General features: G+C 37.8%; 3 protein-coding genes across 3 annotated transcripts; 2 read left to right on the top strand and 1 right to left on the bottom strand.

The window, feature by feature from the left end:
- Nucleotides 1-29,349: 29,349 nt before the first annotated feature.
- LOC104112668 (uncharacterized) lies at nucleotides 29,350-30,587 on the top strand. The gene is made up of 2 exons (XM_009622659.4): nucleotides 29,350-29,837; nucleotides 30,046-30,587. Exons 1-2 carry the CDS (start codon nucleotides 29,449-29,451, stop codon nucleotides 30,380-30,382), a joined length of 726 nt encoding a protein of 241 aa, XP_009620954.1. The 5' UTR covers nucleotides 29,350-29,448; the 3' UTR covers nucleotides 30,383-30,587.
- Nucleotides 30,588-44,004: 13,417 nt separating this feature from the next.
- Nucleotides 44,005-48,094, top strand: LOC104112669 (ultraviolet-B receptor UVR8). The gene is made up of 5 exons (XM_009622660.4): nucleotides 44,005-44,226; nucleotides 44,312-44,491; nucleotides 46,245-46,280; nucleotides 46,426-46,541; nucleotides 46,617-48,094. Exons 1-5 carry the CDS (start codon nucleotides 44,133-44,135, stop codon nucleotides 47,922-47,924), a joined length of 1,734 nt encoding a protein of 577 aa, XP_009620955.1. The 5' UTR covers nucleotides 44,005-44,132; the 3' UTR covers nucleotides 47,925-48,094.
- Nucleotides 48,095-48,748: 654 nt separating this feature from the next.
- Nucleotides 48,749-59,045, bottom strand: LOC104112671 (nuclear pore complex protein NUP85). Its single transcript, XM_009622661.4, has 18 exons — nucleotides 58,471-59,045; nucleotides 56,825-56,927; nucleotides 56,614-56,724; nucleotides 56,426-56,509; nucleotides 55,965-56,036; nucleotides 55,784-55,840; nucleotides 54,595-54,714; nucleotides 54,326-54,526; nucleotides 54,067-54,177; nucleotides 53,945-53,982; nucleotides 53,679-53,835; nucleotides 52,874-52,975; nucleotides 52,681-52,737; nucleotides 52,390-52,536; nucleotides 51,469-51,539; nucleotides 51,277-51,364; nucleotides 50,913-50,969; nucleotides 48,749-49,580 (listed from the first exon to the last, which is right to left on the bottom strand). The coding sequence occupies exons 1-18, from the start codon at nucleotides 58,857-58,859 to the stop codon at nucleotides 49,386-49,388; spliced, it is 2,160 nt and encodes a 719-aa protein (XP_009620956.1). The 5' UTR covers nucleotides 58,860-59,045; the 3' UTR covers nucleotides 48,749-49,385.
- Between the last annotated feature and the right edge of the window lie 13,044 nt (nucleotides 59,046-72,089).

Raw genomic sequence — 72,089 nt, 5'->3', positions numbered from 1 at the left:
AAGCAAAAGGCAAGCACTTGCAAGGGATAGGTATTAGTGATTATTTTTGATAGTCCATTAATGAAAAGGTTGCATATTTGATAAGGAATCGGACTCTTTACTTGAAGAGAACTCTATCCAAGATAAGGGAAGAGTTAGAAGTTGAAGCTGACTAGAACTCTTCCACCAAAGAAGAGTAAAGCATTAGAACTCTAGTTAATCCTTATTCTACTAACTTTATAAATATCAGTTGTGTTCTCTTTTACAGGTGACATACATATAGTGAAGTTAAGCAGATGAGAGCAAAATAACAAGGCATTTTGTGAGCGATTCCTGTGAGATTTAAGAGTGTGATACTGAGGCTACACGAACCAGATTGAAGAACCAATTCCATAAAGAGTTTATGTGTCTTTCTTTATTTCTAGTTCAAAATGTAGTAGGCGTTTTGAGTTGTACCCTTCAGCTTTCTTAGAAGAAAATTGTACTAGGTACCTGAATTGTATTATTCAAGTTAGAGTTAACTTGAAGTAGTCGCAACAGCCTGCGGTGTGTTGCTAGAAGGGTTAGAGCTAATCCTAGGTTTGCAAGAGTTTGTAAATTTTGTTGTTGGCTCAGAGTTGCAGTGAAGTGTTTGGGAAAAAGTCTATTGGGTAGTAGGTTGTGGTTTTGTCACCTTTTGAGCTGGGTATTTTTAACATAAAAATCTTTTTATTCTTTACTTTCTACATTATTTATTCTGCAACTATAGAGTAAGGAACACATAGAAGAACCAGGTCCTTTGATAATCTAGTGCATGCAAAAATTGGACACCACACAAATCACCCCCTCTTGTGTGGTATTGAAGTATAAAACATCAACAAGAAGTACCCCGAGACACCACACCTCATAATCACATATCATAAGACACAATCCCGAATCTTACACACATGGCACCTCATTCCCACATTTTCAACCACCTTCGCACGGCAAAGTCCATGTGCCAACATGTACATTGTATCTGTGTCAATTGACAAATAAAATGTCCAAGAGATTTATTTAAATAAAATAAGGCAAAATAACAATCCTGAATAAAGTAAAGCATCAAATGAGATAATGAGTTTATTTTAGAAGTCAAATAAAGTAAAATTTATACAAAGTAGAGTATCAAATAAAAAATGAGTTTAGTTTAGAAATCAATTAAGGTAAAGTAAAAAAATATTTTTAAATAAAGTAAAACACCGTACAAGTTAACGAATTAAATGTAGAATCATTTAAAATAGAGCGTGATAAAAATTTAAATATAGTAAAGCACCGAGTGAGATGACGAATTTTATCTTAAGAGTCACATAAAGTAAAGCATGCTAACAATTTCTTTATTTAAAACTGTTATGTTACCAACAACTCAACAGAATATAAGATGATGACTCCATGTAAGTAAAGTCATCTTGACAATCAATTCACCAAGTAATAACGGAGACACAGATTGGCACATTAAAGTAACACAGAAAATCACGTAGAATGCATGACTCACACAAAAAAATCACAATCGTTCCAACACAAAAGTAACAACAAATAACCAAGTACAATCAAAATTACAAATGGAAAGAGGTAAGGTGTCACGGCTCGGAATTCCACCCTCGGAAATGTGATAGCGTCTAACATTTTATTTGCTAGCCAAGCCAATGTTAAAATAATTTTTAGCCATTTTTAACAAATCAAATTAACTAATACCAATTAAATTGTAATAACTGAAATAGAACTGAAATAGAGTATGAAAAAACAAAATAACCGCAATATCTAGATACAATCGCAGAATTGGTATCACAAGTGCACGAAGGACTAGAATAATATAGATATGGTCTGAATGAAAGTAAATCTGTATGAAATGAAAAAAAACAGCTAGGATAGGATAGAAGGGGACTTCAGAGCTGCGAACGCCAAGCAGTTGTACCTCAAGTCTCCAATCCTGCAATCAATCTGAGCAATCTACTGACCGCCGCTAGGACCGACTCCAAAATCTGCACAAGAAGTAAAGAGTGTAGTATGAGTAAAAATGACCCCACGTACTCTGTAAGTGCCGAGCCTAACCTCGACGAAGTAGTGACGAGGCTAAGGCGGGTTACTTACAATAACTTGTACGAATATGAATAATAATAATAATAATAATAATAATAATAATAATAATAATAATAATAATAATAATAATAATAATAATAATAATAATAATAATAATAATAATAATAATAATAATAATAATAATAATAATAATAATAATAATAATAATAATAATAATAATAATAATAATAATAATAATAATAATAATAATAATAATAATAATAATAATAATAATAATAATAATAATAATAATAATAATAATAATAATAATAATAATAATAATAATAATAATAATAATAATAATAATAATAATAATAATAATAATAATAATAATAATAATAATAATAATAATAATAATAATAATAATAATAATAATAATAATAATAATAATAATAATAATAATAATAATAATAATAATAATAATAATAATAATAATAATAATAATAATAATAATAATAATAATAATAATAATAATAATAATAATAATAATAATAATAATAATAATAATAATAATAATAATAATAATAATAATAATAATAATAATAATAATAATAATAATAATAATAATAATAATAATAATAATAATAATAATAATAATAATAATAATAATAATAATAATAATAATAATAATAATAATAATAATAATAATAATAATAATAATAATAATAATAATAATAATAATAATAATAATAATAATAATAATAATAATAATAATAATAATAATAATAATAATAATAATAATAATAATAATAATAATAAACAACAACAACAACATGAAAGGAATACAGGAAAGCAAGGCAGTTAACTTATGAAAATACACTAAATCCTCCGAATCAGTAAAACCAGAGACACCAGTTCTCAGAATCTCGTATGAAAGCATCGAAAGCTAACGCAATAAAACAATGAATACAAAACACACATTTCGTTGCGGCGCGTAACCCGATCCCACCGTACAAGCACAATCCTCCCTTATTTCACCCGTTGCGGCATGAAACTTGATCCCATCGTACAAGCACAATTCTCCCTTATTTCACCATATCAATATCAATAATAACAAGTAAAATCTATTGCGGCGCGCAACCCAATCCCACCATATAATCAGAATCAATATCATATTCCTCCCTTATTTCACCATATCAAAATCATATATAAAATCCGTTGCGGCATGCAACCTGATCTTACCATATCAATATCAATCCTCCTTTGTTTCACCTGTGGCGACGTGAAACCCGATCCAGAAACAAAATCAATAAGTGCAATCAATTTAACAACTCAAATCACAAAAATCTCTACGATTAAAGAAATATGAAAGCAAAGCCATAAAGGAACCTCGTACCAAATCAAGGAATGCTACAATTAATACAAAGCGCTAAGGCAAGTCAAATATATGATAATTAAAATGTACAAGTAGGACAATTAAGGCAAGCAACAATTAATCATGGAAGCATGGAAGAAACAAATATTTTAATACGAGAAAAATAAGTGACAAGTAGCAAGTTAAGGCATAGGAAGCAATTAAAGAAAGCAACAATTAAGACATGGAATAACATAATTAATGAAACATGGGAAAGCATGAAAACAAGTAATTTGACAGCGTATATACACGCGTCATCTCGCATATACGCCGCTAGCCCAAGGGTTCCTATTTCCCTCAAATCAAGGTCAGACCCAACACTTACCTCGCTCCGCAAGCAAATCAAAGCTCTATCGGGCCCTTTCCTCTAAAATCCACCTCCAAACCAGTTGAATCTAACCAAATTCAACTCAATAACATCAAATAATGCTAGGGAAATCAATTACAATATATAAATTTAAGATCTTTACACTTTTCCCAAAGGTCAACAAAAGTCAACCCCGATCTCGCTTGGTCAAAACTCGAGATTCGGACCAAAACTCATTTATCCGTTCACCCCCGAGCCCGATTATATAATTAGTTTCGAAATCTGACCTCAATTTGAGGTCTAAATCCAAAATTTACAAAAAAAAAACCCAATTCTTCCCAAATCTCTAATTTTCTACCATGAAAGAATATAGATTAAGGATAGAAACTAATGGGTGATGATGTAAATGGAAGAAAATAAGTTAAAGTACACTAACCTATGAAAGGGTGATGAAATTTCTCTCCCAAATCGCCTCTAGGCTGAGCTCTAATGAAAAGATGGTGAAAAATGGGTGAAATCCCGTATTTGGGATATTTTAAATCACTGGAGTCGGGCCGTCATCGTGTTCGCAAAGGGCCTGACGCGATCGCGAAGCACTGTGACCCAAATGGACTTCGCATACGTGAGATGTGCTTCGCGTTCGCGATGGTTCTCCCCCCTTGACCATCGCGTTTGCGACCCAGTGATCGCGTTCGCATAGCACACCAGCCCAGCCTTCATAGAGTCCCACAAACATTCGTGTTCGCGTGTGGGTGGTCAGGTTCGCAAAGGGTAAGCCCCCCAAAGCTTTGCGTTCGTGACCTATTCTTCGCGTTCGCATAGGGTAAATCCCTCCCCAGCCCAGGTTGCTCTTTGCGATCGCGAAGAAGAAAGCACCAGATGACAGCAGAAGCCCCAAAACCAGAAATTTCCATGTTCAAACTCATCCGTAGCCTATCTGAAACTCACCCGAGCCCTTGAGGCTCCAAACCAAACATGCACACAAGTCCAAAAACATCATACGAACTCGCTTGCGCGATAAAAACACCAAAATGACACCTAGAACTACGAATCGGACACCAAAACGAATGAAATTTTCAATGAAACTTAAGAACATGCAATTTTTCAACCGGACATCTGAATCATGTCAAATCAACTCTATTCTGCACCAAATTTTGCACTATAACTGTCACGGCCCAATTTCACCTATAGGTCGTGATGGCGCCCAACATTACAGTTAGGCAAGCCAACTAATGAATTAAACGTATATCAATCATTCTTTTAAAACTTTTCCAAGTAATTCTGTTCTTTTTCCTAGCAATATTAATGAAAATAGAAAAGATACTGATTAATTTAAATCCAAGATAAATAATACAATTCCAAATTCTACCAATGTGTATGCCAAGACCTGGTGTCACAAATGTATGTGCATCTATTAGATTATACAAAACTCCAAGTACTGTCTGAAATAAAATAGACAGAATGTAAATATAAAAAGAGGTACTGGTTGCTGCAGAACGGCTCAGAAAAAATAGCTCACCACTACGCCTCTGGATAATGTGGGTGTAAGACGATAGGTCCTCCACTAGTACTTGCCTCAGGTCCTGCACAAAAAGTGCACCAAGTATAGTATGAGTACGTAAACAACGTATACCCAGTAAGTATCAAGCCTAATCTAGAAGTGGTAGAGATGAGATGGCCGACTTTGACACTCACTATGGGTCAATAATAATATTTGAAATAAAACTAGAATATCTAAATCAGCATGATTCACAGAATTTACAATAATTTATTTAACCATCATAAATAATTAAATCCTTCAATTCCAATAAATTTCTAATTTATGAATTAGCCTCATTTACAGGAATAACAATAATTCCTTAACAATCAGAGATAATAATAATTCTTCAAATTCCAAAGATTTTCAATTTATCAATTAGCTTCACAAGCTGAAATAAACTATCAAAGTATCATGTAATTATTATTATTAGGCACGATTTCTGCAAAGGTCGTACGGCCCGATCCAGAGTGTCGTGTACACTGCCGAGGGACGTGCGGCACGATCCATAGATGCATCTATCCTGTCGAGGCATTCGGCCCACTCCACAAGAAAGGAGGATATTTTCTTGTGTACCTCCGGAAGGAGAGTATACTTACAATAAGATAAATTCGGGAGAATGAACAATTTCTTTTAACAATTAATTAATTTAAACAGAAAATTAAGCATATGAGATTTCCATCTTTTAATATCTTCCCTAACAATTCACAATATATATATATATCAAATAATATTAATTAAACAAAGAATATAATTTATATAATTAAGTCAAGAATACAATTTACACAAGTAATTTATGTTTTTGAGTCCTAAACTACCCGGACTTTAGCGTTATTAGTAGCTACGCATGGACTCTCGTCACCCCGTGCGTACGTAGCCCCCACAATTAACAATAATAATTAATTTAATCACCTATGAGGTAATTTTCCCCTCACAACATTAGACAAGAGACTTACCTCAATTTGCTCTAATTTAATCCTTCAGAAGTCCTTTTCCACTATTATCCAACTCTGTCGGGCTCTAATCTAACCAAAATAATTAGATACAATCACTAAAATTTATAGGAATCAATTCTATAAGAAAATAGTACATTTTTCAATGAAAATCCGAAATTAAATTCATAAATCGTCTGTGGGACCCACGTCTCGGAATCCGGCGAAAGTTATGAAATATGAACGATCACTCAACCACGAGTCTACCCATACCAAAATCACTAAATTCCGATAACAATTCGGCTCTCAAATCCTCAAATCTATCCAAGAGGGTTTCCAAACTTTTCCAATTCAATTAACCAATTAAATGATAAAAACAGTGATGGATTCGGATAATTTAACCAATATTGAGTTAAGAACACTTAGCCTGTTGTTTTTTCTAAAAATCTCCCAAAATTCATCCAAATTCGAGCTCCAAATCGTTAAAAATGGAAAATGGGACGAAGTCCCATTTTCAGAACTTAAACTCTCTGCCTAGTGATTCCTTCTATGCGATCGCGGACCAACTCACGCGATCGCGTAGCACAAATTATTCTACCCAAAAAATAATCCTACGTGATCGTGGAAAATCCCACGCGATCGCGAAGCAAAGTCTCCAAAAGCCTACGCGATCGCGAGCCTCTCGTGAAGCATTAAGCGCGTGGTCCAGCTTCGGCTTCGTTTCCTCTTCGCGAACGCGGTCTTAGCCACGCATTCGCATAGCACGGCTTGCCAAACCTACGCGATCGCGGACTTGCCCATGCGATCGCATAGAACAAATTTCCAGCTGCCCAAATTACCCTACGCGATTGCTGACAGACTTATGCGATCGCGTATAAGGAAATTAGAGGAAAATTCCAGCAGCTATCAGCAATCTCCCAAAAGCCAAAAATGATCCGTTAGCCGTCCAAAACTCACCCGAGCCCTTCGGGTCCTCAACCAAATATACCAACAAGTCCCAAAACATCATACGAACTTAGTCGAACCCTCAAATCACACCAAACAACACTAAAACCACGAATCATCCTCCAATTCAAGCATAATGAAACTTAAGATTTCCAACTTCTACATTCGGTACCGAAACCTATCAAATCAAGTCCGATTGACCTCAAATTTTGCACACAAGTCATAAATGACATAATGGAACTATAAAAATTCTCAGAACTGGATTCTGACCCCGATATCAAAAAGTCAACTCCCCGGTCAAACTTCCAAACTTAAATTCCTGTTTTAGCCATTTCAAGCCTATTTTAACTACGGACTTCCAAATAAAATTCCGAACACGCTCCGAAATCCAAAATCACCATACGGAGCTACTGGAACTATTAAATCCTGATTTCGGGGTCGTTTTCTCAAAATATTGATCGAAGTCAAACCTAGCATTCTAAGCCAGCTTAAGGAACCAAGTATTCCTATTTCAACCCAAACACTTCCAAATCCCGAACCAACCATCCCCGCAAGTCATAAATCATTAAATGCACATACAGGAAGTTTTATTTTAGGGAACATGGTTCTAAAAGTCAAAATGACCGGTTGGATCATTATATTCTCCACCTCTTAAACAAACATTCGTCCTCGAACGGGTTTAGAATTGTACCCGGAGTGCTGAATAAGTGTGGATATCTTCTCTGCATGATTTCCTCGGCCTCCCAAGTCGCTTCCTTGACTGGTTGGCCCCTCCACTTGACTTTTACTGCAGAAATCCTCTTGGACCTCAACTGGCGAACCTGTTTATCAACAATGGCAACTAGTTCTTATTCATAGCCCAAACTATTATCTAGTTGAACTGTGCTGAAGTCTAGCACATGTGATAGGTCGGCATGATACTTTCGGAGCATAGATACATGGAAAACCAGAGGAACTCCTGATAGACTGGGAGGCAATGCAAGCTCATAAGCAACCTCCCCAACTCGTCTCAACACTTCAAATGGGCCTATAAACCTTGGGCTCAATTTCCCCTTTTTCCAAAATCTCATGATTCCCTTCATCGGCAAAACTTTCAAGAGAACTTTTTCACCCATCATAAATAATAAATCACGCGCTTTCTGATCTGCGTAACTCTTCTGTCTGGACTGCGTTGTATGAAGTCGCTCCTGAATCAACTTTACCTTTTCCAAGGCATCCTTCACCAAATCAGTACCATATAACTTAGCCTCACCGGGCTCAAACCATCTGATGGGCGAACGACATCGCCGACCATATAAAGCCTCAAATGGAGCCATCTCGATGCTGGATTGGTAACTGTTATTATAAGAAAACTCGGCCAAAGGCAAGAAACTATCCCACTGACCTCCAAAGTTAATCACACATGCCCTGAGCATATTCTCCAAAATCTGAATTGTCCGCTCTGACTGTCCGTCGGTCAAAGGATGAAAGGCTGTGCTGATCTCTACACTGGTCCCCAATTCACTCTGTACTACTCTCTAGAAATGTGAAGTAAACTGAGGGCCTCTATCTGATATGATAGAAATTGGCACAGCGTGCAACCGAACTATCTCCTAAATATATATCTGGGCCAACCTCTCTGAAGTATACGTAGTCACAACCGGAATAAAGTGTGCTGACTTGGTCAACCTATCAACAATCACCGAGACTACATCAAACTTCCGCAAGGTCCGCGGCAACCCGACTACAAAGTCCATAGTAATGCATTCCCATTTCCACTCCAGTATATTCATCTGCTGAAGTAGGCCACCAGGCCTTTGGTGCTCATAGTTAACTTCCTGGCAATTTAGACACCTAGCTATATGCTCAACAATGTCTTTTTTCATTCGTCGCCACCAATAATGCTGCCTCGGGTCACGATACCTCTTCGTAGCACCTGGATGAATAGAATACCGAGAACTGTGTGCTTCCTCTAGGATCTTCTTCCTCAGTCCATCCACATTAGGAACACATAAACGATCCTAGAGTCACAGAACACCATCTTCTCCAATAGCAACTTCCTTGGCACCACCCCATAGTACTATTTTCAAAGAACCATTAAGTGTGGGTCATCATACCGGCGAGACTTGATCTGTTCAAATAGTGAAGACTGAGCTACAACACATGCAAGAACTCGGCTAGGCTCTGAAATATCCAGTCGCACAAGTCTGTTGGCCAAGGACTGAATATCCGACGCCAATGGCCTCTTTTCTACTGAAATGAAAGCCAAACTACCCATACTCTCTGCCTTTCTACTCAAGGCGTCTGCAACCACATTTGCTTTGCCCGGATGATACAGGATAGTAATATCATAATCTTTTAGTAATCAAGCCATCTGCGTTGTCTCAGATTTAGGTCCCTCTGCGTGAACAAATGCTGCAAACTGCGATGATCAGTGTAAACTTCACAAGACACCCCATAAAGGTAATGCCTCCAAATCTTAAGAGCGTGAACAATCGCAGCTAACTCCAAATCATGTACCGGATAATTCTTCTCGTGGGGCTTCAGCTGACGTGAAGCATATACAATAACTCGCCATCCCTGCATCAGCACACAATCCAAGCCAATACGTGAAGCATCACAATACATTATATACATCCCCGAACCGGAAGGCAACACTAGCACTGGTGTTGTAGTCAATGCTGTCTTGAGCTTCTGAAAGCTTACCTCACAATCATCAGACCATCGGAACGGATCACCCTTCTAGGTTAATTTGGTCAAAGGTGCTGCAATAGATGAAAAACTTCCACGAATCGACGATAATAACCTGCTAAACCCAGAAAACTCCTGATTTTAGTCGCCGAAGTGTGACGATGCCAATTCTGAACTGCCTCAATCTTTTTGGGATCAACCTTAATGCCCTCGCCCGATACAATATGCCCCAAAAATGCTACAGACTCTAGCCAAAACTAATATTTAGAGAACTTAGCATATAGCTTTTGTTGCCACAACGTCTGAAGCACTACTCTCATATGCTGCTCATGCCCCTCCTTACTGCACGAGTAGATCAAAATGTCATCAATGAAGACAATGACAAATGAATCAATATATGGCCTGAATACCCTGTTCATCAGATCCATAAACGTTGCCGGGGCATTAGTTAAACTGAAGGACATCACCAGAAACTCATAATGACCATATCTAGTCCAGAAAGCAGTCTTCGGAACATCCGAATCCCGAATCTTCAACTGATGGTACCCCGACCTCAAGTCGATCTCAGAGAACACCCTAGCACCCGGCAACTGGTCAAATAGATCATCAATACGTGGCAACGAGTACTTGTTCTTAATAGTGACTTTTTTCAATTGGAGATAATCAATATACATCCGCATTGTTCCATCCCTCTTCTTCACAAATAATATCGGTGCACCCCAATGCGATACACTCGGTCTGACGAACCCTTTGGCTAGTAACTCTTCAAGCTGTTCTTTCAATTCTTTCAGAGCCATGCGATACAGTGGGATAGATATAAGCTGGGTATCTAGAGCCAAGTCAATACAGAAATCAATATCACGATCAGGTGGCAGACCTGGAAGATCTGAAGGAAATACATCGAAGAACTCCCAAACTACAGGCACTGAATCAATAGCAGGAGTCTCTGCAGTAGTATCCCGAACATAAGCTAGATAAGCTAAACAACCCTTCTCAACCATGTGTTGAGCCTTTATAAAAGAAATAACTCGATTAAATGAACTAACAGACGAACCCTTCCACTCTAGCCTAGGCAATGCTGGCATAGCCAAGGTAATAGTCTTGGCATGACAATCTAGAATAGCATGATATGGAGATAATCAATCCATGCCCAGAATAATTTCAAAATCAGTCATCTCAAGCAGTAGAAGATATGCTCTAGTTTCATAACCACAGAATGTAATAATACAAGACCGGTAGATCCAGTTTACAATAGCAGAATCGCCCACAGGAGTGGACACATAAACAGGAGTACTCAAGGACTCATGAGAAACACCCGGGAATGGAGCAAATATCGCAAACAGAAATAATACCTGTAATCACAGCATCTGAGGCCTCTGCATCTGGTCTGGCCGAAAAAGCATAGAACCGAGCTGGAGCACCAACTAGCTGGCCTCCACCTGGCTGACCTCCACCTCTAGGACGGCCCCTACCCACATGTCCTTCACCTCTTGGTGGTCGGATAACTGGTGGAGCAACTGGTCCAGTAATCATAGGTTGTTGACCCTGTTGCACTAGTTTACCCCGAAGCTTGGGGAAAAATCTCTGTATGTGACTGTGATCCCCGCACTCGTAACAACTCTTCGGTGCGATGGGCTGCTGACTAAGAGTCTGGACCTGGGGAACTAAATACCCACTGGAGGACCCTGAATAGCTGGTGGGCGATAAGAACTCTCTGGTATAGCACTGAGATAGGGTCGCACTGGAGCACCCCGAGGAGGCGGTGGTGCTGGATATGGGGGCCTGCTGGATTGCCCTCTCACAAACTGACCTCTGCCCCTAGACGGAGCACCTCTGAACTCTCCAGAATGCCTAAACCGCTTATCTCTAGTAATCTACTCTCGGCTCCGCTGACGTACACCCTCAATCTGCAGGCTATCTCCACGACTAACTCATAAGAAGTACCCATCTCAACCTCTCGAGCCATAGTGGCCTGAATGCCAGTATGTAAACCCGCAACAAACCTCCGCCCTCTCTCCTCCTCAGTAGGGAGTATCATAAGTGAATGGCGAGATAACTCAGAAAACCTTGCCTCATAATCGGTCACTGACATCTGACCCTGCTGGAGCTGCTCAAACGGAAACCTCAACTCTTCCTTCTGGGAGGGTGGAATATACATGTCCAGGAAGATACGGGTGAACCTGTCCCAAGTCATGGGAGGAAAATCTGCTGGTCTGCCAAGAACATAAGACTGTCACCATCTACGGGCCCTGCCCTCTAGTTGAAAAGTAGCAAAGTCAACCCCGTGAGACTCCAATATCCTCATGTTGTGCCGTCTGTCCTTGCACTGATCAATGAAGTCCTGGGGATCCTCATATCGCTCACCCCCAAAGACAGGAGGATGTAGTCTAGTCCATCTATCCAATAGTTTCTGCGGATCAGCGGCTGCAGCTGGCCTGGGCTCAGGTGTAGTTGTTGCCACTGGCTGGGCTCCACCCATGGGTAGTGCACCCAGGGTTTAATATACATCAGCTGCCTGCCCATAAGCCTGCGCGGTAGGGATCTGTGCTCCCCCGCCCTCCTGGGATGTGGCTAGGTCTGCCAGAAATAAACCGGCATGAGTCATATTGTCCATGAACCGCAGCATGAGACCCATAACATCCTGGAATCCCGGTGCAGATTTGAAATCCACCGGAGCTGGCTCTGCCACAGGCACCTCACCATGTTCCTCAACAATGGGATTCTCTGCTGGACCCACTGGCGGCATAACTGGAACAGTCCTGGGATGTCCTCGCCCCCTACCACGGGCTGGAGCCCTCCCTCGACCTCTAGCAACTGGGGGAGTAGCTCTTCCCTGGTCTGGAACCTCATTAGAGCGCATTCTCACCATCTGTGAGAGCATAAAAGAAGGATATTTAGTACTATATTAATTGCACGATGGAATATGAAGAAAGGTAGTTTCCTAACACGCTATAGCCTCTCGAAGATAAGTACAGACATCTCTATACCGATCCGCAAGACTCTATTGGGTCTTCTCATAAATTGTGAGACCTACGTGAACCTAGTGCGCTCTGATACTTTGTTGTCACGGCCCAATTTCACCTATAGGTCGTGATAGCGTCCAACATTACAGTTAGGCAAGCCAACTAATGAATTAAACGTATATCAATCATTCTTTTAAAACTTTTCCAAGTAATTCTGTTCTTTTTCCTAGCAATATTAATGAAAATAGAAAAGATACTGATTAATTTAAATTCAAGATAAATAATACAATTCCAAATTCTACCAATGTGTGTGCCAAGACCCGGTGTCACAAATGTATGTGCATCTATTAGATTATACAAAACTCCAAGTACTGTCTGAAATAAAATAGACAGAATATAAATATAAAAAGAGGCACTGGTTGCTGTAGAACGGCTTAGAAAAAACAGCTCACCACTACGCCTCTGGATAACGTGGGTGTAAGACGATAGGTCCTCCACTAGTACTTGCCTCAGGTCCTGCACAAAAAGTGCAGCAAGTGTAGTATGAATACGTAAACAACGTGTATCTAGTAAGTATCAAGCCTAATCTCGAAGTGGTAGAGACGAGATGGCTGACTTTGACACTCACTATGGGTCAATAATAATATTTGAAATAAAACTAGAATATCTAAATCAGCATGATTCAAAGAATTTACAATAATTTATTTAACCAGTAGAAATAATTAAATCCTTCAATTCCAATAAATTTCCAATTTATCAATTAGCCTCATTTACAGGAATAACAATAATTCCTTAACAAGAAGAGATAATAACTCTTCAAATTCCAAAGATTTTCAATTTATCAATTAGCTTCACAAGCTAAAATAAACTATCAAAATATCGTGTAAGTATTATTATTAGGCACGATTTCTGCCGAGGTCGTACGGTCCAATCCAGAGTGTCATGTACACTGCTGAGGGACGTGCGGCACGATCCATAGATGCGTCTATCCTGCCGAGGCGTTTGGCCCGCTCCACAAGAATGGAGGACATTTTCTTATGTACCTCCGGAAGGAGAGTATATTTACAATAAGATAAATTTAGGAGAATGAACAAGTTCTTTTAACAATTAATTAATTTAAATAGAAAATTAAGCATATGAGATTTCCATCTTTTAATAGCTTCCCTAACAATTCACAATATATATAATTAAGTAAAGAATATAATTTACACAACTAATTAATGCTTTTGAGTCCTAAACTACCCGGACTTTAGTATTAATAGTAGTTACACACGGACTCTCGTCACCTCATACGTTCGTAGCCCCACAATTAACAACAATTATTAATTTAATCACCTATGAGGCAATTTCTCCCTCACAAGATTAGATAAGAGACTTACCTCAATTTGCTCCAATTTAATCCTCCAGAAGTCCTTTTCCACTATTATCCAACTTTGTCTGGCTCGAATATAGCCAAAATAACTCGATACAATAACTAAAATTTATAGGAATCAATTCTAGAAGAAAATACTAAATTTTTCAATGAAAATATGAAATTAAATTCAAAAATCATCTGTGGGACCCACATCTCGGAATCCGACGAAAGTTACGAAATATGAACGCTCACTCAACCACGAGTCTACCCATACCAAAATTACTAAATTCCGATAACAATTCGGCCCTCAAATCCTCAAATCTACCCAAGAGGGTTTCCAAACTTTTCCAATTCAATTAACCAATTAAATGATAAAAACAGTGATGGATTCTGGTAATTTAACCAATATTGAGTTAAGAACACTTACCCCGTTGTTTTCTTTGAAAATCTCCCAAACATCGTCCAAATTCGAGCTCCAAATCGTTAAAAATGGAAAACGGGACGAAGTCCCATTTTCAGAACTTAAACTCCCTGCCCAGTGATTCCTTCTACGCAATCGTGGACCAACACACGCGATCGCGGAAAATCCCACATGATCGTGAAGCACAGTCTCCGCAAGCCTACCCTATCGCGAGCCTCCTCACGCGATCGCGAAGCATTAAGTGTGTGGTCCAGCTTCGGCTTCGTTTCCTCTTCGCGAACGCGGTCTTAGCCACGCGTTCGCATAGCACGGCTTGCCAAACCTACGCGATCGCGGACTTGCCCACGCGATCGCATAGAACAAATTTCTAGCTGCCCAAATTACCCTACGCGATCATAGACGGACTTACGCGATCGCGTATAAGGAAATCAGAGGAAAATTCCAGCAGCTATCAGCAATCTCCCAAAAGCCAAAAATGATCTGTTAGCCATCCGAAACTCACCCGAGCCCCTCTGGTCCTCAACCAAATATACCAACAAGTCCCAAAATATCATACGAACTTAGTCGAACCCTCAAATTATGCCAAATAATGCTAAAACCACGAATCATCCTCCAATTCAAGCTTAATGAAACTTAAGATTTCCATCTTCTACATTCGGTACCGAAATCTATCAAATCAAGTCCGATTGACCTCAAATTTTGCACACAAGGCATAAATGACATAATGGAGCTATGAAAATTTTCAAAACTGGATTCCGACCCCGATATCAAAATATCAACTCACTGGTCAAACTTCCAAACTTAAATTCCTGTTTTAACTATTTCAAGCATTTTTTAACTACGGACTTCCAAATAAAATTCTGAACATGCTCCTAAGTACAAAATCACCATACGGGGCTACTAGAACAGTCAAATCCTAATTTCGGGGTCATTTTTTCAAAATGTTGACCGAAGTCAAACCTAGCATTCTAAGGCTAACTTAAGGAACCAAGTGTTCCTATTTCAATCCAAACACTTCCAAATCCCGAACCAACCATCCCCGCAAGTCATAAATCATTAAATGCACATACGGGAAGTTTTATTTTAGGGAACGGGGTTCTAAAACTCAAAATGACCGGTTGGGTCATTACAATAATGAACTTATACCAAGTTCTAGAACCGCCTGGTAGCAACAAAGTCAACTTACGGTCAAACTTAGGAATTCTTTAAACCTTTAAATTACTAGTTTTCAACAATTTATGTTAATTCAAGTTAGGGACTTCCGAATTCGATTCCGGGCATATGCCCTAGTCCCAAATCACGATACAGACACACCAGGACCGTCAAAATACTGATCCGGGTTCGTTTACATAAAACGTTGACCGTAGTCAACTCAAATGAGTTTTAAGGCACGATTTCACATTTTCATCAATTTTCTCATAAAAACCTACTAGAAAAAGGACACGGACTACACACGTAAATCGAGAAAGGCTAAACGGAGTTATTCGAGGTCTCGAAACATAGAAATGAAGGGTAAAAATATAAATGACCTATCGGTTCATCACATTTTCCACCTCTAAAACAAACGTTCGTCCTCGAACGGACATAGAAAGGTACCTGGACTGGTGAAAAGGTGTGGATATTCACTCCACATGTCTGACTCGGACTCCCACGTGGCTGCCTTGATCGGCTGACCTCTCCACTACACTTGAACTGAAGGATAACTCTTAGACCTCAACTGCCGAACTTGTCGAGCAAGAATAACCTTCGGATCTTCTTAGTAAGTCAAATCCTTGTCCAATTGGACTAAGCTGAAATCTAACGCATATGACGGATCACCGTGATACTTCCGGAGCATGGACACATGGAACACCGGATGGACTGCTGATAAACTAGGTGGCAATGCTAGCCTATAGGCCACCTCACCTACTCTCTCAAGAATCTCAAAGGGTCTGATATACCTAGGTCTCAACTTGCCCTTCTTTTAGAACCTCATCACACCCTTCATGGGTGAAACCCGGAGAAATACCCTCTCTCCAACCATGAATGCAACATCACGAACTCTACGGTCGGCATAACTCTTCTGCCTAGATTGAGCGGTGCGAAGTCGATCCTGAATAATCTTGACCTTATCCAAGGCATCTTGTACCAAATCTGTACCCAAAAATCGAGCCTCCCCCGGCTCGAACCATCCAACTGGCGAACGGCACCGGCTCCCGTATAATGCCTCATAGGGATCCATCTAAATGCTCGACTGGTAGTTGTTGTTGTAGGCAAACTCCGCAAGCAACAAGAACTGATTCCAAGAACCCTTGAAATCTATAGCGCAAGTGCAAAACATATCCTCTAATATCTGAATAGTGCGCTCGTATTGTCCGTCCGTCTGGGGGTGAAATGTTGTACTCAACTCAAACCGTGTACCCAATTCACGTTGTATGGCCCTCTAGAAATAAGAGGTGAACTGCATAACTCGATCAGAAATGATAGACACGGGCACATCGTAAAGACGGACGATCTCACAGATGTAGATCTCAGCTAACTGCTCTGAAGAATAGGTAATTGCCACTAGAATGAAATGTGTCAACTTGGTCAACCTATCCAAAATGACCCATATCGCATCGAACTTCTTCTGAGTCCGTGGGAGTCCAACAACAAAATCCATAGTGATACGCTCCCACTTCCACTCAGGTATCTCTAGCCTCTGAAGTAAACCACCAGGCCTCTGAGGCTCGCACTTTACTTGCTGATCATTTAGACACTGATCTACATATGCAACTATATCCTTCTTCATCCTCCTCCATCAATAATGCTACCGCAAGTCCTGATACATCTTGGCGGCACCTAGATGAATAGAATACTAGGAACTGTGGTCCTCCTCAAGAATCAAATCACAAAGCCTGTCCACATTAGGCACACAAATACGAACTTGCATCCTCAAAACCCCATCATCTCCAACAGTAACCTGCTTGGCACCACTGTGCCGCATGTGTCCTTAAGGACAAGAAAATGGGGATCATCATATTGATGCTCTCTGATGCACTTATACAAGAAAGACCAAGCGACTATGAAAGCTAGAACACGACTGGGCTCTGAAATATCTAACCTCAAGAACTAATAGGCCAAATCATGAACATCGCAAGCGGCCTCTCACCAATTGGAATGTATGCAAGGCTACCCATACTCACAACCTTTCTACTCGAGGCATCAGCCACCACATTGGCCTTCCCGAGATGGTACAAAATAGTAATAACATAATAGCTCTAACTACCTCATCTGCCTCAAGTTGAGATCCTTCTGCTTGAACAAATTCTGTAGACTCCGATGATCCGTGAATACCTCGCACGACACGCCGTAAAGATAGAGCCTTTAAATCTTCAGCGCATGAACAATGGTTGCCAACTCTAAGTCATGAATAATATAATTTTTCTTGTGAACCTTCAACTGCCATGACGCATATGCAATCACCCTGCCATCCTGTATCAATACTACACCGATCCCGATACGAGATGCATCATAATACACCGTGTAAGATCCTAAACCTGTGCGCAACACCAACACTGGCGCCGTAGTCAAAGAAGTCTTGAGCTTCTGAAATCTCAACTCACACTCATCCGACCATCTGAATGGGGAACCCTTCTGGGTCAATCTAGTCAATGGGTCTACTATGGATGAAAACCCCTCCACGAACCGGTGATAATAACCCGCCAAACCTAGGAAACTCTGGATCTTTGTAGCTGAAGTAGGTCTAAGCCAATTCTGAACTGCCTCAATCTTCTTAGGACCCACCTTTATGCCCTCTGCCGATACAACATGCCCTAAAAATGCGACTGAGTCTAACCAAAACTCACACTTTGAAAACTTGGCATATAACTGGCTATCTTTCAGATCTGAAGTACAATCCGAAGATGTTGCTCATGCTCCTCTCAACTACGGGAGTAGATCAAGATATCATCAATGAATATAATCACAAAAGAATCCAAGTAGGGTTTGAACACCTGGTTCATCAAATCCATGAATAATGTTGGGGGTTTGTCAACCCAAATGACATCACTAGGAACGCATAATGCCCATACAGAGTCTGCAAAATCGTCTTAGGGACATCGGATGCCCTAATCTTCAACTGATGGAAGCCAGACCTCAAATCAATCTTCGAAAACACTTTGGCACCCTGAAGCTGATCAAATAAGTCATCAATCCTCAGCAACGCATACTTGTTCTTGATAGTGACTTTGTTCAACTGCTGATAGTCTATACACATCCTCATTGATCCATCTTTCTTCTTCACGAACAACACGGGCGCACCCAGGGCGAGACACTAGGTCTAATGAAGCCCTTATCAAGCAAATCTTGCAACTTCTCCTTCAATTCCTTCAACTCCAGCGGGGCCATATGATATGGTGGAATAGAAATGGGCTGAGTGCCCGGAGCCAAATCAATAAAGAAGTCAATATCTCTGTCAGGTGGCATCCCCGGCAGATCTGCAGGAAACACCTCTGGAAACTTATATACAACTTGTACTGAATCCATGGAAGGAACCTTCGTACTAGAATCACGGACATAGGCCAAATAAGCTAGAAATCCCTTCTCGACCATATGTCGAGCCTTCATATAAGAAATAACTCTGCTGGTAGAGTGGGAAGGAGTCCCTCTCCACTCTAATCGAGGAAACCCCGGCATGGCTAAGGTCACCATTTTGGCGTGACATTCCAATATAGCATGATAAGGTGACAGTCAATCCACACCCAAGATAACATTGAAGTCTACCATATCAAGAAGTAGGAGACCTACGCTAGTCTCAGGACTCCCAATAGTTATCACACACGAGCGATAGACGCGATATACAACAATAGAATATCCCATAGGCATGGACATATACGTATAAGCACTCAAAGAATCACGAGGCACAACTAGATATGAAGCAAAATAGGATGACACGTAGGAATAAGTAAATTCGGGATCAAATAGAGTTGAAGTATCTCTATAGAAAACTGGAACAATACTTGTGATGACGGCGTCAGATGACTCGGCCTCAGGCCTAGATGGGAAAGCATAACATGGGGGATAGGCCCCACCACTCTAAACTACGTCTCTGGGACGGCCTCTAGCTGGCTAGCCTCTACCTCTAATGGTCGGACCTCCACCTCTAACGGCCTGACCTCCACCTCTGGCTGTCTGACCCTTCCCTCTAGCTAGCTGAGCGAGCGGTGGTGCAACCCGTACCGGAACTATGGCACGAGAACTTTATTGCGGCATGCCACCCAATAATCTCGAACAGAACCTCCTGATGTTACCAATACCACCACACTCAAAACATACATTTTGTTGTTGTGGCTGCTAAAGCTGAAGCTGACCCGAACGGGATGGATAACCTCAGTGATAGCCCTAAATTGGAGGTGCACTGATAGGAGCTGATGGTACACTGTAGGCTGGTTGTCTAGAATGAGGCACATAAGGACCATGACTCCCTGAAGCACTGTGAGATGCTTGAAGCACTGACTAAATGGTTTGGGAGGATGTCCCCTACCAAAAGTACCCCTGGCTCTAGATGAGGCACCACAAAAACTACCAGAATGACGAGGCCTCTTATCTGACACCGGGCCCCTCTCCTGAGCACGAACCATCTCGATCGGTCTAGAAATATCTGAGGGCGTCTAGAAAGAAATATCACTCCCGGTCTTCTTGGCCATCCGAAGCCTAATAGTGTAAGTGAGCCCATCAATAAATCTCCTCACTCTATCCCTCTTAGTAGGAAGCAAGATAGTGGCATGGCGATCTAGGTCCACAAATCGAGTCTCGTACTGGGTAACAGTCATACTACCAAGTGAAGATGCTCAAACTACCTGCGGTACTCCTCTCTCAGAGTGACAGGAATGAACTTCTCTAGAAATAGCTGTGAGAACTGATCCCAGGTAAGTGCAGGCAAACTGGTTGGTCTAGTCAACATATAATCTCCCCACCATCTCTTGGCGGAACCAGTCATCTGAAATGCTATAAAATCGACCCCATTGGTCTCAACTATACCCATGTTGCGCAACACCTCGTGGCAACGGTCCAAAAAATCCCGTGGGTCCTTAGAATATGCACCACTGAAATGAACAGGAAAGAGCTTGGTAAACTTATCCAACCTCAACATAGCCTCAGAAGACAAAGCGGGCCTATCACCGGCGTGTGCCACAATAATTGGATGAACTACCACAATTGGCGGGGCTGCTGGAGTTTGATACTGGGGAGCTACCTGCTCTGGGGTTTGAGTAGTGGGAGTTTTTGCTCCTCCCCCATCCCGAGAGATGGTTGGTGCCACCGGGAAGGTACTGGTTTGGCCACACTCTCCATAAGGCCCACCAAACGGACTAGAGCATCCTGAAGCACTGGAGTGGCTATGAACCCCTCTGAAACATGAGTTGGTCCGATGGGTACAATCTGAGCTGGAACCTCCTCAAAATCCACCTGAGGCTCCACTGCAGGTGTTGTTGCTCGAGCTCTAGGCTGAGCTCTGCCTCTGCCTCGGTCTCTGGCGTGACCTCGGCCTCGTCCTCTGCCCTTGATCGTAGCTGCCACAGGGGGCTCCGGCTTATGTCCAGTTGTAGATGCAGTGCGTGTTCTCGCCATCTGCGAGAGAACAAGAATAGAACAAAAAATCGCATGATAGAGAAAGAAAGAAATGAAATTGTTCCTAAACTCCATAGCCTCTGGAAGATAAGTACAGACATCTCTGTACTGATCCTCCAGACTCTACTAAGCTTGCTAGTGACTCGTGAGACCTAGGCAACCTAGTACTATGATACCAACTTGTCACAAACCGGAATTCCCACCCTCGGGACCGTGATGGTGCCTAACATTTCATTTGCTAGGCAAGCCAACTTTAGAATAGTTTTTAGCTATTTTTAACAAATCAAATTAACTGATACCAATTAAACTGTAATAACTGAAATAGAACTGAAATAGAGTATGAAAAAATATAATAACTGCAATATCTAGATACAATCCCAGAATTGGTATCACAAGTGCACGAGCGACTAGAATAATATAGATAATGGTCTGAATGAAAGTAAAATTGTCTGAAATGAAATAAACAGCTAGAATAAGGTAGAATGGGACTTCAAGGCTGCGAACGCCGAGTAGTTGTACCTCAACTCTCCAATCCGGCAATCAATCCGAGCAATCTACTCACTGCCTCTAGGATTGACTCCAAAATCTGCACAAAAAGTGCAGAGTGTAATATGAGTACATCCGACATCATGTACTCTATAAGTGCCGAGCCTAACCTCAACAAAGTAGTGACAAGGCTAAGGAGGGTCACTTACAATAACCTGTATGCAGTAAAATAATAATAACATGAATGAAATATAGGAAAGTAAGGCAGTTAACTTATGAAAATAAACTAAATCCTCTAAATCGGTAAAACCAGAAACACCAGTACTCAGAATCTCGTATGAAAGCATCGAAAGCTAACGCAGTACAATAATTAATACAAAATACACATTCGTTGTGGCACGCAACCCGATCCCACCGTAAAACCATCCTTCCTTATTTCAGTCGTTGCAGCATGCAACCCGATCCCACCATACAAGCACAATACTCCCTTATTTCACCATATTAATATCAATAATAACATGTAAAATTCGTTGCGGCGCACAACCCGATCCCACCATATAATCAGAATCAATATCATATTCCTCCCTTATTTTACTATATCAAAATTATATATAAAATCTGTTGCGGCGTGCAACCCGATCCCACCATATAAATATCAATCCTCCCTTATTTTACCTGTGGCGGCATGCAACCCGATCCATAAAAAAATTAATAAGTGCAATCAATTTAACAATTCAAATCACAAGAATCTCTACGATTAAAGAAATATGAAAGCAAAGCCATAAAGGAACCTCGTACCAAATCAAGGAATGCTACAATTAATACAAAGCGCTAAGGCAAGTCAAATATATGACAATTAAAATGTACAAGTACGACAATTAATACAAGCATCAATTAATCATGGAAGCACGGAAGAAACGAACATTTTAATACCAGAGAAATAAGTGACAAGTAGCAAGTTAAGGCATAGGAAGCAATTAAAGCGTCAACAGCTAATACATGGAATAAAATAATTAATGAAATACGGGAAAGCATGAAAACAAGTAAGTTGACTGTGTATATACACTCGTCACCTCGCATATATGCCGCTACACATGTAATTCACATAGCTCAATTGTTCCTATTTCCCTCAAATCAAGGTTAGACCCAATACTTAGCTCGCTCCGCAAGCAAATCAAAGCTCTACTAGGGCCTTTCCTCTAAAATCCGCCTCCAAACCAGTCGAATCTAACCAAAATTAACTCAATAACATCAAATAATGCTAGGGAAATCAATTACAATACATAAAGTTAAGATCTTTATACTTTTTCCAAAAAGTCAACAAAAGTCAACCCCATGCTCGCTTGATCAAAACCCAAGATTCAGACCAAAATCCATTTACCAATTCACCCCAGAGGCTGATTATGTAATTAGTTTTGAAATCCGACCTTAATTTGAGGTCTAAATTCAAAATTTACAACCCCCACCCCCCAATTCTTCCCAAATCCCTAATTTTCAACCATGAAAGAACATAGATTAAGGTTAGAAATTAAAGGGTGATGATGGAAATGGAAGAAAATAAGTTAAAGTACACTAACCTATGAAAGGGTGATGAAATTTCTCTCCCAAATCGCCTCTAGGCCTTCATCATGTTCGCGAAGGGCCTGACGCGATCGCGAAGCACTGTGGCCCAAATGGCCTTCGCGTTCGTGAGATGTGCTACGCGTTCGGGATGGTTCTCCCCCCCTGACCATCGCGTTCGCGACCCAGTGATCGCATTCATGTAGTGCACCTGCCCAGCCTTCCCAGAGTCCCACAAATCCTCGCGTTCCCGTGTGGGTGGGCGCGTTCGCGAAGGGTAAGCCCTCCAAAGTTTCTAGTTCGCGACTTATTCCCCACTTTGGAGTAGTGTAAATCCCTCCCCAGCCCATGTTTCTCTTCGTGATCGCGGGAGTATCTTTGCGATCGCGAAGAAGAAAGCACCAGATGACAGCAAAAGCCCAAAAACGAGAAATTTCCAAGTTCAAAATCATCTGTAGCCTATCTGAAACTCACCCGAGCCCTCGGAGCTCCAAACCAAATATGCACACAAGTCCAAAAATATTATAGGAACTCGCTCGCACGATCAAAACACCAAAATAATACCTAGAACTATGAATCGGACACCAAAACGAATGAAATTTTTAATAAAACTTATGAACATACAATTTTTGAACCGGATGTCCGAATTACGTCAATTCAACTCCGTTCTGCACCAAATTTTGCAAACAAGTCATAAATACTATAATGAAATTATACCAAGTTTCGGAACCAAAATCCGAACCCGGTAGCAATAAAGTCAACTTACAGTCAAACTTAGGAATTCTTTAAACCTTTAAATTACTAGTTTTCAACAATTTATGTTAATTCAAGTTAGGGACTTCCGAATTCTATTCCGGACATACGCCCAAGTCCCAAATCACGATACGGACCCACCGAGACCATCAATACAGTGATCCGGGTCCATTTACGCAAAACATTGACCGTAGTCAACTCAAATGAGCTTTAAGGCACGATTTTATATTTTCATCAATATTCTCATAAAAACCTTCCGAAAAAAGGACACGGATTGCGCATATAAATCGAGAAAGGTTAAACGAATCTATTCGAGGTCTCAGAACATAGAAATAAAGGGTAAAACTATAAATGACCTATCGGTTCATCGCACAAAACAATAATTGTTCAAATCAACTAGCATTTCCAACATAGAATGTACAACAAGAATCACGCCGAGGTACCACACCTCATATTCACATTTCACAAGTCACAATCACAATCTTCCTTACATCGCCGCGTGATCCTTGTATTTATTTTTTAAAAAATATTTTTTCCGAAATATCTACACACGTTTTAGCCCTCTTATCTCACCGCATGGCTTCAAGTAATTACCTTACTAGCAACACACGTATAAATCTCACCTTATCCCGCTGCATGCGCATCAACCCCTACCCTTATACCGCCGTATGTACATCAATATAACAACATATAAATCAACTCACACTATACGTGCCCATATGCCACAACATTCCCAAAATCAATAATACCAATGTTACCACAGCTCACGGCTTAACCACAATGTGAACAAGAATCTCAATAACAAAAAATTGAATGCGAAATAACTCGGCAAGGAACTGTGAACAAGAATCTCAATAACAAAAAATTGAATGCGAAATAACTCGGCAAGGAAAGGTGTTACACCCCACACCTAAACAAATCTTGGTAAGTGTGGAGTCTAGCACGATCAGTCGGCCAACGACGCTTATGAAGGTAAAGGGGATTACACGTTTCAACAAGCTTGTGCCAGTTGTCCCACTCGGTGTTATAACTAGGGCGGGGCAACCTATTTTACATTTGAACCTGTTGGAGATTCCTATGATTGGTACTTGTATATAAGGGAACTCATTATCTTTCATTTTCGAGGAATACCACTCACCATAATTTACCAAAAACGCTCTCACATCTCCTTTGAAGTTCGAAATAGCCTAAACTGAATCAGAAGGCGATTCTATTAGGATTCAACTTGAAGAAACTTGGAATCGTTGTTGTAACATCTGTCATCTGGTGGTATTGATTCTGAAGATTCATTAGAGGCAAAGTTAATCACCATAGAAGTGTAGCTAGTTCTTCAACAAGGTATATAGGGCAACTTTCTTTCTTGGCATGATTTGGTGTAAGTCTCTCTCTCTCTCCCTCTAAAGGATTTTCGTATTATAAGAATTTGGTTGTTCTGAGCCCCTCTCATTGACATTGTTCTGTTCTTGTACATTCTTGCCTATAGCATTTCTTTCAAAGTCTATAATGTTCTAGTTAGTATCATGTGGTCGGAAAGTATGATCCTTCCCAATTTTAAACTTGTTATCCCTCAAAACTGCTATTGCATTGCACTTATATATGTATCTATCTTACTTTACTAAGTCGTGCTATAGTCGGTCGGGTACGGAACCTATTGTTCAACCACAGATCAATTGGATATGATGAGACATGATATGAGATATTATCGAGCCCCTGTGTGGTCGGGTACGATGATGTGTGATGTGAGGCTACCGAGTCCTCTTGAGGCCGGCTAGCCAAGTTCTGTTGAGACCAGGTACAGTCGAGACCTCCTAAGGCCGGGTACAACGGAGTCCTCTACGAGTTCGGGTATGGAGTGACGTGTTATGTGATGTACCGAGCTCTCTTGTGGCTAGGTACAACTGAGTCCTCTATGAGGCCGGGTATGGAGTGATGAAATATGCCCCCAAAGAATGGTTGAAGATATATATATATATATATATCTCTACGAGTTCGGGTATGGAGTGACGTGTTATGTGATGTACCGAGCTCTCTTGTGGCTAGGTACAACTGAGTCCTCTATGAGGCCGGGTATGGAGTGATGAAATATGCCCCCAAAGAATGGTTGAAGAGATATATATATATATATATATATATATATATATATATATATATATATATATATATATATATATATATATATAAAAATTAATCAATAGCCCCAATGAGTAGCTTAGTTTTACAAAAGCTTGCATACATTTATGATTCATGGTTTATAGTTCCCACAGATTACGCCATCGGTGGCTTGTCTTCGGTATTCAAGTTGAAATCACATACTCATACCTCTTATGTTAGGACTCTAACTTACTTCCTTTCTTAGCCTTACATACCTAGTGCATTATCTGTACTGACGCTCTTTTCTTGGGGAGATGTGTTCATGCCCATAGGTACAAGTAGACCCGATGACGTCCCTCCCTAGTAGGGTGTTATTCCAGCTGATTGGTCGTTGCACTCCACTTCTTTGGAGTAGTTGTTCAGGAGTTAATAGGTACTGAAGTATATGTTCAAATCATTTTGGGTAAGGTGGGGCCCTGTTCCGACCTAGTAGTGTATGTGTATATTTCTCTTGATACTCTTAGAGGCTTGCAGACTAGAGTTCGGTTGTATGTAAAAGGGTCATTTATGACCTTGTTAAGAACAATTATAAATATGTATAAAATGTCTATGTTTCCTTGCAAGACAGTTTTTCACATTTTAAATTCTGGTTTTCATTACTCGAAGGCCTCATTGACCCTGATTTCATAATGGGATAGTCTGAGTATGGACGTCGGTTTCAGGTGTCGTGTGCCAGTCGTACCTCCCAAGGATGGGGTGTGACAAAAGGTATTCCAATAACTAATAATTTCAACCACAATCGTATTAATAACTTTCAACAGCTACAACTTTAATAACTCAACGATAAAGGTATTTCCATGAAATGACATCTTCAAATTCTAATGTATAACATAAGTTTAACAATAAAAGAGGTAGCATGAAATAGCAACTACGACTAAATGCATGAGAATAACTCAACAATGGAAAAAATAGCATGTAACAACAATTACTAACAATTGCATATAAGGGAAACCTCGACAATGAACTAGAACATGAAATAACAACCTCAATTAAAGCATGTAAGAATAAACTTGACAACGAAAGGTAGAACAATTAATGACAACTTCAATTAAATGCTTATAAGTAACCTTAGAGTCTAAACCGGCTAATTTTCACATATAAAACCGTGTACACCCTCGTCACATCATGTATACTTCTTTCATATAATTCAAGTAGCGCAATCAAACCTAATCTGAAGGGGTAGTTCCCCCACACAAAGTTAGGCAAGATACTTACCTCAACTAGGTCAAACCAATACTCAAAAATAGCTTTCCCGTAGAATTCGCCTCCGCACAGCTCAAATCTAACCAAAACGACTTAATAATAACAAATAATACAAGAGAAACCAATTTCAATTAATAAGGCTATGATCTTTACAAAATTCAACAAAATTCATCCTGGGCTCGTCCAATCAAAATCCGAGTCTAATGGTAGATATTGACTACCCATAACCCGACGAGTCCATATATGTGTTTTGTTTTTCAAATCTGAGTCCAATTCGACTCTCAAATCACAAATTTTTATTTTTTAAAAATATAGACAAAAATCCCCATACTTTTCCTTCAAATCTCATGATTTAGATGTTAAATCTCATATATAATCATGTAATATAATTGAAAATTGATCAAAATTACTTACCCAATGGTTTAGTATGAAAATCCCTCCACAACCCGGCGCCCTCCCAAACCGAGTCTAAGGCTCAAAAAGTGATAAAATGAGACTAAGTCCTAAAATACAAAATATATAACCAGGTGCAAATGTCGCATTTATGACAAGGGATTCACAAATGCAAACCCTCGCAAAAGCGGAGAAGCCTTCGCAAAAGCGGCCCCTGACAAACTCTGAAGATGTCGCAAAAGCGACCAAAAACTCGCAAATATGAACTCAGGCATATTCAATTGTCGCAAATGTGGAAGATCCCCTACCCATGTACAATCACAAATGCGATTTGATAGTTCGCAAATGCGAATTCCCCTGTTTCCAGCCCTCTTTGCAAAAGCGAGAAATCTCTAGCAAATGTGGTTGTCGCAAATGCGACCTATTCCTCGCAAATACGAGAACTAAACTCCAACAAAAAAATTTTGAACTCTCTCAAACTCTCTGAAATGCGTCCTAAACTCACCCGAGCCCTCGGGGCTCCACACCAAACATTCATACAAGTCTAAAAATATCATACAAACTTACGCGCACGATCAAAATACCAAAATAACAACCGAAACCACGATTCAGACACCAAAACATATGAAAATCACAATGAACTTCAAGAACTTCTAAAAACACAACCACGCATTCGATTCCTATCAAACCAACTCGGAATGACACCAAATTTTGTAGACAAGTCACAAATGACAAAACGGACCTATTCAAATCCCGAAATCAAAATCCGAACTCGATAGCCATAAAGTCAAACCATGGTCAAACTTAGAAAAATTTCAAACCTTTAAATTTCCATCTTTCGCCAACAAGTACCAAATCAACCTAGGGACCTCCGAATTAAATTCTGGACATACATCCAAGTCCAAAATTACGATACAATTCTATCGAAGCCATCAAAATACCGTTCCGGGTTATTTTCACAAAAGTCAAACCCCGGTCAACATTTCCAACTTAAGCTTCTAAAACGAGAATCATTCTTCCAAATCAATCATGAATCACTCGAAAACTAAAACTGACCATGAACGTAAGTCGTAATACACGATATGAAGTCATTCAAGACCTTAAACTACCGAACGGAACGCTAAAGATCAAAATGACGGATCGGGTCGTTACATCTCTAGGTGCCTATGCATTACCACACACGATATAGGACCTCCCTCTGTTTATATATACAACTAATGTATTTTTGATTGTCAAAGGTTGTTTACTTTATTTCCTAAATTAGTATAAATCTTTATGATTATCAATAACTATCTTTAAAAAATTTCTTAAGTGATCGACTAGTGTAAAAGAAATTTAATGCAGAAGTTGACCTTCAAAGAAAATAATACATAAATTTTGCGACAAGCTGCGGAATGAAATTTCTTTAACTTAGGATGTAGAAATATTGTTCACAAAAGCTGTTTGCACATGATGTCTATTCGTATGCTTTTGGATGAACCCGCACGATTCGACTTCCTTATTCCATCTACTTCCACTTCAAACAAAGTATTCCTTCAAAATTTGGGAGTGCAGGTACCTAATTATGACGTGCCTTAAGGTTAACCTATTACCAGAAAGAGAAAGAACCAAGTCAAATGTATTCATATCCTAACTTGTCCTAGACCTTACGTGTCCCTCAAAACTATACAAAGAATCTCTACCACCCTTAATTTCCTTTTCCTACAAAACATACCCAAACCAAGTACCATAACTATCTTTCTCCAAATTTCCAAAAATATGGAATCCGTTGCATCCAGTTCTACCCCTTCCGACCACCACCACCACCGTCATCGCCTCCGGCTAATGCCAACACAACCACTCGCCGACCGAATCATCCGTGCCGTGAGCCACCATCTCCGCCTCCTCCACCACGCCGACACCACTTTCTTTATCTTAGGCGCAACCGGAAATGTATATACCGTTAACCTCTCCACCACCCCATCATGCAGCTGCCCTGATCGAACCACCCCATGCAAACACATCCTCTTCGTCCTCATCCGCGTATTGGGGGTCTCCATCGACGACACGTGTCTTCTCCGGCGAACTCTCCGGCCATGCGAGCTCCAACGCCTTCTCAGCTTACCCATCTCTACTGAATCTCTAGCAAACCCTAATGTTCGAGAAAGGTTAGAAGGAGCACAATTCTAATTATATCATGTCTCGACACGCTCCACACGTCTGTGTTTAATTGCCAAACAAGTGGAAATATATTTATTTTTGCGAGAGTGAGATTTAAACTCAGGACCTCTTGTGAGTCTACTCTAATATCATAGTATTGAATTATATAACTATATGTCGTAGCCTAATTTTAATTATTTAATTATGTCTTAACAGGTTTCACCAGACGTTTTTTAAGGAAAGACCAAAATGTTCGCCGTTGAGAATAGAGATAGAGGACGGTGTTACATGTCCGGTGTGTTTGGAAGAGATGAATAAGGGAGAAAGAGTGGCAGCTTGTGGGACATGTAGAAATCCATTACATGAAGAATGTTTGATGCAATGGAAGAGAAGTAACAGAAGAAGATCCATAAGCTGTGTGATATGCAGGACAAAGTGGAGAGATGTGAGAGCTGAGCAAGAAGCTGAGAGGTATTTGAATTTGTCTGCTTATATTGGCGGCGATAATGACATGCATATTGTGGAAGATCAGCAGAGCTACTGTGGGGATTAGGCCTTTGAAAATATACAATTCACGACAATTCAGAAAGAACTGCTCTAATGTTAAACTTGTTTAATTAGTAGTGCAATTTGTATATTTCTCTTTTATTTTTATAATGTTAATATTAGGATTTGACCAGTTGTACTATATATCTCTGCAAAAGTAAATTCAAGTACTAATTGGGTTGAGAAAGTAGAAATGACTTGCTGCGCAAAAACTTCTGTTTTCTAGCTTGTTACATCACAATTTAACGTAACAAAAGGATTTTTCTTTTTCTTTCGTTAATTTTGGATGGTAATTAACAAAATCTTGTCCATTTAGCATAAATAATACTTAGTAAGTAGGGAGAACTTTACCAGGTTCCCACTTTCATGCATCTTCATATTGTTTCTACCTTTTTAATATAATACTATAATACCAAATCAAAGTATGATTCTATATATGTTTCTCAATAAATATGTCCTTTACAAAATTATTTTTAGTTTGTTGTCTTTTTTATAAAAGGACTTTATTTTTAAACATAATAGATCTGAAAATAACATACAAGATATCTTTGTAAGATTATTTTTCTTTTCGATTTATAAAGTGCTATGTCCAACCATTTCCTCATAAATATACTTATAATTAGGTGTGAAAATTCTCTTTATTTTGTTGTGAACTTATTCATTGCAGAATTCCCAACATGTGAAGTTTTGCACGATACAAAGCTAAGTAGGCTACTTGTTTCTTGAGAAGTAGTTCACATAGTTGACCAGCTCTTTCAAATACTATCGTAAGATAACGATCGACGCTACTAAAAAATTATCAAAAAGCGTCCTTAAAAACCGATCGAAATCGGTCGAATCGAATAAAAACCGATCAATTTTTGACCGTTTTTAATTCGTCGAAAAAATAATGGTCGCTAACAACTACCGACCGCAGACGATCGATATTTCCGACCGAAGTCAGTCGGTAATTTTCAACGCACTTTGACCAAATATTCCGACACAAAATAAACTTACCGACTTGAAAATAATTTTTAATTATTTTTAAAAGTAGCGACCGATTTCGGTCGGAATTTTAATTATTCATTTTTTTAAAAATTATTCAATTCTAACCAAAATCAGTCGGTATTATCAAAATATTTAATATTTAAAATCAAAAATTCCGACCGAAGTCGGTTGGTATTATTAAAATATTTAATATTTAAAATCAAAACTTCCGACCAAAGTCTGTTGGTAAATTTCTGGGAAATTAATTGAACATTTCCGACCGACTTCGGTGGGTAGGCGGTCAGTTTTCTGGGTATTTTTTGATAAAATACAGCTGTTTTATAGCTTCACCACCTGCCAACAACCAATCACCTATAATGGCAGCATTACATTGGCATCATTCAACCAATAACAACAACCATCACAACTATGAAAACTATATTAACAAAACATCTCCATCTCCACTAAACTATATTTACAAAACATCATACCCAACAACAAAACGTTTACAAGTTAAAAGTTCAAACATCATTCAATGAGTGTTTTGTACTACATCATCTCTATATCCACTACTAGAACCTTCATCGCCGGCATAGTTCGAAGGATCACGGCGAGAAGGAGACACATCTGGGGAAGGCTCACGAGACCGGGGAATGGGGAAAGAACCCCTAGCAAGAAAATTGGCCAGCAGACCTTGAAGGACATTAAATTGTTGGTCCATCTTTTCTAGTTGAACTTGAAGGGTATCAAATTACTTATCTCTATTTTGTTCTCTAGCCTTTAACTCTTCAAGCTCTGCTGTCAGCTTTGCGATATTCTTCTCCATAGACGAGAGAGTCGACCTATCAATTGCCTCGCCCTGGGCGAAAGTCTCTATACCTTGCAATCCAGCTCTGTAGCGCCGAAATGATCTCTCTGGAAGGTCATATGTTATCCCTTTTTAGGACCACCGACAACATCTAACTATATCTTCTGCGCTTCTTCGTCTGAAAGGGGTGGTTGCTCGCCTTCCTTATTCGGTGGCAAGCTCTGAGTGTATTCCTACACATTAGTCTTGTAGCGACCTTTTATTTAGAAGATAGAAAATTATTAACTATATAATATTATAAACATTAATTTCAAGTTATAGTAGTTATGAAACTTACATATGTAGTCTCCGTCCGGTCCTCGACCCATCTAGTTGGATCTGTCGGTGCCTTTTTCTTTCGGATGTGAGTCTCCATGAAGAACTCATCATGATTCATCTTCCTCCTATATTTTTTTTCCTACGAATATAATAAAACATGTTAACTAAATTAAAATATATAAATATAATTCGATAAAAATAGAATTAAATATTTTAAGGAATTACTAGTAGTCTCCTCGTAGTCCCCATGCTTCTTGTACCCACATAGTGCAAGAAGCCACCTTTCTCAGATGCTCGGGCCTTCTTTCCCTATTCACTCCTCTTCTCGAATTTCTCAGTAGTCCACTACCTCAGCAGATCCTCCTATATGTGCGGTAGAACCCATGAAGTCTTCTTGATTTTCTTCCGAGTAGAAGAGAAGGAATCATATAGTCTTTTACGGTATTTGAACTCAAAATTTGCAAGAATGGCACTGTTATGTCAGTCCTCCCAGGCACACTTAGTCTGCAAATTAAGTGTGTAATGTTAGATGAAATTATTGTTAATATATTGGCCAAATAGGTGTACGACCCCTTAAACTTGGCTCCAGTTTCCATTTTGATACTTTAACTTAGCGTTTTTCCTATTGAACTCTTTAATATTATATAAAGTGATCTATTGAACACTTTACTCATAACCAGTAAAAACAATAAGGTGCATGTAATTCACACATGAATGACTTAGCAAAAATGACAAATGAGAGGGACACACGTGGCATTTGGGCCCAAATAGTCAAAAAGAAGTTTTGAAAACAAAAAAGATTTATTCTAAATACCCCCTCCCACCGTCATCTTCTTCCCAACCACCCCCTTTCTTTTTTCATTCCATGGAATCCCACCAGCCTAAGTGCATCATCGTCCAGCACCCCAGCAAGCGTTGAGGGTAGCTTTCGGATATCAGCTTCATGGGCCTCTTGAGCCTTTGATTATTTACTACTTTAGTGAAGCTTAGATCTGTTAAAAATGAGGTGTCATCTGACATTCACTGCCTACCTGAAATAGGTTATTTTGACCAGAGGGACGACAATATTATACTGGAATCAATTGTGTTCAAACCTTTCTGGCCGCAGCTGAAATCAGTAATTCTTAGACAGTATTAGGGAGATTAGTTGCTGAAATTATGTATATCTGATGAAGAAGTTTAATAGGATTCATCGTTGGATGTTGCATCGGAAGTTGAATCCACAGAAGGTGTGTACTAAAAGGCCAAGTAGATCTAAGCTTCATGGGCCTCTTGAGTATTCTTTACCTTCTTGAAGTATTTACACGCATTCTTTGATGCAAAATTCTGTCCATACCTTTCGCTGATATAGGATTGAATGTCCTTGGCAGCTTTATCTGAAATGTGCAACCCATCTGTTCTGGTCTTCCATCGTTGTGGTATCGGAGATTCGTTCGTGTTCTGTCTATTACTGATTTCGTGGTTGGTGTGTAAATGTTAAAACCTTGATAAAATTTATTTCGGCAACAAAATTTATTAATTCCGGCGATCTCCATTAATTCCGATAATAAAATTTATTTCCGTTCTTCTTCTGCTTTTAAAAAAGTCAATTTTGATTTAAACATAAAAAAAGAACAACATTATCTCAAACCCATTAAATTCACGCGCGTAAGAGGGGGTGAAATACAGCTCTCTTGCCATGTCAGCCTTTGTGTTTAATGGGCATACATTGATTTAGGTTGAAGTGTTCAATAGGTAATGGGCTTAGTTAAGGTGTCAAAATGAAAACTGGAGCCAAGTTTAAGGGGTCGTACACCTATTTGGCCTAATATAATACTTAAATAGATAAGAATTGTATTACAACCTTAAATTGGTTTAAAATTTGCTCCACGAGCTCCGGTGGAAATTCACTCCAAGTAGCATAGGGTGCATCATACAACCGACCAAAAGTTTCAGTGATTATCTTTATAGTCTGATGACTAGGTATGAACCTGCAATATAGCAATTACATTAAATAAACAAGACTGGCTATTATAATTCAGCAAAAACAAAAGAAGTAATAAATAAATCTTACCCATTGCCCTCAGGCTTGATGATCATCCTATGATAACGATCATACCGCACTTCCTCTGGATCATCATCCTCCGATGAATCTGAAGCGTACGTAAAAGGGGAGGCAACTAGCTCAGCGCTACTATCCCGAAGGCGGAGTCTAGAAATGCTAGGAGACGAACTCGGTGGAGAGGTAGACGGGGTCGCTGATGAAGATGGATGCGATCTTGACCCCTGCTGCGATCTAGACCCTTGCTGCGATCCAGACCACTGTTGTGATCCGGGTGGCTGAAATCTAGATGGATACGATCCAGCTAGTGGTGAAGCAAATGGAGCAGATGACGGGTGTATCACCACATGGCCCTGTGATTGCTGACTCGATAGACCCATGTAACTATATGCGGGATCATATGGAGGAAGCGGGGTATAGCCCTGTGGTGGAGAATGGTAAGCATACTGCTGGGAGGGCAAATGGTAGGTAGTTTGATGAGTAGATGGATGTGGTGGAAAATATGTGTGCCTAGAAGATTGTTGTCGGCCATCAGCGGCGGAGGGATGCAAGTGTGGAGTGGAAGGAAGCGAGAATGTAGCACCATCCTTATGATCAATAGGCCTCTTATCCTTCCTAGACCTATCTCGACCCATACCGGTCATCTGCATAAATTAAAGAAAATGTTAGAATTGAGAATATAAGTCTATATAAGTTGAGAGCGCTTGAAAAAACTAACATGCTAGTCGTCTTCGAAGTATCCTTCCTCGTCCGAAAATTCTTCCTCTTCACTTATTTCATTTTTATCAGCTGATTCTTCGTACTCATTTTCTATGATTGTTATTTCCTCTATATCAACTTCTTCTAATATGCATTGAGGATGCTCCAAGTCATTTTCTAACTGATCATCCACCATTTGGTTAACGATTGAGGTATCACTTTGGTAAGCAACATTTAGCACATTCTCAACTTCCACCCTACCAACAGGCTTAGTTTGGATTACAACCAACCAAGCATTCATATCCCTTCGCAATGGATATGGAGCATAATACACTTGCCTAACTTTTTCTGCAATTATAAAAGAATCATAGCGATCATACTCCCTCTTTTTATTAACCTTAATTATGTTGTATTGCGAGTGTATATTTGTACCTCTTCTAGGTGTATATTTGTACCCATCCTCGTTGCCTTCACCACCTTTGACACACACCCCACTGTTATTGCTTTTTTTATACTTGGAGCATTCCTCGGGTGAAATTTGTAGCCATTCACAAAATACTTAGACATAGTTGTAACCGTAAGTGCAGGTCCCCAAGATATATCTTTCAAAAACTGATTAACATCGTTGTTTGGATTATTGACCTACATGTAATGTTAAATAAATCACAAGTAAGCATGTATATTCACAAGTGACCGAGTATGTATATTCATATGTGAGAAAGTATGTAAGATGCACTTACACACTATTTAAACCATGCCTCAAATGTAGAATATACAGCATCATGGCCAAATTAACTCACGAAGTCACTGAGCGACACATTGAAACTTTTGTTAGTTGCATCAACCGAATTAAATAGTAGTGCGTGTAAATTAATCTTATGTCAACGCTTACTTAAGAAAGGGTTGAACTTCCAGACAATTTAGCAACACATGATTTGAAGCTGATTTGTACTCCATACTACTTAGGCCCCTTTTTGATCGATCTTTAGAACCTCAGCCTGGTTGATTGAATATGGATATTTGTGGGTATAATGGATCATTCTCAATAATGACATTTTGCCGATTATGCCTATTTCTAGCACATGACACATGACTGTCGAAGTAGTAAGAACAAAAATGGGGAGTTTCCTTTGCAAGATAGGGTTTGCATATGGATCCTTCAATCATATTCCTCTGTTTAACAAATCATTTATAATTGCCGATAGTCCTGCAGATTGTCATATTAGATGATAACGTTAAAGAAAATTATAAGAATAAATCAAGGTTTGATGATTACCTCTCGAATGGATACATCCACCTGCATTGAACCGGTCCTCCAAGTCACGCCTCGTGTACAAGGTGAATTGGAAGGTGTTCCATTACATCAAAGAAACCACATGGAAAAATCCTTTCCAGCTTATTACTGATTACAGGAATGTTCCGATTCATTTGAAATAGGTTTTCTTCCCTTAATGTGGTAGAACATAAGTCTTTGAAGAACAAACTTATCTTTGTGATGGGTTTCCAGATATTTTCATGCAAACCACAAAATGCAATAGGGATTAAGGTTTCCATGAAGATATGACAGCCATAAATTTTCATATGAGTCAGTTTTCCTTCAACCATATCAGCATGTTTTCCCAGGTTCGAAGCATAGCCCTCGGGCATCTTTAGGTTTTTAACTCACTCACAAATATGTCATTTTTGTTCCAAATTGAATATGTAGCTGACCTTGGGCTTGAACACCTTACCATTGTTTGCAGATTGCAAATGTAATTCAGGTCACCTGCAATATTCATGTAAGTCCAGTCTAGCCTTCGGGTTATCTTTTATCTTATTCTTATCATCCATCACTGTATTGAACAAATTGTCAAAATAGTTCTTCTCAATATGCATGACATCAAGATTGTGTCAGAGAAGATTATCCTTCCAATATGGCAACTCCCAAAATATACTCTGTTTTGTCCAGTTATGAGTAACACCATATCCAGGAAATCTAGAAGGTGGGGCATCGGTAACTTTAGTGAAGTTCTGAACCCTCTCCCAAATTTCCTCATCGGACAAAATTGGAGGTGGCAAATCATGGTCAACTGTATTCTTTTGGAATGCATTCTTTATCCTTCTGAACTCATGATCAACTGACAAGAACTGACGATGACAATCAAACCATGACTGCTTTCGGTCATGTCTTAAAGTGAATGCTTTACCATTTTCCATGCAGTAAGGACATGCTAACTTTCCAGCAGTCATCCACCCAAACAACATTCTATATGCAGAAAAATCATTAATGGTCCACATTAAGTTAGCACGCAAGTTGAAATTTTGCTTAGTTGATATGTCATATGTCTCAACTCCATCATACCACTAACTATTTTAGCTCATCAATTAGAGGTTCCAAATATATATCAATCGAACTCTTTGGATTGCGGGGACCGGGAATAACACAATTTAAGAAATTATATGGACTAGTCATACACATTTCAGGCGGAATATTATATGGCGTAATAAATACTGTCCATCATGAATATGGTATTGCAAAAATAGAAAATGGCATGAAACCATCAGCACACAAACCCAACTAAACATTCCTCGGTTTACTAGCATAATCCGGATACGTCCTATCAAAATGCTTTCAAGCTTCCCTGTAATGACCTGACCAGTGTTTTACTTTCTAGACCCCCGTTTTCCTAAATAAGACTCCCCATATGTGCTTTTTCTATTTTGTGACTTGCGGGGATGGTTAGTTCGGGTTTGGAAGGGTTCGGGTTGAAATCAGAACACTTAGTTCCTTAATATTGGCTTTAAAGGGTTAAGTTTGACTGGGTCAACATTTCTAGTAAACGACCTCAGAATCAGGATTTGACAGTCGCAATAGGTTCGTATGATAATTTTGGACTTGGGCGTGTGTCCAGATCAGGTTTAGGACGATCCGGGAGCGTTTCGTCGCCTAAAGTTAAAAGTTGGCTTATTGAAGATTTAAAAGTTTTTTAAATTTATTTTGGAGTAGGTTTTGGTGTGATCGAGCTCCGTTTGGGATTCCGAGCCCGGGAATAGTTTTGTATGGTGATTTAAGACTTGTACGTAAAATTTGGTATCATTCCGAGTAGTTTAAGTATGATTCGGCGCGTTCGGAGCAAGTTGGAAGAACTTGAAGTTCATAAGTTGATTTCTTAGTTTTGGTGTTGTTTTCCGCGTTCCCAGGGTTCGAGAGAGCCTGTCTCATGATTACAAACTTGTTGGTATCTTTGGACGAGTCCTCGGGGGGCCCGGATACCATTCGGACGATGCGCGAAAGTCGTTTGGACTTGGGAAAAAAGGGGGCTGAAGCATCAGAGTTTCTGGTGCAATCGCACTTGCGGAGGACCAGCCACAGGTGCGAGCTCACAGAAGCGAGCCAACGGCCGCAGAAGCATTCTAGAGTGGGCTGACCAGGAATCACAGATGCGGTGCATAGACCGAACCTGCGAAAGCGCAGGTGCGATGAAGGCAACCGCAGAAGCGGCAAGGGCCGTAGAAGCGACAAGGGCCGCAGATGTGGCACATGCGCGGCAGACGAGGTCTCGCAGAAGCGCACCATTTTCCACAGATGCGGAAGTAGGCCAGTTGGGGAAGAGTCACATCTGCGATGCTCTTTCTGCATATGCAGAGCCACAAAAGCGGCCGAGGTACTTCAGAAGCGAAAATGCTGGAGGTAGTAAGGGCTTTTAATGTAGGGACTTAGGCCATTTTTTACTCATTTCTTTCACTTCTTGGGCGATTTTGGAGCTTCTTAGAGAGGGGTTTTCACCTAGCTATTGAAGGTAAGTAATTTATATCTAATGTAAGTTGAATACATAGATTATGGGTAGATTTTAACATGTAAAATTGTAAAAATTATGGGTTTAGTTGAAAAACCTAGGTTTTGATAAAAATGGGATTTAACCATGAAAATGATTATGGAATTGGGTGAAAATTGTATATTTGAGTTCGTGAGGTTATGGGTAACAAGTATCTTCAAACATTTTCGGAATCCGGGCCCGGGGGTGAATTTTAGGAATCTTCCAATTGGGGTTGGGTAATTACTCTAATAGTTAGATTATGAACGTTTGAACATGTATTGATTAATATATACAACTTTTGACTAGTTTCGGATTGTTCGGCACCGAGTTGTGATTTTAGAGTGAATTTGAGGCCGGAAAGTGAGATTTGAGACGAGATAAGTCTCTTGCCTAACCTTGTAAAGGGAATTTACCCCATAGGTGATTTAAATCACTATTTGCTTCTAATTGTGGGGGCTAGATACGCACGAGGTGACGAGAGTCCGTGCGTAGCTACTAAATATGCTTATGTCCGGTTAGTTTAGAGCCCAAATCATGAAATACTTGAAATGTTTGCACCCTACTTGTTGATTAAAGTGCCTAAATTGTATTGGAACTGGATAGAGAAATTGTAAGAGAACGAATTTCATTTACTTGAGTTTTGACGGGTTACTTGACCGTTGATAGAAATTGTGCCTCTTTGAGTATTAGCCCTGTAATAGCTTTTAAATTGGATGTTCATAAAGTATCCTCTCTTCTTGTGGAGCGGGTCGAACGCCCTGGCATTAGAATAGATGCATCTATGGTTCGTGCCGCTCGGCCCTCGGCAGTGTGCACATTATTCTGGATCGGACCGTACGACCTCGGAATCGTGCGTGATAATATTCGGAGCCTAATTATACTTGATGTTATTTATGGCTTGAGAGGTTAAAATTATAAATGACAGAAATTGACTTGAAATTTACTATTTTTGAAAGAATTATTTATTCACTCCTTGTTATTGAGTTATTATTATTATTTACATAACTCATGCTCATTTAGAATTCATGTATCTTATTGTTGGCCCGTAGTAAGTGTCGATGTCGACCCCTCGTCACTACTTCTTCGAGGTTAGACTAGATACTTACTAGGTACATGTGGTTTTTGTAGTCACGCTACACTTCTGTACTAACCGTGCAGGCTCTGAGACAGGTTCATCTGGCAGTCATACCGGCGCGCACCCCTGTTATCCCGAGGCCTAGTGGTGAGCTGCTTCCTAAGCCGTTCTGCAGCACCTCGAGTCTCTCTTTTATTTCTCTTTTCTGTCTACTTTATTTCAGACAGTAGTTGGAGTTTTATATATTCTACTAGTTGCTCATATACTTGTGACACCAGGTCTTGGCACACATACTAGTAGACTTTATGATTTTGGAGTATTTATGTCACTATAGTTGCCCACTTAGTTTTCTTCATTTTATTTTATTAAATTTTTTACTCCTTAATTTCTTAACAAATAGAATTTAATTACTTGAAAACTTATTAACAAGAGAAATCATATGGTCAGTTCACTGTTGGCTTGTTTAGCGGCGACGTTGGGCGTCATCACGGCCTATAGGAGAAATTGGGTCGTGACATTCCCCATCTGAAGGATGACACATAACACCAGGCGGCCTTCTATTTTTATAGTTCCATCAAATATGAGGAGTGGAACTCATCGATGCGTACAACCTCTTTAATCTAGGAATAAGAGGTAAATAATGCATCGACTTCACAGCAACCTTCTTCTCGCTGGAAACCCGCTTAAAACTAGGCTTTTCATAAAATTTATAACTTTTTAAATATGCATCACCCTCATGATACCACATGCAACTATCGTCACAACAATCGATTCTCATAGACGAGAGTCCTAACTTAGAAACTAATCTTTTAGTCTTATAGAAATCTTCAGGTATGTTGAAAGTTGGATCAACTACTTCACTCATAAGGCCAATAAAAGAATCAATTCCCACTTGAGAAATATTGGTATCTGATTTGATACTTAATAAACCCTAAAATAATAAATTATTTCTAAAAGCAATAAACAAAATTAAGAGCATTCAACTTCATAAATTAAGAGCACTAAACCCTAGTTTATATCATTTATACACCACAAATTAACTAGTTTAAATAATTTATACACCTCTATTAGTGCATAATCAATTTTAGTTACAATGTATTTCACCTTAACTACAATGTAAATCAAAAATCTTATTTAGTCACATAAATCCAAAATAGACAAAACCCCTAAAAAAAAATTACATAAAATTATATTAGGCATGCAATAATTTAAAAATTAAAAGGCTAATAAGGTAGAACACTAACCTTGAAAGAGAATGGCAGTGGAGGCCGGAGGAGGGAAGTGACAGTGGTGGAGTCGGCAAGCGGCGGGCGGCAGTGGCAGGCACGGGCGGAAAAACACTGGTGGGGCTGGGGGGAGGTGGGGCTTCGATTTTGGGGGCGTGGGACTTGATTTTGGGTGGGATTTGGGTAAAAAGGTATGAGAAAGAGGGATGGAAGAGAGAGAAGAGAGAGGGGGGAAAGATGAAAATGGGGAAGAAAACCCGTCTGTTAGTCTAATTAGAATATTATCGACCGACTTCGATCGAAAATGTCGGTCGGTAATAATAAAATAACTTTTTGACCATTTGACCTCAAGTATACCGACCGAATTCGGTCGGAAACTTTGATTAAATTTTTCCCGCTCAGGCTCAATTATTTTTTTCTCATAACAAAAATAAATTTTTAAAATTATTATAAATATACCAACTGATTTCGGTCGATTTTAGTGGTCAAAAATTAAATTATTGTTATTTACAATCTATAATCTCTCTCTCTCTATATATATATATATATATATATATATCATAGCATGTTGGATACAACGACTATATCGATTAAACTCGATCAATTATATATATAATATTTGTCATCTGTGTGCTTTCGTATAAATTATACTTCATATCCGTATATGTGTAATAGATTCTAATAAAGTGTATGATTTTATTTCATTTATGATAATTCACACTTATCAGTATTTACAGTCAGATCAGATGTCATATTATTGGATTACTTTGGTCAAATTTCCAAATTCTGATAAGTCGCTACTTAGCAGGTCATCATCTATAAAATTGCCGCTTACATTAATCTCTTTGTTTTTTAATCAAATATTACAGTATCTACTCCCCGTTATTCTAGTAAAATTCTAGTCTTTAAATAAGAAGAGAAAAAGAGAGAAAGAGAAACAAATTAGACAGAAGGAGAATCCCCTACGTCTTTATAAGAACTGCTATCAAATATGACTCATCTTCCTCCAGCCCTAAATTCAATCAATTATCGCATAGAAAATTGCAATATTGTTATTCAATCTTGCCAGTTGAAAGATAACTTCTGTCAGTAATTAAATATTCTAAATTCCTTCCTATGTCAGTGTCATATTTACCAGAAAATAACATGATCCTTATCTGTTATTCTTTTATTTCCTTCTCTTTTTCTTTTAAAAAAAAATTCACGTTTGTCCTAAACCTTACAGACGCTGATTAATTAGCAAATACGTTATAACTGTGATATTGCATATAAACTCTGAATAAAAGAAAAGAAAGATCTAATTGGTAAATTCTTGTGATTCCACAGACCGTGACCTCTCTTGAGATCAGAGATCAGCTTGTGTTACTTAGACAAAGTGTTTAACATAACAGTAATATAAAAGGAGATGAAATATAAAAAAAAAATGAAGGAAAGTTCTTTGAGAATTGAACTATAACTTACTACAATAGTTTTAATTTTGCATGTTAAATTTTCTTGTCATTATAGCCATCATTTCTTCTTCGTTTCTCACATATCATGCCTCAATTAATGACACTTCATTAAAAGGAGGGGAAAAAACTAAGAAAATAAAATAATTACAAAACAAAAAAGTTTGTCATGGTACTTGAAAAATAAATGGTATCCTTGGTCATCAGTTCCATTTTCATATGATCTTTTACAAATATCGGTTAGTTTTATGTCAGATCTTTCAGAAATTGCCCCTAGAGCCCTCCCCATCCAATGCATATAAAAGGTTGAGAACCTCGTTTTTAACCAAAGGAGGCGAAAACACACGTTGGAGCACCTACGGAGCAAAGATTTATCTAGTTTCTTTTCTTTTCAACTTGTCTTACTATTTTTTATGATTTCCTATACTTATATAATTTTTGTCATAACTATAAGTCGCTATATTCTCTAATTCTGGGGTTGTAGTTGACATGAATATGAAAGTTTGTTGATTATATTTATAAATTATCATTCTTGGTTGCTTCTTTAATTATGTACATAATTGATTGATTGTTTGGCGGACAGTTAAGTTCTATTTACTATTTATGTTATGCTTGGAAAAGTCGTGATTAGATTAGACAAGAATTAAAAAGAGCATATTTCTCAACCCGTGGCTCGATGATTAATCACGGTTAGGATAGAGATATACCTAACAGTCTTGCTCAGTTGAATATGATATTTTTTATTCGTTCTTGGTAGATTCAATTTCATAGGCGTTGATATAATTGAATACACAGATAGTACTGTGGGAATATGTTATACATATGAACAATTCGGTCAAATAACAACCATAAATAATTCGGATTAACAAGTGTGGTTACGAACTCAATAGGATTGATAAACTAACCACAAACCTTGGATCTTCATCTCCATTGATTCCAATCACAATCACTTGTGTTCTTGTTAGTTTAGTTAATGACTTATTCAATTTTTCCTAGTAGTTTTAGTAGAAAAACAATCACTCTTGATCATCTTGAATAGATATTCAATTTATAGTTGCTTAGTTAATAGTTAATCTAAGTTAATGTATGTTCATTTAGAATAACTAAATAATTTTATTACTTGATGATTATTTATACTTATATGTACTAGGGAACCAACAATTATTTAATTAAAGACGGTACATATTAGGATATAGTTAAACTTATATAAAATAATCATTTGAGTCGCATATAAATATTTGGAGGGATGGGAGTAGTACCGGTAGAGTAGCACATATCATTACCCAAAGCAACAGCCCAAAATTCAGAGAGAAAAAACAGTTTGAACATATTGATATCTGTGAGTACAGTTCCCTTTCCACTTCACCGGAAGAGAAGAAATGGCGGAGCAACTGGAATCAGAAGAATCTGGCAACTTGTTTACCAAAATCATAGTAATTACGGCCGGTGAAGCTCATACTCTTGCTCTCACTGGTAACTGATTTTTTTTTTTAAAAAGTTAGCTCTTGTATTCTTCAGGAATATATATTTATCTCAACTCTGTGTTGCAAATGGATAGCAAATGGGGATGTGTATGCTTGGGGTAGAGGAACATTCGGCCGACTTGGTACCGGTTCAGAAGCTGACCAGTTATACCCGGTTCGAATCGACTTTGAACCGGCTGACTCTGATGGAGAGAAAAAGAGGATCAAGATTGTTGGTATTGCTGCTGGTGCTTATCACAGTCTCGCTGTTGCAGGTAATTACTCATTTTCTCCTTTTTTTTTAGATAGTTAAGTTATATTATTTCAACTATTTTCTCAAACTTTGTTTTTTTTTCTTTCTGCAAAGTTCAAACTTTTTCCTTGTGTACAGTTAAATTCAGTTTCGTTTGTTGACATATCACATATAGTCAAAGTTTAGATTAGTTTCAAAAAGTATTTTAATTTGGCAGTGAAATCTTGAAGTTCATCTCTCTATGGAAGTGTAATTTAGGCTGGCTACCCCTCATTTCATCTGTCACTGTTTTGGAAATGATTTTCTTGTTGTCAAGACCTTCTGCAATTTGCTTTTTTGGCTTTCCCTTTTGCTTTTGATTTCAGAATAGTTAAGTTGCTCTATAAAATGTATATGCGGGGGAGGATCAAGAATTTAAACGTTGTGGGTTATGAATTGAGAGTGTTGTTCTGAATACACACACACAAAAAAAAATAAAAAATTACTTGTTTTAAAGGCACACACAGTCATAGAGAATCGCGCCAATAGCCATGAGTTCTACTGAACTGTTGAACCCATAGTGGATCCACCATTGTATATATGGCCTAGTGTTACCGCAATTCATTAATCCACTAGTGAATGAGATGTGGTCGTTCCATAAACAAAACAGCAGTTTGAAGCACTGAATTTTACAGATCAAATTATTGTGTTTATCTTTTGCAATACCATTTAGTAGCAACTTTTGTCGTAGAATCCACACTTAATGAAGGCTTATCGTGATTCCGATGAACTTTTTTCTTGGGAATTTTCTCTTTTTAAGCCTTTCGAGTCTTTTCTATGTTAGAAAATATATTGCTCCCTCTGTCCCATTTTATGTGATGTAGTTTGTCTAGCATGGAGTTGAAGAAAGAAAAAAAAACTTTTGAAACTTGCGGTCTAAGATAAGCTATACATATTTGTGTCTATAAATCTTCTCATTAAGGTTAAAATGGAAAGTTTAAAGTTAAGTTCTTTCTAAATATAGAAAAGTATCATTTTTGGGACAGACTAAAAAGGAAAGTGCATCACATAAATTGGGATAGGAGTACTATAGTTCTCAAGCTCTCTTCAATGAATATTATATTTCACCTAGAGAAGCCTTGTCTACTGAATTGTGTTTCAGATTAGATAGGAAACTGCAAATTCACTTGTGTTCCAATAAGTTGATATGACCTATTATCCCTATTAGGGGATTCAACCACAGTTCACTCCTCTTTTAAGGTCAAACTAAGCGTGGATAATTCAAAATCAGGTCTTGCCATATTGAAGATAAGGTGATCTTAATTGAAGTAGGACCAAAGGGTGCTTCCTGTTGTGTTTAGAATGCCTAGAGCAGTCAAGGAAAAAGGAATAAGGAAACACAGTTTTTTGCTCTCAAGGGTCTTGCTGTTTGCAATGATTCCCGATCATTGTTTTCGGCAGCTACAAGCAGGTAGGATCTCTGTGAAAGCTCAGCAGTAATATAGTGAGGGATTGAGAGCATTTATATTTTAAGTGACAATTTTCTTAGAACACTTCGCCCTGATCTTCTGATTATTTGCTTGCTTCTTCCAAAATGCTAAAATTGTGGAACCATAAGATTTGTGCTAATATGGAAGGCAACAATAAGATTCAGGTCATTGCAATTTTTTGGCTTATTAAGAACACTGATACTAACAGGAGAAATAGTGCTGTTTACAAGGAAAATTGTTAATCTATCATGATTTCCCAGACACCATTTTCCTTTTATTTTATTTGGCATTTCTTTGTTTTTGCAGATGATGGATCAGTCTGGGGCTGGGGATACAATGTCTGTATCCTTGAGAGGATTCCTTTGCAATTACATCACACTTTATAGTTTATATGGTGACCATTCAGTATTATTAGCTTTAACGTATTGAACTTGCAATTGTCTTGTGCATGTGTTATTAATCATTCTTTTCCTTGACTGTTAAATGGATGGACAACTTGGTTTCAATGGAGAAAATTCTTTGGTTCCTCATTTATTGGAGGGATTCCTTGAGTTAGGTTCTCCTAATTCATCAGCTAGTGGCTCAGAGAGAAAGAAACTGATGGTAAGAAACAAGTTGATCAATTTAAAGAAGAAATAGGTTGATGACAGTGGCTAATCTTTCTGTTTTCTCCTGTAGATTTCTTCAGTTAAAGGTGGTGGAATGATGTCAGCGGCAATAGACAATCTTGGATCTCTATGGCTGTGGGGAAACTTTCCTGAACCACAGAAAAGCAACTCTACTGAGAATGAATTCTCTCTTACTAGCAGCTGTAATCCAATACCTGTCTGGAATTTCCATGGACACACAGTTGTTAAGGTGGCATGTGGAAATGAGCATGTTGTCGCATTAGTCACTGCTGGAGAAGGTTACAAAGGGAGTAATCTTGTTTGTTATTCTTGGGGTGGCAACAGCCACGGGCAGTTAGGTTTGGGAGATAGGGAGAACAGACGGTATCCTGAAGTTATTGAGCCCTTTAATTCCGAATCCCCTTGGTCAGTGTATGAGGTATCATGTGGCGCTTTCCACACAGCTTTACTAGCTCAGAAAAGTCCAAGTGACATGTTAGAGAGTGTATGCTGGACATTTGGCCTGGGAGATAATGGGCAATTAGGTCACGGGACAACCCAAAGTCTGTTATCTCCTGAACTAGTGAAAGAGTTGCCGCGGAGTGCATTTCTCATTTCTGTTGACTGTGGTTTATTTCACACTAGTGTTGTCTCATCTGCTGGAGATGTGTGGTCATGGGGAATGGAGAAAGGCCTTGGTCTATGTCCTGAAGCAAGTTATAGTGGAGGTGATGCAGGTGATGCAATTTATCCTCTGTTGATTCCCTGTGTTGGGCGATATGGGCCGAAATTTCCAGAACCTGTTCAAGTTGCCTGCGGTGCAGCCCATACCATTCTTCTGGCAGATGCTGGCTATAAGATGTGGTCTTGGGGTAGAGGATGGAGTGGTGTCCTTGGAAATGGAAAGATGATCGATTGCTACTCTCCAACTATGGCACTGTGGCCACCTCTAGATGCAAATTTTAGAGGGCAGAGTTTAAAGGATGGTGACGATATAAGTAGTAAAGAAAAGAAACCTGAAGATGTGATAGAATTGGAGAAGAAACTGTCTATGGCAGCGGAGGATGTAAGGCTTCTTCAATCTAAACTCTCGCTAATGGAAAGGTATGCTAGCATTCTTCATGGTGCCATATTCGGAAAACCTTTTGAAGAGCAAGATATGCCAGCCTCTTTACGGAGTGGAGGTTCATTTGACATTGCAAAGGAATGGGAAAACATGTTGGAGGCCTCGGATCGTGGAAAGCTTACCCGATTGGAGATGTTTTATCGTAGTATGCTAGCAGGTGTCAAAGATAAGCTGTTGAAAAAACGGATTCAGGAGATCTTTTTGGAGTGTCAGTGTTCTCTGCCTTCAGAATCTAGTCAACGAAACAAGTAATGCAGAATGCTTGGGTTTCAAATTGTAATACAAAATGCTTTCATAGATACTTTACTTATCCAAATAATGATATGTAAAACAAAAGAGTTGGAAAGTAGTTCTCAATTATAGATGAACCGCTTGATGATTGTAATCAGTTAACTTAAAGTGATGTGGTTTTGTTGGTATAATTTCAATGTCTTGGCTCTTTCACATTTCAGTATAGAAAGAACTCCTGGGTAAGCTATTTGAGCTTTCTACCTTGGAGCAGCCAAACGAGTAAGCTACAAATTCGAATCTAGATATATGCTTAAATTCCATCCATTTTCACCTTGGAGCAACCAAAACGAGTTCTACACTGCATAAGAGGGGACAACGGCTTATGGTATCAAGTATTGTAGAAGGAAGAATTGACAGAAAGACGAAGAAGTAATGTGTTCTTAAAGACTATTGGGGCATTTGACGAAAATAAAAGTGCATACAAGGCTAACTTACAACAGCCACGTAGTATATTAGCAAAATCTATATATATTTTTATGACGTAGTTGAAAGTAAGTTATTTCAAACGACAGAATTGACAATTAAAATGGACACAATAAACCAAATTGTGTCAATTTTCACACTGATAAATGCGTATTCTTTGAATATTATTTCCTCAAAAATTTCCAGGTCCAATAGTATGAGGATCACAAAATTAGCCAATCCCACTAAATCCTAAGTTATATTGTCCCATTCTAGGAGCAGAGGTGGGTGGAAAATCAATTCCAATTCTGTCATGTAAGGCATACTTTTGCAGTCTTCATTGAGCATGTTGTAGTTTTTTCAATCTTATGAACACCAGTCCAACCAGGAACACTGACACAACAATTTTTATATTCAGAGTTCTATCATAGGGAATAAATCAATCTCAGCAATTTTAAACCAGGTAACAGGCAGGGGTTTTGGTCGTCCTTTACAAAGGCATATACATAGATAACCCCACTCCCCTGTTCCCCATCCCAAAACAAAATGTTAAAAAAAAAGGATCTCTAAGTAGGAGCAGCGGAGCAGCAAAACAAGAAACCTTATACAAATACAGTCATCTTCACTCTTGTCAAGCCACAGTTAGTCTCCCATAGCCTGAAGCTCTCCTCATCCAAATGCTTCTTGTCTATACCAACTGATTAGCTGTCTACTAAGCTCTGCAACATGTAGGTGACACAAGTGGCTCAGATCGGGCTGGACCATTCACAATGTAGTGCCAGCACACATGTAGTTCTTCAAGTCAGCATTTCCAGTAAAGAAAACAGATAACAAAATGGGACAATTGCGGTTTCATGATTTCTGCTGCAAGCAGCGACACAAGGTTCCGTACCATTTTGAAAGTTAACTGCACTCCCGGAACAGACTATTAACACAGGAAAGAGGAGATAATATAACACTTGAGGCATCTTGAAAACATCTAACTGGTAACCTCTCAAGCAAGAAACAGGGGCAACAAAATCACTCTTCAAGGATTGCACGACCCAGGTTAGTGGCAAGAGCCAGTCTGATAGAGCTTAATGAATCAGATGGCAAGTCAGCTTCAACAAAGTCTGGCCTCAATCTTGCCATGGACAACTCTTGCAGTTTATTCAAGAGAAGCTGAGTTTGAGAGACATTAAGCAAAGGTCGCTCCTGCCAGTTTAACAATTTCAACTGCAAAGGAAGAAAAGGAGGTAAAGTAATGATGTCAAAAATGAAACATGCACCAGCTATTAATAACATATATATCTGAAAGCATGTTGAACTTTTGGCCTTGACTTAATTTAACAGATTGCCAACCCTTCCCTCACCACCACATGTACCCATTTTCCAACCACTTGTGGTATACTGTTGACTGAAAGACTTTAGCAGAAGCGCCTGCACAACATATTAGCTTTTCTAATTTGATATGAACTAAGATTCATGTTTTAAGACACAAGGAAAAGGAACATTTTTATAACACATACCCACAGACCAGCCTTTCTTTTCTTTTTCTTCTTCTTTTTCTTTTTCTTTTTTAAATTAAGCAAGAATTTAGCATCTGAGCGGGAGCTAATATAAAACTACATGAAGCATTGCTCAAAACTAAAAAGAAATAAGAAGCTACAGGATACTAATAAATGAAAACAAAAAGAAGAGAAGAGAGAGATTACACATCTGAATATTTACTAGCAACCAGAGGCAGATCCAAGATGTAGACTTGATGGCTTTGACCTTTAAAATCTTATCATTGAACCTATTGCACTTTTCGAATTATGGGTTTGGAATTTAGTATCTAATTTGATATGAACTAAGATTCATGTTTTAAGACGCAAGGAAAAGGAGCATTTTTAACACATCCCCACAGACCAGCCTTTCTTTTCTTTTTCTTTTTTAAATTAAGCAAGAATTTAGCATCTGAGCAGGAGCTAACTAATATAAAACCGCACTAAGCATTGCTCAAAACTAAAAAGAAATAAGAAGCTACAGGATACTAATAACTGAAAACAAAAAGAAAAAAAAAGAGAGATTACACATCTGAATATTTACAAGCAATCAGAGGCAGATCCAAGATTTAAAACTTGATAGCTTCGACCTTTAAAATCTTAGCATTGAACCTATTGCACTTTTCGAATTATGGCTATGGAATTTAATATTTGTGAAAATTTTAATAATGTTTACATAGTTATATACTCTGTCTAAAATGCTGGGTTTGGTTAAACCCGTTGCAAACATGCTACATCTGCCTCTGCTAGCAATCTAGATCCCGCTCATTAACATCATCTCCATTCCTGTCAACCTTTTTAATTGGCTTAAGAAGTCAACATATTATACAACAATTACCAACTTTAGTTGGCCAAACATCCGCATAAAGATGGTATATTGAATCTTAGATCTTTTAATTATGAGGTTCCTACCTTATATTGTTATGACCTATTTGGCTATTCCATGATTCTGAAAAGCAAAATAGTTCACTCTGGCAAGTTGAGCAAAGAACTAAATGCAATAAACAGATAAGGTACTTACTGAATCATATAGAAGAGGTAACCAAAAGCGTTGAGGCGTGGAAGGATTTTTCATGAGCTGCAGAGTAAACAACAAAATAAATTGACTCCACGGCGGCAGAAGAAAAGGTTCTTTTTCAGGTAATAGAGATACTTGCACCTATCCTGGCAACTATTTCAATCGAACCTACACAACATTCAGGCTGCCAGGTTTCATTAACAAATTCTGTTAATTTATTTTCAGTTTCTTATGGTAGACACTCAGGTGTAAATCTTGTAGATCAGCAAGGCCTCAATCACAAATGCGAAGTTTTATACACCCACAAGCTGAAATTTTACATCACTCTAATGTTAATCTGCATTATTATAAAGGGCATCGAACATACAGAGACGAGAGCTTCAGCTGCATTACGAGCACCATCAGTGGGTGTATCACCATGAACCTGCAGCAGGGATCTCCTAAAATCCCTGTACCTGTGCAGCAGTAACCGTAAAAATTTCAAAGATCTGAAACACTTTGAAACTGTATATACAGGTGCCATCCATGATTCAAAGAGAGTCAAGTATGAAGCAATTACTTGTTCAGAAACTCAAGACTGCCAGCAGTTCTAGACTCAGAACCCAGCAACTCTATGAGACCTTCCCATTGCTGCACGGAAAGAATAATAGAATGATCAAAGAGAATAAGCCAGCTAAATCTATGAGAAAAGAGATGCTGTTTCAGAACCAAACTACTAGACTTCGACTTAGAGCAAATATCTCAGACACAGCAATCAAATACATGATAATCAAAATAGAGAGAACTGTAGTGGAGAACAAATTCTACCAAATTTAACTAGATCAGCCGACAAGCTATTTCCAGGCCATTTTCCTTCTGCTTTATTTCTTTTTCTCTTTTAGCTGGGGGATGGATTCACTTTAACCCAGATCCTAAGAAAGAACAAGTTTAGCCAGATTGGACTATTAGCATTTTGAGGTGTCTAACATTACATGAATTCACATCCGAACAATATTCAAGGGCTTCTCCACCATATTCTACCACCAACATTGCTTAAGCTCCTCAATCAAGCAAAAAATGCCTGGTCAAGCTTGCCTACCAGCATTTATACATGTGCAAGTGGTGTACCCACATTTGGCATAAGAAAGGTTCTAAATTTCTTCTAGACCTCAATCTCACCCACTAGATAGCATGCTCTTCATAATGCACATATTCGGATAACTGGGAATATATAGATACGTAAACCTGCCTGCAAAGTACTTTTTTTTTTTGATAAGGTAAAGATTTACCAGCCTGCAAAGTACTTAAAGCAGTTAAATCATCTACCAAACCAGCACACTAAAGAATGTATTCGTCTGGGGAAAAGAAATAAGACAGAACACTCTCAGCATACATAACATATAAAAAATGCAATTTACAGACAGAAACATTAACACAGTTGCACAAGTATTAAGAAAATATGTAACAAGGCACTCAACCACTATAACTGAGTAGTAACAACCTTGAATCCTTCATCAGAAACTGACTTCCCCACGAAATCAAATAATTGCTTGGCAATTCTGTTTAAACGAAATTCATCTCGAGCTTGCTGCAGCCAAAAGACACCAGAGCCTTTTCTCCCATGTTTCCAGTGATGCAAACCAGCAATCTAATGAAAAGTATGAGATAAATGAAGCACTTATAGGTTCAAAGTAATCACAAAATTCAAATAGATGCCATTACAGGGGAATCACATCAGAGTACCTATAGTACTGTATTAAAGATAGTCAATGTGAATAATATCATGACATACCCTCATTATGTTTGAACTTATGGTGTCAAGTTCATACAGACGGCAGATCTCTATACTCTGCATGGAAAAACAATATAACCAAGCAAGCATCAATAAGGAACCTCTAGATTGAAACGAGGCTGTAGAGCAGGATTTTTTAGAGCAAAGTCATGAGGGTGAGGAACCAACAGAAAAGACACCCCAGAAGCTGTACCTTTAACAGAATTTGACTATGCTGTACAGGCTGCTTGTAAAGCAAATTCTCCAACAATCCAATCCCTTGTTTTATGCATGAAGTCAAGTATATTGGAGCAATCTGGAGGAAAGTGAGAAAAACAAAGATCCAAAACATGAGTAGAAGAACCAAATATAAACTGAAGTTTTCAGAAACCGGTATTGCACTTTGCCACAGATTGATCTTCCCAGAATACAGGTTCAGCAAAAGCAGCTTATAAAAATTCCATGATGTACCCAAACTTTACAAGGGAGTTAATAGGTAAAAACTCTCCAGCATCTAGATAACTATCATATCAAGGTTCAATTGAAATTGTAAATATAGGTCGTCTCCATCCAGAAACATCAAAGTTTTATTTTCCGATATGTTTTGGGGACATACAATGTACCCATGTCGAATCTCACTCATTTCTTTTATTTCCTTTCTTAGGGTGAAAACTGAACCTTATACATGTACAGGAAGATAAAATGAAGATTTTAAGTAATAGTCCATCCATTTCAATTTATGTGGCAGTGTTTGACTGCGCACAGAGTTTTTAAAAAAAAAGACTTTTGGATCTTGTGGTCTTAAACATGCCGTGAGATCTCTGTTTCGCTATAAAAGCATGCTATTAAGGGTAAAATGGAACGTATAAAGTAAGAAAATTTTCCAAACATAGAAAGGTTTTATTCTGTTTGAAACGGACTAATAAGGAAATAATGCCACATAAAATGGATCAGAGGGAGTAGTACGTAAGTACAAGTATATCAGGCATTCATTTGCTCAAGCTTGCATCCACACATACTTGCCATGTGAACGCATGGGAAGACAGAACTTGTGCATATACAAGTTTATGGAGCTCTTCTATGCTGATTCCCCCCAGTTTGGACTGCTCTTCATGCAAAAGAATTTCCGCATGAGTGCTCCCAGCTGTCAACAACTCTACAGCATGTGCCATCATCCTTGAGAGATGAAAAAAAGAACTTGCATCAGATGAATTAGACAGAAAACAAAATCCTTCAGTCCTCAACCCACCCAAAAAGAATACATAGAAAGAGAAGGTTAACAAACCATGGGCCAAATGATCTTGAGCACTCTGCTAGAACAACCTAAAATGATAAGACATGCTCATGAGTTCTGCACTAATTTTAAACATGAACTAAAATTACAACTAGTTCTTTAGAGTGGCTCACCTCAGTATTTTCTCCAAGAATGCCAAGTACAAGACCAAACAGCTTATGGGGGCTGGAAATTGGTTTTAATTGCATGCACTTCTGAGCTAAATTGTACATGCTCTCTAGACCCTACACAACAAAAAATAGAATATGTATTTTAAGTGCAAATGCAACAGCAACAGAATCTTCTTGCTCTCTACTTTTGGATGATTGTGCAACAAAGTGACTCAACCCAAGTGACCTTAGATGTTTAGGTCAATCTGAAAAAGGAACTGACCGCAGTAAATGGCCTAACGTACAAGAAATGGGATATAAAAAGCTCCATCCAGTTGAAAGTTGCATTTGATAGAACACTAGGATTTCCCAACATGATCTGGATCAAATTTTTTAGCCCTTCTCTAGTCTGCTGGTGATCACATTGAAGCCAGTACGAACTGCAGTCCAGTTTAGTTATTTGTGCCCTCCACTTCTCCCAAGCCTAACAGGAAAAAGGCATTAAATGTTGTCCAGTAACGGCCACTGATCATTAGCAAAGGCCTAAATTACCTTCATGAAATCAGGCTTGGTTTTGTAACACTCGCCTAAATTTTCTTCTCTCAGATTAGGACGCATTCTAGGCATCTTGGATATAAGAAGAGCAACTGCTTCAACCAGTCCATTCTCTGTCTTTTAAGAGCAAAAATCAAACAGGTTAAAAAGAAAAACAGGAAAGCTGTAATCCTAGTTCAGAACCCTTTTTGGGGGGAAGGGTAACTTAAGAAACTATCTGGTAAATGAAAATAAATAATTTTCATAGCAGCCATTCCCGGTGGGCTTCAGTCACCAGCTCCTCCATCATCAGGTGACCAATTACCTAGATTTAGCCTGATGATATTACTGTCACTTGCACCAACAAATTAAAGCTTCCTCAACACAATTATAGAGAGTCCTCTACCCACAGAGACTCATTACCTGTAATCATCTTAACTTAAATAGTTCCAAATCAAAATTATAATGTCGTCATCATCATAACTTAAATAGTTCCTAATCAAAATTATATTGTCATCATTCCATCCAAAAATAATTATAATGCCGTCATGACTCAATGCACAGATGAGGGGTTAAAAGGTGGATAAAAGTGTCTCAAGCTGTTTTTTATAACTGTGGTATCCGGGCCAGATTGCGCGCACCTCGACTAATTCCACAGGATACGTGCTACCTCCAACAAGCACTGATACCAGGTAAAGCTGTCCACTAAGGCTTAGACAGATGGAAAGAAATCACCTTAGTGTTTTTTGCCTCCGCTAGGAGTTGAACCTGAGACCTCATTGTTCTCAACCTACTTCATTGACCACGCAAAAAGAATAAACAAATCCACTTTATCATCCTAAATAGCAGCACGTCCTATAACTAGATCTCACAGACCAAAAAAACAAATAGATTCAAGCAAAGAGTGATGACTTCGAAATTAATAGAAAAGGTAAAAGGCCTAATAAGGTGTCAAAGCTCTGAAAAGACAACTCATTAGTCCATGATTAGGTATATCATATATGAGGAAGAGGCAAGAACTGTTCCTAAGTTCTTCATCAAAAAGAACTGTTCCCAAGTTAAACTGATGTACAGGTAATTTACCGAGAGACAGGTAGGTACAGAATATGATGTTATGAGAATACTCGAGGTTGAGTTAAAGTATGCTACACAGCCACTGATCATAAGTTCAAAACAAGAATTGGCAGGTTAAGTTCAAAATTCTTACCTCACGACTAGCTAACTGATCAAACCGGTAAGAACCATGCAAGCGCAGCAATTTTACCTGTAAAATTGGCAACTATAGACTTATGCATGCTCCTTGAACAAAATCCTGATATAACTTACAAGCAACAAAACTCGAATGCACACTGCTGATGGTTGATATCCATCCAAAAATATATCCTTACCACAGTTCCCAGCCAGCCAACTGACAATGCTGATGCTATTGCTTCCCAGTAGTTAGGATCTTCTTCAACAACCTGTGATGAGCAAATTAAGTGGAAATGAGCATAGAAAGATGGAATGGCTACTCCTCCCGTCATAATTTAACTATCCTAATTTCTATTTTGTATTATGCCAAGATCCACTTCCTAAAAGTAATTTTGGTTACACAAATGATTATCTTTTGAATATCCTACCCATGAAAGAAGTATCACAGCCACTTTTCACTAAAGAAAGTTTAAATTTTTCAAATGGTAATATCCACTTTACTTTTGGACTCACTCCTGTTTAAATACAATTAAATTCTAATTTCTACATTTATATCCATATCCAGTCAACATATAATACCTAAATTCTGACTAATAATTTATCAATCCATAGGCCCAATGAATGTAAAGTTCAGAGGGAAATCAATTGACAACAACACCTGTACGCCAGCAAGTTCCTGCTGAAAATCCACAAACTTTGAATGAATAGTTGGTACAGTTCCCGAGAATAAAGGATCGTAGTCCTGTTGAATGAAACGTGCATTAAGTTGGAAGAATGGTATATCTCCAAAGAGTATGAGATGTCAGAGAAAATCAAGGAAACTTGCATAAAATAGAAAAAACATACAGCTAACCAATCTAGCAACCGTTCAGGAATCCAGGATTGAGATTGCTTGTCTACATAAAATGTCTCCAGAAGCTCCCACGCAGCTTTCAAACACATCGGCTCTGCAGTTTCCTAACATGCACAGACAGCCACCAGATAAATACTATAGCTAAGCTGACTTAGCTGAGAGTCTGCATACAGCCAAAACAAATGTGTGATGACAATTACTCACAATTACTACCGACTTGGGATCTTCAATAATTGATCTAGGAGGTGATTTTCGATCACCGAGCAGAGAATTTATCTCTTTGCTGTACTCTATGACATGCTCCCACCTGATTTTACACCGAAAATGCAACAACTGTCAACAAGTGACCCTATGAAAGGACACAGCCACTCGAGCCGTTATAGTGCTGATTAAAACTCTCTCAGGTCTCTAATAGAGAAATGAACTTCAAGCTTATGTGACTTGGAACTCTTCTGTTGTAGTAGGGGAGAAAATAAATCCTCTGGACTTCTAATTTTTTTATAAGGATAAATCCTCTGGCATTTCACCATCAAAAAATTTCAGAATTGCATCACGAGCAATTGGATTGGGAAAAACTCCTGGAAGTTGGCAAGTATATACAAATGAACAAGAGGCCTAGATATCAATGAAGTGGGTTGAGAACCATGAGGTTTCAGGATCGAATCCCAGCTGAAGCAAAATCACTAAGTGATTTTTTCTCATGTGTCCAAGCCTTCGTGAACAGAGTTACCCAATGCATGTGCTAGTGGGAGGTAGCAGGAACCCCGCGAAACTAATCTAGGTGCACGCAAGCTAGTCCGGACACCATGGTTATAGAAAAATGCAAGGAAAGAAATTGTATTCTTTTCCTCTTTTTTTTAAGTGTGAAGTGAAGCAGTCCAAAACAGAGCTTAGAGTTTACTAAAGCAAAGAGCCGTGAAGAAACACATAGTCAATTAACTCTTAGGTGGTGTGACATGATTTACTTCTAGAAGATAAGACTTATCTCTGCATAGGTTCCTACCAGGAATCATTGAAAAGCAAGCGCAATATAGTCTCCTAGAAAGCTAGGACTTTTTAAGGTAGAAGAAGGTGGATAATTCGCAGTAAAAACTACATCATTACAATAAGCTGCTAGCCAGAGAGGAGTCGGGCATCTCTCATCAGTCAATTTGGTTCCTAGTGTGCCCAGAAAGGTGTACTTTTTTGTTGGTTGGCGGTGAAGGAAGCAACTCTAACAGGTGAAAATCTAAGGGAAAGAAGGATTACATCAGTTAGCTAGTGCTTCGTGTGTATTTGGAAGAAGACATGGCTCATTACTACTGCATTGTCAGGTAAATTCACGTGTGTAATAGGAGATTATGAGATGGTTTCAGTTACAATGAACCATAGCATGCACTATGAAAAATGCTCCATTTAGCTAGACTTTTAGAAGATGGACGAGAAGAACACATGGTGTGGAATGTTGCTCCATTAGCACTTATGTGAATTGCATGGAAAGAGAAAAACAGGAGGGCTTAAAAGAGTTTGATTTCATACATATGCTTTTTTGGTGCACCCATGAGATTCCTATTCGTACAGAAGATTGGGTATCTTTGGTAGAGAATCAAATCCTTTTGCGGTTCTCGTTTTTTTGGAATTTCTCATATAAAGGAGCTTTTCCATTATAAATGAAATTCATTTTAGTTGATAAAAAATTATAAATTGCATAAACATTCAGAAAACACAAGAATAACGCAGTTAGTCTTCCTCTCTAACTAATTCCAAAGCTAATTTTTTTTGCTTTTTTATAAACTATATTTTAAATCCAGACACGGATCACAATATAGAGTGCATTTGGTACAGAGCTAAATTAAATTACACAATTTTACCACTGTGCCTTGTAAGGAGGGTTATCCAACGACATAGCAGACAGAGAATGCTTGCGGCTCTGAAGAAGCGCGAAAGGAATGACGGAACCGTAAGCTATTCTCCTCCATCTTGCGGCATCAACTTCCTCATCTCCGCTGTTACTCAGCTTCACCTCCACCACTCTACCGCCACCACCCTCGCTGCCGTCTACGTCAGTCGCCATGTCCGACTGAGGCTTCCCGAGAACTGAGACTTGGAGAGTGTTGCCACGCGCCCAGGAAATGGAGAGTCGATGAATCGGGGATTTGAGACCGTGATGGAGAGGATAGATGACCGCCGGATGATTTTCCGGCTCCGGCGATACTGGAACCATTGCAAGGTCATCGGACTCTGACGTCAAACCTGGCATTTCGCCGGATTGTCTGTCGCCCTAGTATGAATGTTCCACCAAGTGCTTTTTTCTTGCGTATCTAGGGTTTTAGAAAGGGGTTTATGGCAAATCGAGGGAATGAGAATTCATAATTGTTTTTTAAAATCCAGATTTGTAAGTTACCAAATGAAACTCTCTCAAACTGAGCCAAACAAATGTTGTGAATGGAACTGATATTTGTCAAGAGCTAAAAGGTGAAAATTGTTATAAAATAATGACTATAAGTTAAATAAATCGAAGACAAGTACAGACAAAAGTTGATATATTATTTAATTTTAAACCGATATACATAATGAACTGAAAACTTCTCTATTTATAGAAGAAAGAAAGCAGTTGCGAGGCTTTTTTTGAGCTGCTTGTAAGCTGTTTGTAACCTGCCTGTTTAATATGAAGTTGTTGCAAATCATTTCTTTGAGTTGCTTGCAATATGTCTGCATCAGCTGTTTATAGATAAATTTCAATAGAGTACCAAACGGATAATCTTTTTTAGGAAGATTATCTATAGCGGAGTAATAAATGGACATCTAGATTATATATTTTCATAACACTCCCCCTTGTATGTTCATTAAAAGATATTGTGCCTCGGTAAAACCTTACTAGGAAAAACCCAGTGAAAAAAATCCTAGTGAAGAAAAAAGAGTACACATATTTAGTAATACGCAATTCTAGCTGCCTCATTAAAAACCTTAGTAAGGAAAAAAGAGTGCAGCGCGTATTTCACTCCCCCTGATGAAGACCTTGTTCTAAATATTTGAGTCTCCACATTTCAATCTTGTATACCATCTTCTGATCAAAAGTAGAAGTTGTCAAAGATTTAGTGAACAAATCTGTTGGATTGTCACTTTGAATGGATTTGTTGCACATCGATGTCACCATTTTTCTGAAGATCATGTGTATAAAATAATTTTGGTCAAATGTACTTCGTTCTATCTCCTTTTATAAATTCTCCATTTAATTGGGCTATGCATGTAGCATTGTCTTCGTATAAAATTGTGGATCTTTTATCACATTCCAAACCATATTTTTCTTGAATAAAATGAATCACTAATCTCAACCATACACATTCCTTACTTGCTTCACGAATAGCTATTATCTCAACATGATTTGAATAAGTGGCAACAATAGATTATTTGTGGAGTGTCGTGATATGACGATACCTCCACATGTAAATACGTACCCGATTTGAGATCGAGCTTTATGGGGATCAGATAAATAACCTGCATCTACATAACCAATACGATCTGCATCACCTTTGTTCGCATTAGCAAGATATATAAGTGCACCAATTGCACTGAGATAGAGTCTAGGACCAAGGAGTTCCTCATCCTCTTCTGGAGGTCGGAACGGATCCTTATTCACTTCAAGTGATTGAACACCCATTTAGCATACTTAATGGGTGCGCTTTGTCCATGTAAAAGTATTTTAAGATATTTTCTGTATAGACAGATTGATGGATAAAGATCTCGTCTGCTAAATATTCAATTTGCATACTAAGACAAAGTTTTTTCCCTTTGGAGCTCTTATGGAGTTCCTATGAGATTTATGTCATTAACATAAACAGCAAGTATAACAAACTCTGATATTTTTTTCTTTGTAAAAACGCATGGACAAATGCCATCATTTATATAACCTTCTTTTAGCAAATATGCACTGAGGCGATTATATCACAGGCGCCCAGATTGATTTAAACCGTACAAATATCTTTGTAATATAATTGAGTACATTTCACGATACATTGAACTATATACTTCAGGTATTTTAAATCCTTCAGGGATCTTTATATAAATTTGATCAAATGAGTCATATAGGTTATGACTTGCATCTAAATGGCATGACATCTTCAAGTGTCTGGATTACAGGTATGATCCTCACAATATTATGCACTATATTATATCAAATATATCGTCGACGATCATTTTGTATCGGTTCGCAGGTAACATAACTTGTTGAGATCTCATCACTTTCTTTATTTTCAGGTACCTGAACTTCTTCTGGAGTTTCATGAAATATTATGTCGTGGGCTTTTCTATAGCTCATTCCTCCTCGTTATGATCATTTTGATCATTTGCTCCTATCATTTTCAAGGATTGTTACCTTTGGAATCGATTGGTTTACTACGCTTCATGCGTACAGTAAACTTTATCCTTCAGGGACTTTAATTTTAATAGGAGCATTTGCAGCTGAAATGTGACATTTTAGTTTGGATCAGCAAATGCTTCTGCATTTTGACTTGAATTATCTTCTAAGTGAGGATCATATTAATGATAATTCGATGCATATAGCATATTTTCCAGCTGTTTATTCCATCCTCCAAATGTTAGAAAAACTAAATCATATCCCCAATCTTTTTTGGGAAACCTATCTTTGTACATTGTGGTAGAGAATTTAATCATATACCACACATTAAAAATTATTAGATAGTAAAAATATTTGGTTTCTGATCCTAAACCAATTGTGAGGGGAAGACTTATCATATTTTGTTGGTCTGATGCATACAAGTATTGTTGTATGTAATTTAGAAAATCTTAGACCAACACATGACTTTTTGTTCTCATAAGCAATAGTTTAGTCATTAATAAGAGGTATTCAATGCTAAACTAGCTTGGATATAAACCAGCATTATCAAGATGAACTATCTTGATTTCATAATCTGAAAATTATGCTCTTAATTGAGAAAGGTAATTTCAAATGCCAAACTGCAGGTTGACAATAAACACACATGTAACCATCTCATATATGCATCTATAAGTGGTTCACATAATAGGTGAATGAACCCATATTCACCTTTTATATATTCCAGAATTTAGGGGTTTTAGTCCCAACTTTAGCTGGTATAATCAATTTATTATTAGAACAAGCAACACAAGAGAATTCTTGAAGAATCTTCTAGTTCTTCAGTATATGCTTATCTGAATTCTCAAATAGCTCATTTAAAAATGACAAATAAAAATTTCAAATTTATCATGGCATGTGCTATCTCTAAGTAAACTTCTGGTTTACTATGGCATAAACTTTTGCATCAATAAACTTCTTATTTACTGTGACTACTTTTGTATCAGTAAATTTCTGGTTTACGGTAGCTACTTTTGCCTCAGTAAAACTTCTAGTTTACTGTGACTGCTTTTGCATTAGTAAACTTCTGGTTTACTGTGATACATCATATAGTACAAATTAAAGAATAAGGCGGGTTACTTCTCACATACATATTATTTTACCCTCTATGATTGTGGAAACATGAAGATTTTCAATCTTCCAGTCATTTGTAGTCTCAATATGATAGTCATTTGTATTAGTAAATTTCGGGTTTACTACAACATATGTTTTGACCATAATCATATAATATAAATGACATATTTGTATATAAGCTCTTCGAGAGCCTTCATTTATTATCCACAATCTAATATTATTCGAACACTACTGGTGTCACGTGTCTTCTAGACAAACAGTTAGTTCTTCACGAGTTTTTGATATATTTTGTACTATCAAATATTTCTCACACACTTCTGGTATCATAAGAGAAAATCATAATCAAATAAACAATATAAAGACAATTCTAAATTTATAAATATCAGAAATCAAGAATTTCAATATTAATTTTACTACCAACTTTGTGGCAAATATCTCCTTCAGGGAGAAACGCCGTTAATATTTGAATATTTTATATCAAAGCGGCAACCACATAGTCATTACATCCACCAGGGAAATATACATGAGTTGTTATTTTCTTCGGGGTAGTTAATAACAATTAACCATAATATATCAATGTGGTTGTAGTAGAAAGCATTCTACAAGGATACTTTTGCCTTAGAATGATACTTAATAAAATTATCCAAGATGTTTTACGTACAACATGTACGTGTGACAATGATCTTTATGCTACAAAAATAATATGTATATCCTCTATTATTCTACCTCTTCAGGAAGTGAGTTGTAATATATTTACATCAAGATCGCATTCATATTTACAGCTTTATTAATATTATCACATTCACTTCAGGGAATGGATTAATATTTATAAAAAATTCTCATCCTTCAGGAAATCGAACATAATTATTTGAACGCGCATTAATCACATCAAATTGTGATGTTTCAACCTCTTTTAAAATATTTACTACTTCAGAAGCAAATCGAGGTGTGCATGCAATATATAGAATATTTCTCTAACTTATCTTTAATTGTAACCATAGAAAGCCTAAATTATCACTTCTGGTAGTTATAAGCATATACCACTTCTGGTGGTTAACAAAATTTAGTTACAATGAGATATACGAAACATAACCACTTCTGGTGATTGTATATTTCTTGCAAACTTTGCTGGAGTTTAAGTAGAACTAATAATTTTATCCACTTTATAATCCTTTATTAAGATAATTAGGATGAAAGCAAATACCAAAATAGGTATTGTATACGTAATATATAACCAAGCAAGCGATGATAAAGATATTAAAATATAAGCAAAAGGCTCAAATTAAATTATACAAATTTGGCCACTCTAGACGTAAGTGATATCTACATCACTACTGTTAAGAAGAAAAACTCACCAGCTCAAGGATATAATCTGCCTTATGATGCTCGGAATGAACAAGATCTAACCACGGACATAAGAGTGTCGCCTTACATCGGAGATGAATATTGAAATAGAAATTAAATTCGAAGTAAGAGCTCAAAATGGCAGAGTCTCGTGCTGATAACGTGTTTTAAAATAAAGACTGTAAGGTAAATAAACCGAAGATAAGTATAAAGAGAAGTTGATATATTATTCAACTTTAAACCGATGTACATAATGATCTGAAAACTTCTCTATTTATAGAAGAAAGGAAGCAGCTGCGAAGCTTTTCTTGAGCTGCTTGCAACCTGCCTGTTTAATATGAAGCTGTTGCAAATCATTTCATTGAGTTGCTTGCAACCTGCCTGCATCAGCTGCTTGTAGATAAATTTCAATAGAGTACCAAACGGATAATCTTTTTTAGGAAGATTATCTATAGCGGAGTAATAAATGGACATCTAGATTATAATTATTTTCATAACAAAAATCATTTACTCCCCAACTTTGTTTTAAAAAATAAACTCCCCTAAGATACCTATTTTATTAAACTTCTTTAAAATCATGATATTATTTTCTTTTTCAAAAAATTATACAACAAACTTACTATAAAAAAATTTATTTTCAATACAAAAAATCAAAGTTCTAATATCTATTTACAAAAGTGAAAATAAAAAAGAGTCAGAACTTTATAAAAATATTTCAATGTAGGTAATTGATCACGCCCAACTATGCCTTATAAAAAGAACTAAGCAGTCGCTGCAAAAATAATTCGGTTCAAGAGTCCGGAGTCGAATTCCATAGGGAACTAACCTATTTGCTACAACTTTTAGTATCGCTAATGATAACTCAAATATTTTCAGAGTTCAAAATTTTATAATTAACATAAATTATTTAACTAAGGAAAAATGACAATAAAAACTATCAATAAGCAAGAATGAAGTTGAATTCAAGGGTAAAAGAATCTAGGATTATTGATTTTTCCAATTGTCGGATTAATTCCTGACACGTTAGCTATAATCTCGCCGTAACACTCTATAAAGATGATGAGTTCTTGCTCACCGTACATATCTCTCGATCAATTACGATAATTTACTAGAAGCATTCTCTCGAACTACTCTAGTTGACAATTTGTACATCTCATAAATATCACATCAAAGCTTCGTTATCTCTAATCCCGCTTTTAAATTCAAGTAATTAATCTCGTAACTTACTCGAAAATGGGGTTGTTCAACAACAATCTAATCAAGTGTTATTTCTCAAGCAACACTAGTCACCTAGACATGATTAATCAAGAGCCCATTTAATTAATCACAAGAAACACATAGTTGAACAATTATAGAGTAAAAACGGTTCAATTATATCAAAACGTAATCAAGACTTCGTCCAACAATTAGTTCCATCAACACCTAGATGACGGGTTTAGTTACTCATACTACTATGTACGATTACAATATAAAAAGTCATAACCAACAATGGAATTAAGAAGAATATGATGAAAAACTCGTAGGAGAATTCTCCGTCTTGCTCCTTTTGTGATCTTGCCTCCAAAGTTCTTCTAAAAACAGAGATACCTTCTTTTTGGGTGAGCTGGGCTTCATATAGGTCAAGGTTAGTCGCTTCTCAAATTACAAAATGGCCTTGGACTATTTTTCTCGGAAGCACGTGCGCGGCCGCGCATCAACCGCACACTTTAGCCAGTTTCTGCTTGACATGCGCGGCCTAGTGCGCGGCCGCGCATAGACCGCGCACCTGGAGGATTTTCTGCAGTATTTTTTCTTTCTTCCTTTAAGCACGCTAACCTCCAATTGGCCTCTAATGCTCCATATTAGCTCCAAAACACTCTTTAACGTCCTCATAGCCCGGAATTGCTCCTACAAAGCATAAAGTTCTTAATTAGAGCAATTTGTTATTATTTAACATTCAAATATCAATAAAGTAGTAATCTTACTCATTTTTCAGTATTTGGTACGCAAATTAAGGAAAATAACTTCTCAAAAATATTCATAAATAATTTAGATACAACAAACATGAATCCATAAACTTTCGAACCAACAATCTTCTGAACCCACAAATTTCATAAACCTCTTAACCGCTAAACTTTCGAATCTGTAAAGTCTATAATTTCTAAACCCATAAACTTCCAAACACATAAACCTCCAAACTCATAACTTTAGAACTCGTAAAAGTTCGAATATGTAGACTGAAAAATAAAAAAACAAGAATTGAAAATATAAAATAAATAAAATTGCGGCGGGGAGAGGGGTGGTGCAGAAAAATAAAAAATAAAAAATTGAAAATACAAAAAAATTGGAAAAAACAATTGCGTGCACGGGGAGGGGGGGGGGGGGGCACAGAAAAAAAGGAAAGAAAAATAGAAAATTGAAGTTGGAAGGGGGGTGAGGTGGGGTTAGATGTGAGGTTAGGTGGAGTTTTTGGAAAATATTTTCCTAACTTTTTCTAAGGACGTTATTTCCTCCAAATTAAGGAAAAATGTGATACATAGAAAAATATTTTCTAAACTATTTTGTGCAACCAAACACTGAAAAATGAGAAAATATTTTCCGAAAAATATTTTTCGTCATACCAAACACACCCATAGTGCCAAAAGTTATATTTCAAGAACAAAGTTAGAGTTACCTTTAAACATAAAGACTAGGCCAAATACATATGTAGCCCCCTAAACTTGTCTGTTATTTTCATAGAGATACTTAAACTAGGGCAAGTACCTATTGAACACCTCAACTTGGACTAAATTGTGCCTATTAGCCACAACTTTGGTGAGGAGATAAGAGTGTGTGTGGCACTTTCTTTAAGAGTGTGAGAGATAAGTTTCTTCTTTTTATAATTTATTTTCTCTTTCTTTTTTTCTCGTCTCTCATGGACCTTCTTCCATCCCCGCCCCACCTTATCCTAGTTTTGTTTGCCGAAAAGCATGGAGATCGCCAGAAACATTTTTATATGGTGTGAAAGGTTATGAGATGAACGTATTTGTACTTTTGTTTCCAATGTGTTATAAGCTCCTATATTCTCATGAGTAAAGGCTATGCTGTTCCTAAATGTTTTTAAATGCTCTTAATATTCTATGATTACCCATAGCAAGTACAAGTAAGTGATAGTATGAACATGAAATATGCCCGCTTACTAAGATGAGAATTACGAGGCATTGTATATTTCAATGGTTTCAATCATTGTATGAATGCTTCTAAAATAATAAATGCAAATGACTTCAATGTTAAGTCCCCAAGAATCATGAACTTAGCTAATGACCTTAAGTTGACAGGAGGGTATATAATGAGGTGAAAGAGAGATGTCATATGCTAAATGATGATAAATCGTATGAAAACGAATTTGGACCATGTGCCATTGAAATTGACTTATTGATTCACCATATATGTGCTAATGTAATGAGCTATGTTTCTCTAGGATGAGCATGAACATGAAGTGTTCCAATGATCCGGGAACTTACAACCTTAAAAGTAGTGTTAATCATGTTGCTTTGAGTTTATATATGGTTATGTGCATAATGATGTGTTATGAACCTTATGGACGGTCTATGAAATACATAGGTGTTTTGTGTATAGAATCTTATGGATGGTCTATGAAACGCATAGGTGTATTGTGTATGGAATCTTATGGACGGTCTATGAAACACATAGGTGTATTATGTATGAAATCCAATGGATGGTCTATGAAACGTATATGTGTATTATGTATGGAATCCAATGGACGGTCTATGAAACGCATAGGTGTATTGTGTATGAAATGTATAGGTGTACGGTATGAATAAACACTATGGACAGTCTATGAGATGCATAGGCATATAATATGATATGTGAACACTATGGACGGTCTATGAGACACATAGGTGTATAATATGATATGTGAAGACCCAGATCACCTATTCAAGTCTCTTCTATCACTGCTGATATGTTTTGACATGTGTTAGTGTACACAAAAAACTTGCTAATTGTCACGCCCCGAACTCGGAGAGCGTGGCCGGCGCTCAACCGAGTAAACCCGGTCGAGCAAGACTACTTTATGTCAACATCTATCATAACTCATTCATGAGTTATCAAAACATCATTAGATCATGAGTTTTAAATTGAATACATTTGGCTCAATGGCCTACAATCTTTCTCATGATGGGTGTGAAGCCTCATAAATACTATGAACATAAATACATGACAAAACTCAAATCTTTAGTTACATGACCCACAATGTACATGGAGTTTCTAGGAAAAAATGAGGTTAAAAAAACTTTTGAAGTCTTGTATAACAATTTAGGACATATTTTTTTGTTAACAAAAAATGTGTAATTAAAGGGGTTCGGGGGTCAGATTAAAAATAACAAAAGTTATGGGTAAATATTAAAATTATCAAAAAATTTAAAACACCATACCCATTTAAATTATTTCAAATTTTCATTTCCCTACCCCCCCTCTCTCTCTCTCTCTCTCTCTCTCTCTCTCTCTCTCCTCTTTACTTCTTTTCTCCTTCTTCCTTCTTTCTTCTTTCTCTTCCTTATTCTTCTTCCTTACTTTCTTCTTTTTCTTCAACTTTCGTTGTTGCTGTTGCTGGTTCGTCTATGTCATCTTCTTCTTCTTAATTTTCTTCCTTGTCTTTTTCTTCTTTTCCTCTTCATCTCATTTTCATCTTCTTCTTCTGTTTTCATTTTTTTTCTTTTTCTAGTGGTTTAAAATATACATGAGAAAGAGAAAAATATGAAATTTTAGTGAGTATTCTGCAAAATACCCTCAAGATATTTTGAGACATTCCCATACATGAGTATTATGCAAAACTGACAAGAGTGAGTTGCTCTAGTGGTGAGCACCCTCCACTTCCAACCAAGAGGTTGTGAGTTCGAGTCACCCCAAGAGAAAGGCAGGGAGTTCTTGGAGGGAGGGAGCCGGGGATCTATCGGAAACAATCTCTCTACCCTAGGGTAGGGGTAAGGCCTGCGTACATACTACCCTCCCCAGACTCTACTAGTGGGATTATACTGGTTTTTTGTTGTTGTTGTTGTTGTTGTTGTTGTTGTTGTTATTGTTGTTGTTGTTGTTGTTGTTATTATTGTTGAGTATTATGCAAAACTTCCCTGGGATGTTTCAAACATCTCTCGGAATGTTTGAAACATTCCCGGGATGTCTAAAACATCCCGGGGATATTTCTTCTGCTTCTTTCTTTTTGATGTTTGATCTTTTTTCCACAGATATTTGAAACATATGTGCAGATATTTTGAAACAACTCAGTAGATATTTGAAACATTTCTTTAGATATTTGAAACATCTTCCTAAATGTTTGAGGATTAGGAGTGGCAGGGGATAGAGAGGAGCGTTGCGAAATGGAGGAGCAAGGGGGAATAGAGAGGAGCGTTGCGAGATGGAGGAGTGACGGGAGGAGGAGGAGTGGCGAGAGGATGTGGAGGAGGAGGAGGAGGAGGAGGAGGAGGAGGAGGAGGAGGGGGAAGAGGAGGAGGAATAGGGGTGGAGGGGGAGGGGGACGTTTTTCTAAATAAGAAAACTTTAGAGGTTTTAAAAATTATGTCATTAACACTAATCACAAAAGTGTCCCTTCTACCCCATTCTTAACACTTTTGTCTTAAAAATTGATATAAATTTTGAAGTGCCTTAAAAATTAAAATCCCCCTAGCTTCTATGACAATAGATACCTAAATACATAAAATGAACTAGACCCAAACACCCACTAGAACTGTAGCGGGCTCACCATAAGCTGAGTAGTAAAGAAGATCCCTATCAAAGACTCATATCATCCTGTAGAAGTATACCTGTATCCATTAAAAGATGCAGCGCCCCCGACAAAAGGGGCATGAGTACATGTGGAATAGTACTCATATGTAAGGCAGTCAAAACAACATATGAAAATACGATAACTCAAATAAGTGGCAAATAAAGTATATCAAGACACTACGAAACATCCCATAGAATCAAATTTCAAGTCTTATTATATTTGCATCATTCTAAACTTCTTTTAGGATCAACTAAGCCATATGAACTACACGTGGAATAAATAATATAATGTAATTGAAACAATATGTACAAACAAGGGCAATGAAAGTGGCACCTATTATTTGCGTTAACAATGCTTCTCACTAGACCGTCCATATCCCTCTCTTATTTTTACACCTATACATTTCATAGACCATCCTTAGTTCAACTACTTACAACATCATTATTTCATTGGCTCTCTTGGCCATACATATGATTCTTCTTTCATAGCACAATGGACGTATTTCATATTCCACACTTTCATAACTTTCCTTTCATGGATCGTCATCATAAATATCAACATATAGAATATTTCGGAAATCACAACTTTAGGTTTATTAGTAATGAAGGCTTTAAACACAATAGATTTCTTTTCAAGAAGTGGAGTAAAATGATTGGCAATCAAAGTGCAAGTTAAAATCATAAACGAGTAACACACCATTTATTCTTGAAATACTTTTCCTCAAAAGGGAAATACACAATTTCAACTCATGACATGTAAGAGCTCAAACCACATTGGAAATACTTACAAAGCATAACATTAGTTAAAACAACCACCTTTGGTCATGACTTGAGCACATAAGCTTTTAGGCAAATTTATTTTCGAAGTCAACTTGGAGTAGTTGAATCAAGGCTCATTTCATAACCGTTTTTGCATCATTTCATTTCATTGGCACCATTAGTCACAAATATAACTTTCATTTGAAATACGACTTAAATTCATAACATTTTAATACACGACCCATACTTTGAACACATTTTCGAAGGATAATATAACATGATAATCCTTACCTAAAACAGATTTAACATTGCAATAGCCATACACCTTTATCTCATAAACACTAATGGTGGTTGCTCTTTATAAAAGAGTCCCTAGAAAATTTCTCAAATATTGATTGAAGGTGATGAAAATGGGGAGGGAGAAGAAATGGAATGGCGCGAAATAGAAAAAACAAATTGGGGAGGGGGGAAGAACAAGAAAGGGGGAAGCATAGAAAGAGAAACAGAAAGGGGAGAGGGTAGTGGATCAATGGGGGAAGAATAAAGGGGTGGGGGTAAGGTGGGGGTGGGGGAGGGGGCTATTTTGTCTTATTTCTATTTTATTTTCTATATTCTTTTTATTTTATTTTTCTTCTTAGGTTTCTATTGGGACCGATGGGGTAAATGTTTTTTTTATCTTTTTTCTTTTCTATTTATTTTTTGGTATTTTGAATTAGAATCATCAAATTTTACTCGCTTCTTAAAGCGTGTAATCACGTGCTTTATCCATCTCAGCAAAGCAATGCCACATAGGCTTGATCAATGGTTAGAGGGTTTAAAAATATTATGTTTAAATAAGAAAAAATGTCTAGATTATGCTTCGTTAAGTATGTGGACCGGGATGTCAAAGTCGAACTAGTAGATGTGTCTATTAAGCTATTCTGCCTTAATATAATATAAAAGTAGGCATGCATCCTCGATTTCTTTCTAATTCTTTTAGAGTCATGAGTTTTAACTCTAAAACAAAGAAATGGCAAATTTCAGACAAACTTAGAAGAAAGGAGAAAAAGATTTACACAAAATGAGATCTTCTGAAAAGTAACTTTGGCCTCTTGTCACTTATGATATGTATCTTGTTGACTCTTTGTTGGAAAACTAATTCAAACTTGTAGTAGGAACCCTTAAATATTTAGAATTTGATATTTTTTAAATTATTTAATTCATGTCTAAATAAGATTTGATATTAAAATTATAAAAGAATAAGTTTTCATGTTTATAGTTGAAATAAGTTTTGCATTATTATAAATATGGGTATTGGTGGAACATATATTGAACATATCTCTTTCGGCACAAAGCTTATTTAGAATAGTCTATTTATAATAAACAACCCAGGACTTACAAGAATATCGTGGATTCAATTCTAAGAGAGAAGTTTAGTCAACATATCTCAAATTCGTCCCTTAATGATACTATAATGATCTGCTACACTAAGAAACTTCAATCTACAATAACAACATCAAATGGAATCAATATTAGTAATAAATTTCATAATTTAGGCCATTTAAGCACTTTATCAAACACCAAGTAGGGATGAATCTCTACATCTCTTAACCATAGAATTAGTCCATCCAACTACTAACATTTACTAATAATTTATCACACCATCATTCAAAAATAATTCATAACTTCAAACATCACATACATGACCATCCATCCACATCCAACCAACAAAATTCTATCAAATAATCACCTTTCAATCTCTACAATGGTTATGTATTTAAATTGGGAACTTATGACTTCCAATCACCATACCATAAGTTTCAATACTTAATTCATACTCATATTCTCATAATATATCCATACATGTAAGTCAAAGGGTGTAGGATTACCTTTTGGAAGAAATCTTGCAAAACCCTCCTTTGAGTTCTTGAAGATCTGTGTATTTTATGGAGGATTGAGTTAGTTTTTGTAACGACCCGGCCGGTCGTTTCGAGAGTTATAACCTTGTTTTTCCCATTCCTACTTCTTTTTATGTTATTCAGCTATATTATGTTATATCGGGTTAGTTGGTTCGAGTCCGGAAGGAACTCGTGGTGAAATGAGACACTTAGTCTCATAATTGAAAATTTTAAGTTAGAAAAGTGGACCGGATATGGACCTATATGTAAATGACCTCGG

The sequence above is a fragment of the Nicotiana tomentosiformis genome, chromosome 8 (assembly GCF_000390325.3).
Source record: "Nicotiana tomentosiformis chromosome 8, ASM39032v3, whole genome shotgun sequence".
NCBI lineage: Eukaryota > Viridiplantae > Streptophyta > Magnoliopsida > Solanales > Solanaceae > Nicotiana > Nicotiana tomentosiformis.
Note: the sequence above shows the minus strand (reverse complement) of the source record. Positions and strands in the feature narration are given on the sequence as shown.

Bases quoted from the DNA above. Each gene is read 5' to 3' on its own strand.
- LOC104112668 (XM_009622659.4), top strand. From the start codon at position 29,449: ATGGAATCCGTTGCATCCAGTTCTACCCCTTCCGACCACCACCACCAC. The intron at 29,838-30,045 runs GTTAGAAGGAGC...ATGTCTTAACAG, and splicing joins AACCCTAATGTTCGAGAAAG to GTTTCACCAGACGTTTTTTA.
- LOC104112669 (XM_009622660.4), top strand. From the start codon at position 44,133: ATGGCGGAGCAACTGGAATCAGAAGAATCTGGCAACTTGTTTACCAAA. The intron at 44,227-44,311 runs GTAACTGATTTT...GCAAATGGATAG, and splicing joins TCATACTCTTGCTCTCACTG to CAAATGGGGATGTGTATGCT. The intron at 46,281-46,425 runs GTATCCTTGAGA...ACTGTTAAATGG, and splicing joins GGGCTGGGGATACAATGTCT to ATGGACAACTTGGTTTCAAT.
- LOC104112671 (XM_009622661.4), bottom strand. From the start codon at position 58,859: ATGCCAGGTTTGACGTCAGAGTCCGATGACCTTGCAATGGTTCCAGTA. The intron at 55,841-55,964 runs GTAAGGATATAT...CCAATTTTACAG, and splicing joins TTGGCTGGCTGGGAACTGTG to GTAAAATTGCTGCGCTTGCA. The intron at 54,715-55,783 runs GTAAGAATTTTG...TGCTCTTAAAAG, and splicing joins ATCAGTTAGCTAGTCGTGAG to ACAGAGAATGGACTGGTTGA.